General features: G+C 48.8%; 2 protein-coding genes across 4 annotated transcripts; both read right to left on the bottom strand.

The window, feature by feature from the left end:
• Window positions 1-13643: 13643 nt before the first annotated feature.
• Window positions 13644-48227, bottom strand: NCKAP5L (NCK associated protein 5 like). 3 transcript variants are annotated; one of them, XM_070410273.1, is made up of 13 exons: window positions 48123-48227; window positions 27572-27633; window positions 26218-26375; window positions 25484-25552; window positions 25332-25370; window positions 24499-24618; window positions 21527-21640; window positions 17956-20576; window positions 16331-16490; window positions 15979-16060; window positions 15346-15654; window positions 15128-15270; window positions 13644-14532 (listed from the first exon to the last, which is right to left on the bottom strand). In XM_070410273.1, exons 3-13 carry the CDS (start codon window positions 26338-26340, stop codon window positions 14317-14319), a joined length of 3996 nt encoding a protein of 1331 aa, XP_070266374.1. In that variant the 5' UTR covers window positions 26341-26375; window positions 27572-27633; window positions 48123-48227; the 3' UTR covers window positions 13644-14316. The 3 variants fall into 3 exon arrangements, with proteins under 3 accessions (XP_070266374.1, XP_070266375.1, XP_070266376.1); XM_070410274.1 differs by lacking the exon at window positions 21527-21640; XM_070410275.1 differs by lacking the exons at window positions 26218-26375; window positions 27572-27633; window positions 48123-48227 and adding an exon at window positions 24842-25030 and having other exon boundaries at window positions 25484-25532.
• A 10963-nt stretch (window positions 48228-59190) lies between these two features.
• BCDIN3D (BCDIN3 domain containing RNA methyltransferase) lies at window positions 59191-64757 on the bottom strand. The gene is made up of 2 exons (XM_070410272.1): window positions 64524-64757; window positions 59191-60771 (listed from the first exon to the last, which is right to left on the bottom strand). The coding sequence occupies exons 1-2, from the start codon at window positions 64755-64757 to the stop codon at window positions 60133-60135; spliced, it is 873 nt and encodes a 290-aa protein (XP_070266373.1). The 3' UTR covers window positions 59191-60132.
• Window positions 64758-70785: the final 6028 nt, after the last annotated feature.

Below are 70785 nucleotides of genomic sequence, written 5' to 3'. Positions count from 1 at the left end.
CCTGACGTTTGTAGGCAAATTAGCTAAAATTTCCCACTGAAGTTGCTAGAGGGCCAGACCATTATAAATAGGGAAGCAGGTTGTTTACCACGACAGTAGAAGTGATTTTTTTCTGAAGATATGAGTAAACAATGCGATTTAACAGCCTTTGAACATGGGCTATATATTATTATGAGTGGCCAGATTATTATGGCCACCCCATCAGTACTTCGTTGGGCCACCTTTTGCCTTCAATACTGCAGCGATTCTTCTTGGCATTGACTCCACGAGATGTTGAAAGGTGATGCGAGGAATTTGACACCATGCCTGATGAATAGCACTGTCCAGTTCTGTGAGATTTGATGGTTGTGGAACCAGCTGCCTGATGGCTCGTCTAACTTCGTCCCACAAATGCTCAATCGGATTGAGATCTGGTGATTGTGGGGGCCTCCTAAGCAAGGTAAAGTCTCCCTCATGTTCTCGAAACCACTCCTGCACAATACGAGCACCATGGCATGGCGCATTGTCTTGTTGGAAGAAGCCATCTCCATTGGGATACGCCATCAACATGATAGGATGAACCTGATCAGCAATGATACTTAGGTATGTTGTGCTATTCAGATGTTGTTCCACACGAATTAAAGGGCCCAAATCATGCCAGGAAACCATGCCCCAAACCATAACACTGCCCCCACCAGCTTGAAGGGTTGTACTCATGCATGTGGGGTGCATGCTTTCATGCTGTTTCCACCAAATTCTCACTCTGCCATCTGCATGATGCAACTGGAAACGTGATTCATTGGACCACATGACTTTTTTCCAATACTCGACTGTCCAATCCTTGTGTTCCTGTGCGAATTGGAGACATTTTATCTTGGTAACTGCAGACAGCAAAGGTGTTCGAACAGGCCTTCGGCTTCCATATCCCATACGATGCAGTGTACGGCTAATTTGCCTACAAATGTCACGTGGTCATAATAATCTGGCCACTCAGTGTGTATATACATATATATCCCATGTTCAAAGACTGTTAAATCGTGTTATTTACCCATATCTCCAGAAAAAAATCACTTCTACTGTTGTAGTAAACAACCTGCTTCCCTATTTATAATGGTCTGGCCCTCTAGCAACTTCAGTGGGAAATTATAGCTAATTTGCCTACAAACGTCAGGTGGTCATAATAATCTGGCCACTCAGTGTATACATAACCCAAACAAACAGACAACAATATGCAACGATGTAGAAATTGTTTGGCTCCTAATTCAAATCAGTGAACTGAAAAGAGAGATCTGGGGCAATTTGAATCTGTAGTAACCATGATCCAGGATGGGCCCCCAGGATAACGGCCTCCTGGTATTCACACCCTCTCACAGTGAAGCAGGCTGGCAAATCTGACCAAAAAAATACTGTGTGTGTGGCTTAAGAAGCTGGCTCAGTCATAAAAAGAGCATTGTGGCTTCCTTCCTGGCTCCTTGATTCACTTGCTCTGGGGGAAACCAGACACAGGTTCTGAAGCCCTTCAAGCTGCCCTGGGGAGACCCCTTGCAGAGAGGACCTGAGCCCCGCTCCCCCAAAAGCCAGCACCGACTTGACAGCCGTGTAAAATGAGCCACCTGGAAAGTAGATCAAGCTTTCTGGTGACTGCGATCGCATGGAACACTGGGCCAGAGCTGCCTCGCTAAAATGCTCTTGAGTTCTAACCCACAGAAACTCTGAGCCACAATAAATGTTCATTGTTGTGCTAAACCACTAAGTTACACAGCAATAGATACCTAATACAAACACTGACTAAATAGTTGATTTAAAGAAATACAGCTAATGCATAATGCTAATAATGTTCTGGTTATGTTTTTAAAGTTATCATTTAGCCCAACCGGTATGGGTCAGTGGTTGAGCATCAACCTATGCATCAGGAGGTCAGGGCACATGTCCAGGTTGCAGGCTCAATCCCCGTATAGGAGGCAGCTGATCAATGTTGGTGTTTCTCTCTGACGGATGTTTCTATCTCTCCCTCTCCTTTCCTCTCTCTAAAAATCAAAAGAAACGTGTTTTTAAAAAAAAAAAAAAAAAAAAAGGTGCCTTCTGTCCTAGGTGGTTTGGCTCAGTGGATAGAGCATTGGCTTGCAGACTGAAGGGTCCCGGGTTAGATTCTGGTCAAGGGCATATACCTGGGTTGTGGGCTTGATCCCCAGTAGGGGGCATGCAGGAGGCAGCTGGTCAATGATTCTCTCACCATTGATGTTTCTATCTTTCCCTTCCTCTCTGAAATCAATAAAAATATATATATTTAAAAATGATGCCTTCTGCTCTTGTTAAAAGTTATCTTTTACAGATGCATACTGAGATTATTTACTGATGCATTAATATGCTGAAATCTGCTTCAAAATAATGCAGTTGGGTGGCTGGGAGGAGTGGAGGATACAGATGAAGTGAATGGTCATGAATTTATATTGGTTGTAACAGAATCACTGTACTATTCTCTCTACTTTTTTGTATGATTGAAATTTTCTTGCTTCTAGTCAAGATGGTGGTGTAATTAAAAGTGGTACTTGCATCCTCCCACAACCACATAACAAATACAACTAAAGCCCTGGCCAGCTGGCTCGGTTGATTAGAGCATTGTCCCGTACACCAAAAAGGTTGTGAATTCAACTCCCTGCCAGGGCACATATCTAGGTTGCAGGTTCAATATCTGGTTGGGTGTATACAGGAGGTAACTGATTGATGTCTCCCTCACTTTGATGTTTCTGGCTTTCTCTCTTTCAAAATAAATTTTCAGGTGAGGATTTAAAAACAACAACTAAAATACACAACAACCATTATTCAGAACTGCCTAAAATCTAGCTGAATGGATGTCTTATACCTAAGGATATAAAGAAGCAGCCACATCGAGACTGGTAGGGGTGGAGATGCAGAACAGGTCCATCCCACATGGTGGATAAAAATCGAGAGGGATATCTTGGCGATAGTGGTCCCCCCTGAGGAGCAAGGGGTCCCAGCTCCACGCTAGGCCCCCTGGCCAGGATTCCAGTGCTGGGAAAAGAAGTGCCCATAACTTCTGGCTGTAAAAACCAGAGGGGATTGTGGCTGAATGAGATGGAGGCTGCTGGAGTCCCAGGCAGTACTGCTTAAAGGGCCAGCGCACAGACTTACTTGGACTCATTCACTCTGAGTTCCAGCACTGGGGAAGCAGCTCGAAGGCACCAAGAATATACAGAAGCAGATGACGTGTCTGGCATCAGGGTGAGAGCTGGAGGGGCAGCTTTCTCCCAGACAGAAGTGTTGGCAGAGGCCATTGTTCCCTTTCTGAGCCCTTCCTCCAAAGAGCCAGCAGGCAGGTGCCCTGAGTCTCCATCAATCTGGCTCACTCTGTTCAGCCTGCCCCACGAACTTGCAGGCCCACCCAAGCTGTTTCCAGTAGCTTTCCCATACAAATGGCCTGTCTTGGCTCCTGCTTCAGACTTTCCTAAAATCTCTCAAACAAGTAGCATCTGGCCTTGGTGTGCCCTGTACCTCTCACTAAGTGGCTCTGGGACCAGCACTAGCAGCAGCCAGTGTTGGTTTGTAGCTTGGCCTTTCCTGTGCATCTCCAAGCCCAGCATGAGTAGAAGCCATCTGCAGATTACTTTGTAGCTCATGCCAGGTGGCCCTGGGCAGAACACAGGCAGCGGCTGATGGATATGAACAGGGGGAAACGGATACGAACGGGGAAGAGTTTATGTCCATCCAAGTCCACATACTCATATTTTCTGTACTTTGTGCAACACATGTGAGTGTGGAGAGATGTTAGCCAGGATTGTGTGGGTTGGTTTCCAATGGGAAAGGGAGGGCACCTGTATTTCCTCTTCTCACCGCAGGGTGGCAGTTCAAACCTGCAAACTTCTGAATGGGTGCTGCCCCTATTTCACCACCAGGTGGCAATATATTTTCCAAGTGTTCTGCAGGAGATTTTTTTTTTATTATTATTATAAAGAATCGTAAACAAAGAACATATGTGGCAAACTTAAATTTGTGACTTTTAAATAACTCCTTGGAGTGCTCCTGCCTCAGAGAAGCCCCCAGCGCTCCTCTGCTGGCTTCTACAGGAGTCAGCAACAGAAACCCGCTGTCTTGGTGGCTTCTGCTGCTTTGGCTCCAGCTGCCCTCTGCCCAGACGTGGCCCTGCCTCCCGTCCACAGCACTTTGGGATACTTCAGTGGTCCTGTGCATGACCATCCCACCCCCACCCACCACTCCCCACCCCGGCTCCCAGCTTCCTTGGTCTTCACCCTTCCAGTGACTGTCACCTCTGCCTCATTTCAGCCAGCTGCATCCAATATGAAAGTCTAGACTTCTACTCTCAGACCGCAGCCCACATCCTTCCAGCTCTCACATCCTCTACCCTTCTCACCTCCACTTTGGGTGCATTGAAACTCCCCCACCACTACCACCACCACCACACACACACTTTATCCTGTTCCTTTCAATTCCCTCCTCGCATCACCTGCACAGCATCTGGAGCTGAACTGCCTGGGTTTGAATCACAGCGCTTCCTCAGACAAGCTTGAATATACGGCAACTTACTTAAGCTCTCTGAGCTTCACTCTCTCACATTAAAAGGGGGATAACAATACTTGCCCATAAAGACTGTGGTAAGGATTAACGGAGTTAATGCACATAAGCACTTAGAACAGTGCCTGGCACACTGTAAAGGCTGTATGTGTTTGGTCTTATTATTATCATTTTTATTATTGCTCCAGCTGGAGCCTATGGCGATGACCTCACCAGCCACCTCAACTTCCTCATTAGCACTAATCCCACAATCCTCCTTCTCTCGTTCTAGAGCCAGGCCTCGACACCCTCCTAAGAGAAGAAACAAACAGCAACTGCAAAAATCCCACTTTCCTGCAGATTGGTGCCACTCACTGGACCTGCCTGCTCTTCAGCCCCACGGGGCTCAGGCTCCTTTGAAAATCGTTGACTTGTCCTGGGCTCGGTCCCTCTCCTCTATGTGCAGTGACCATCCCACATCACCATCACTTTCCCCATCCACATGGTACAAAGGGTACAGGGGAAAGAGTCCCTCTGAGGCAAATGGATAGGCATGGCCACCATCTTTTATAGCGGCCCACATCGATGTTTGAGACAGGTTAGTAAGCCAGGACAAGCAGAATAGGGACAGATAGTTAAATGGCCAAGCAGTTTACAGCTTTCTAGTAAATAACAAAATCCTATTTTCCCTAGTCCAAGAACTTTTTAAAAATATATATATTTTATTGATTTTTTACAGAGAGAAAGGGAGAGGAATAGAGAGTTAGAAACATTGATGAGAGAGAAGCATTGATCAGCTGCCTCCTGCACACCCCCTACTGCTGATGTGCCTGGGACCCTTCAGTCCACAGGCCGACACTCTATCCACTGAGCCAAACTGGTTAGGGCTAATCCAAGAACTTTTAAGAGTAAATGGTTTGCACCTCTCACCAACCAGAGGGTAAATAGTTTAAATCATTCTACTCAGGGAGACAGACAGCCGAAATCCAATTAGTGCCATTTACCAACCACACCCAAGGACAGATGAAGTTAAGGTAATAAATCTCATTTTGGCACATCAGGATAACACTGATGAATATTCTATTGAGATCCTCCCCTAAACTCCCACCTTTAAAACCCTCAAAATGAAGGTCCCGGCACATGCTCTCTCTCCCAGGAGCAGGCCTGTGCCTTTCCCCTCCCCTGCCTCTTCCCCCACAGGCCGTGCATCTCCTAAACTCTAAGGGACCCCATGAGGCTTACAACCGGGGAGCAATGAGCAGCGGCAGCTCATCTCAGGGCCCTGGTCCTGTCCCCAAGGCCCTCTTTTCTCTGATTTCTTAGTGAACCAAGCAGCCCAACTTAGGCTCACTGCCCTACTCTGTCCCTCTCTTGTTGCTTCTTCTATCCTAAGCCCTTCCTTGTTTCAGTCCCCAGTTTTAACGCACATCTTCTAACAATCGCCTGGACTCGCTTTGTGAAATCTTTCCTGCATGAAGTCAAGAACCCACACACTGCCAGCCGGGCCGAGGCAGACCCCCTCAGGGCCAGGTCCCCGCTCCGGTAACATGGTGACCACACTGCTCCTCATAGCCCTGCACACGCCCTACTCTCTTCCCATCTCCTGAAACCCTTCCGCTGGGAGGTAGAGCTCATGGCCCTACACCAGCAAATTCCCTGTGGACATAGCCTCTCTGAAGGTCCCTTTGCCCTCCGGGCTCTCCCTGAGGACGCTACACCCCCTGCCACCCTCTCAAGTGGCGTTGCTTTCTTTCCCTCGGCCCCTGTGTCAACCATCCGCTAGGTGTGTGGGCACCCTCCTTGCTCCTCAGTGCTGCTTTCAGACGGTTCTTCCCCTAAAGTCCTTCAGCTTCTAATCTTATGTCAACAAACTGTACCACCCACTCTGCTCCCTTTTCCACTCATCTATCAACCCCTGGCTACTTCCTCTTGAAGGGTTTGGCTCCTACCTCCCTATCATTCCCTTCGATACTAATTCTGTCCTAATGCTTGGAGATTTCAATATCCATCCAGATAATCCTCTCAGTTACTGATCTCTTCTCCTCCAATGACTTTGTTCTCTACCCTGTCTGAGCCACTCACGGTCATTCCTGGTCCTTGTCATTACCAATAACGGCAACCTCTGTATTAGTGTCCCAGTGCTGCCTTAACAAAGTACCACAGACTGGGCGGCTTAAACAGCAGAAATTTATTGTCTCGCAGTCCTGGAGGCTGGAGGTGCAAGATCAACGTGTTGGCAGGGTAGGTTCTTTCTGAGGGCTGTGAGGGAGGATTTGTTCCAGGCCTCTCCCCTAATTTCTGGTGGTTTGCTGGCAATCCTTGGCATTCCCTGGCTTGTAGATGCATCACCCTGATTTCTGCCTTCATCTTCACATGGCATGCTCCCTGTGGGCATGTCTGCTTTTATAAGGACACCAGTCATATTGGACTAGGTCCCACCCCAAAGACCTATTTTAACTTGATTGCCTCTATAAAGACCTTATTGTCAAATAAGGTCACATCATTCTGAGGTGCTGGGGTTAGTTCAACATTTGGGGTGGTGAGGGGGGGACACAATTTAACCCATGACACCTCCCATAATATCAATTTTATGCATCCCACCCTCTGACCAGCACAATTTTTTTTTTAAACAACTAGACCAATCTTTTTTTAAAAACTATATTTTTATTGATTTCAGAGAGGGAGAGATAGACACATCAATGATGAGAGAGAATCACTGATCGGCTGCCTCCTGCACACCCCGCACTGGGGATCAAGCCCACAACCTGGGCATGTGCCATTAACCAGAATTGAACCTGGGACCCCTCAGTCCACAGGTTGACATTCTATCCACTGACCCAAACTGGCTAGGGCTGTTATGTTCTCATTTTGCCTAACCTCTAAAGAAATGGAATGTTCCAGAATTAGGACTCAGAGCTTTCCTTTTCCTACTCCTTTGGTGATCTCATCCAGTCCCCCGGCTTTAAATAACATTCATATGCTGGTGGCTTACTATAATTTAGCTCTCCAGCCCAGGTTTCTTTCCTAAACTCTGGACTTCCATAACCACTGCTTACTCCATATTTTCCGCTGGATGTTGTCCAATAGATATCTCAAGTTTAACATGTTCAACATTTCCCCAGATCAGTTAATGGCAACTTCTTCCTACTGGTCACTCCAAACAGCTTGGAGTTGTCCTAGACTCTTCTCCTTTCCTCATGCCCATGACATTAGCAAATCTTGTTTATAGTGTCTCCACCCTGGAACAAGTCACTACCATCTCTTGTTGCAGTTACCCAAGAGGTCTCCTTACTGGTTTGCTTCCATACTTGCTCTCTACATTTTATTCTTATCACTCTCTAATGGCCCCCAGATTAACTCTGGCTAAAAGCAAAGTCCCTACATTGGGCTACAAACTACACGATCACTTACTCCAACCAAATTGGCTAAAAATAAAAGCTTTGATAATACTTAATGATGTGAAAGACAGTTTCTCTTGTACATTGTTATTTTTTTTAATAGTAGAGTCTTTTAAAAAATGGGTTTTTATTGATTTCAGGGAGAAAGGGAGAGGGAGAAAGAAACAGCAACGTGAGAGTGCAACATCTATCAGCTGCCTCCTGCACGCCCCCCACTGGGGATGTAGCCCACAACCAGTGCACATACCCAGAGCAACCCTTCTGTGCACAGGACAACACTCAACCAGCTGAGCCACACCAGCCAGGGCTCTCTTGTACATTGTTGATGAAGTGCAACTTGTTAATATTTATGAAACATTTAAAATAAACATACTGTATGACCCAGCAATTCCATTTGTAGGAATTATTCTTATGCAAATACACAAGTGGACAAAGACACATATGCAATGTTTGTCTTGGCAAAAGAAATAAACATGGCAAATCCATACAATGGAAGACCGTGTATGATCATGGAGCTTCATGGGCTTTGGGAAGATCTCCAAGACATACTAAGTGCTGAAAGAAGCAGATCAATAACTGCAGAATAATCTCATCTACACTAATAAAAGAGAAACATGGTAATTAGTGTACGACCGCTACCCTTCCCATTGGCTAATCAGCATATCCTTATGCAAATTAACTGTCAGCCAAGATGGCGGCCGGCAGCCATGCACTGAAGCGAGCAGGGAGGCTTGCTTGCTCCAGTGACTGCAGACTCCAACGTTCCCCGCCTGACTTGCCGGCCTCTGAGTTGCAACTCTAAGCAACTATGTACTATGTTGCAAATAAGAAGCTAAACAAAACCCCAGAAACCAGCTTTCAGCCTGCCGGGATCTCAGAGCTGAAGTTATACATTGTTTCGATTATAGAACGGCAAACAAACCAGATACAAAGCCTCAGAGCTAGAGCCAGAGCTAAAGCTGGCCCAGAATAAAATAAAAAAAGAGAAAAAAAGGAGCAGTTGGGAGCTTCAGTCAACAACCGCCAGCCTGAAAGCAGCCCTCAGCCCCTCACCCAGACTGGCCAGGCACCCCAGTGGGGACCCCCACCCTGAAGGGGGTGTGACCAGCTGCAAACAGCCATCATCCCCTCATCCAGGCTGGCCAGGCACCCCAGTGGGGACCCCCACCCTGATCCAGGACACCCTTCAGGGCAAACCAGCCGGCCCCCAGGCCTCTATCCTATATAGTAAAAGGGTAATATGCCTCTCAGCACCGGGATCAGCATGACAGGGGGCAGCGCCCAAACCCCCTGATCACCCTGGGGCTTTGTGTGTGACAGGGGTAGGGCCACAACCTCCCTATCCGCCCTGCACTGTTCGTGACAGGGGAAGGCGCCCCAACCCCCTGATCAGCCCTGCTCTGTGCCTGATAGGGAGGAGCTTCCCAATGCCCTGATTGCCCTGCGGCTCTGTGGTTGACAGGGTGCGGCGCACCAACCTCCTGATCGGCCCTGCTCTGTGTGTGACAGGGTGCGGCGCCCCAACCCTCCCCCCCCCCCACGGGCCCTGCTCTGTGTGTGACAGGGTAGAGCCATAACCTCCCCATCGGCCCTGCCCTGAGTGTGACAGTTGGCGGCGCCCCAACCCCCTGATCCGCCCTGCTCTGTGTGTGACAGGGGGCGGTGCCCTAACTCCCCTATCGGCCCTACTCTGTGCGTGACAGGGGGTGGCGCCGCAACCTCCCCATCGACCCTGCCTTGAGTGTGACAGGGGGCGGTGCCCCAACCCCCAAATCGGCCCTACCCTGAGCGTGACTGAGGGTGGCATCGAAACCTCCCAATCCACCCTGCTCTGTGCATGACAAGGGGCGGCGCCCCAACTCCCCAATCAGCCCTGCTCTGAGCCCGACCAGCGGCTGTACCTAGGGATTGGGCCTGCCCTCTGCTACCCAGGAGCAGGCCTAAGCCAGCAGGTCGTTATCTCCTGAGGGGTCCCAGACTGCAAAAGGGCACAGGCCGGGCTGAGGGACCCCCCTCCCCCCCGAGTGCACAAATTTTTGTGCACCGGGCCTCTAGTTGTCTAATAAAAGGTAGACATAAACATGCTGTGTGTGTATTTAAAAAAATGATTTGATGCCCGGCTGGTATGGTTCAGTGGTTGGGCATGATCCATGCACCAAGAGGTCACCAGTTCGATTCCCTTTCAGAGCACATGCCCGGGTTGCGAGTCCGATCCCCAGTAGGGGCCGTGCAGGAGGCAGCCGATCAATGATTCTTTATCATTGATGTTTCTATCTCTCTCTCTCTCTCCCTCTCTGAAATCAATAAAAATACTTAAAAAATCAATTAAAAATATTTTTTTGAAAAGAAAACAAAACATATGAATCTAGAAAGGGGTAAAGAAGAAAATAAAAACCACTGGCAACCCAGATGAAACCTCAATTAACATTTTGGGACATTCCTATAAAAGGCAGGATTCACAGTGAGGCGGAACCTGAAACCTTTTGTAGTCTTTTGCTGATGCCTTGATGTCATCTGGGGGAATGGGAGTAAGGGGGGCTGGCAGTTTGGGCTTCCCTGTCTGGGAAATCCAGGAGAAAGGGTCACCTGAGTGATGAAGCAAACATTCACCCACTGTTCATGGAGAAAGCACTGAGGTCACCTTACCCTGCAAGCATACTTTGCAAAGTGAGGTACGCAGTGCTCTGCACAGTGAGGATCAAGTGGTCTTTCAGCCGTGAAATACAAGGAGAAATCAGTTCCCCAGGAGTGCCTTTAACTCACCTGTGTGTCCCCCTCCACAGAATTACTTCAGATGGAGCATCTGGTCTGTGTGGCAGGCACACAGTTATGAGGGCTGCAGGACGGCTCACTTGGGCGCAGCACCCCTTAGGAGCATGATGGAGGACGTAGGAACATGAGCTGCCCACCTTGGAGCTGGCTCCAGATATGGCTGATGCCACCCTGCTTTGGTGACTGACAGTCATTTTCCCAGTCAGCCCACACTGCCCCAGGGACAAGGTGACACCTTGCATTTACAAGCCCTGGAGAACAGAACCTGGTAGCAGACTGACCAGACCCTGGTGACACAAACATACATGCACCCATTGGTCTCAGCTTGTAAGAGGTGGAATCCAGAGTCAGACCCACCATGCTAAGCTTCTTTCCTGAAAGGAAATAGGATAAATATCCTGCAGGCCAACAATTCTGTTCTAACAAGGCAATGATGTAATCCATTAGGGTCAAAAGGTCATGAAAAACCAAGAAATAGCAAGTTAGGAGAAGGATGATGTAGACTTCTTTGAGCCCGCCTGGCAAGAAGCAGAAATTTGCAGCTTGTAATATCATACTTAAGCCCATAAAAGCAGAAGGCATAGTGGGATAGGAACCTGAAAGTAGAAGATGGAAGTAAGAAAATGGGATTCTGATATATATAGTTAATCCTCACCAAGGATATTTTTTTCATTACTTTTAGAGAGAGTAGAAGGGAAGAGGAGAGAAAAACATTCATGTGAAAGAGACACATAGTTTGGTTGCCTCCTGCACGTGCCCTGATTTTGGGGTGAGGGTGGGAGTGGGAGGGGGCATGGATTGAGCCTGCAACCAAGGTACATGCCCTTGACCGGAATTGAACCCTAGACCCTTCAGTCTGCAAGCCGACACTAACTACTGAGACAAACTGGCTAGGGCTTTAACATATATATATATATATATATATATATATATATATATATATATATATATTTTTTTTTTTTTTAAATGTTGCCTTACCATTTTTTTAAAAATATATTTTTATTGATTTTTTACAGAGAGGAAGGGAGAGAGATAGAGAGTTAGAAACATCGATGAGAGAGAAACATCAGCCGCCTCCTGCACATCTCCTACTGGGGATGTGCCCGCAACTCAGGTACATGTCCTTGACTGGAATCGAACCCAGGACCTCTCAGTCCGCAGGCCGATGCTCTATCCGCTGAGCCAAACCGGTTTCGGCAAACATATATATTTTTAATCCTCACCCGATGATATGTCTTTATTGATTTGCAAGAGAGAGAGAGGGAGGCACTGATCAGCTGCCTCCTACTGAGGATCAAACCCACAACCCAGGTATGTACCCTGACCGGAAATCACACCTGCCACCTTCTGGTCTATGGGATTCCACTCCAACCAACTGAGCTACACTAGCAAGTGCAGGATTCTGATATTTAAAGAAAACCAAGACATTTGACTTGACCTTTTTCTAAGTCTTATTAATTTCGTCAATGATGACATAAACTAAGGGAAATAGGAGAGAGGCCAGATTGAGGGAGAGGGTAGGAAGAGCAGAGCTAATGGGACCAGCTGGTTGGCTCACTCTCCTGATCCTCTGTAGGCGAGGAAAACCAAGGCCTGGAGAAGGAAGGCAACTCTCCCCATAAAACCAGACATAGTGGCTAAAACCCTTGACTTCCAGTCCATTGCTCTCCACCCCGGCACATCAGGAAGGATCCACAGGCCAGAAAAGGAAGAAGAGATTAAAGTCCAGAAGAAAGCAAAGCCACACACCCAAAAAGGCACTACTCTCTCAGGGCTCCATCACTTCTCAGCCCTGGGCAACCATGGCATGTTTCTGAGCCTGGAAGTCTCATCTGTGAAATGAGGATGACGGTGCTTCCCCCAGCTGGGCTATGGTGGGGGTTAGGGACTAGAGGGCTAGCAATACGGTAGATGTTTAATGGGGAATTCTTTTTACCCCTCTCTCTGGAGCATTAGGCTGGAGAGACTGTTGGAAGGAGCTAGTGTAAAAGGAGGTGCCGACACCCTCCGCACTCCCAATCCTCCTGGGCTCGTCAGCGCCCAGGACAGTGTCCGCAGTATAACTGAGTTGTGAACGTGCCCAGCACTACGCCCTGACCTTGGCTCAACTGTGGCGTCAATACACCACGTGTCTCCGACAGCCCCCATGCCCACGATGAAGTGTCTAGCGTCCCAGCCTCAAGGCCAGGAGTACCGAGCATGATACCGCCCAGGCGGCCTCCAGACTGTATGCCACAGGGAGGCAGCACGTGTAGGCTATGTCAGGCAGGCGCGCGGAAGACTCACCCTGCACCTCGCAACCAGGTGGGCAGGAGCTGACCAATGTGAGATGAGCTGGATGCCACCTGGTTCACCTTCAGATCATTGCCCAGCTCCAGGCCTAACAGGAAATCCAAGAGCTGGAGGGCGGCAACCACCCTCTGTCCTCATGCCATGTGGAGTCTGAAATAACTCCTGGAAGTCCCTTCTGCACAGCCTCATTCCTGGCCTCCCTTCCGAAAGTGAGATGTGAGAGCCATGGGAACTGCTGGTTGAAATGAGGTAGAACAGAGGCATGATCTGGGAAAGCCCAAGATCTGAGGAAAAATTAGAAGGTGGCAACAGTTTGGGATCCAGTTGCCTCCCTCTATGGTAACAGGAGACGACAGACACTTAACTCTGCTTACCCTCCAGCCCCTGGAGCTCAGAATTTGGAGGGCCTACCTCATTTCATGTGAACGGGGTTTAAGTGCCTGCCCACGGCTACCCCGCCCAAGCCCTTGACCAGGGCACTCTCCCCAACCCAGGCCTAAGCAGACCCGTCCCTCAATTCTAGGTGACCCCAGCCAGATCCCCTGGAAGGTGGGTTGCTTCACAGGGCGCCTAAGACAGAGTCTCACCCACACCCCCTCCCCCTGGTGCCCACACAGACTCCACCCACTTGTCCATCCCTGAGTCCTCCCACAGAACAAGCCGAGTCGGGGGTACAGCGGGGCCTCATGTTTTATTAGGGATACTGCAGAAGCAGAGGCTGGAAGCAGAGCAGCCGCATTTATAACGACAGATAAATTAACCGCAGTGCGGGATGAGGGTGGGGAGTGGGGATTGGGCCAGGTGCTTTAATGTATAAAAAAACAACAACAAAAAGACTGACAAATGACCCAAAGACATGGGACAGGGGAGGGCAGCACCATCCAGACAGCAAGGAGGACCAGGGCAGATGAGAGAGAAGGCAACTTGACCCCTCGCCCCCAAACTCCACCAGCTCGGGGCCTCCGGCCGGCCCCGTGGGGGCTGGGGGCAGGGAGCGGCCAGGTTGGCGGAGATGGCACAGCCGGCGGGCAGGAAGCCCAGCACCACGGGATGGCTCAGCCTGAAGTAGGAGCTAGGGCTGGGGCAGCGGCCTGGAACCCAGTCCCTCAGAGGAAGAGCCTGACTCTGGGTGAGAGGAAGGACCAAAGGTGGGGTCTCTCCCTGAGCTGAGAGTGGTCATCTCCTCCACAGCAGCGGAGGGCAGGGGGGGTGCCAGGCGCCCCCTTCGCCTTCTGGTCCATCTGCCTCTTTGGTCCCTGCAGGGAGGAGCCGCATGGCCCCGAGGGGGCAGGGCCCGAGGAGAGCCGGTCCAGGCTGCGTCTGAGAGGGGCCGAGGTGCAGCTCCTCAGCCCTGACTCCCACAGGAGGAGAGCGAGTCGTAGAGCGAGTCGCTGAGAGACTCGGAGGTCTCCAGCCCTGGGGGGCCCCCACTGGCCACTCTGCCTTCCTCACCCATGTCCGATGTGCTGGGAGTTCGGCTACCCCCAAACGCCGGGCCCGGGGGCGTGGCAGTGGCTGGGCGGCTGCGCTCCAGGCTCCGCTTCCGGTCCACAGGCAGGGCCTGGGAAAGGAAGGGAGGCTCAGGAGGAAGCTCTCTCACCCTTGGCCCTGCCTGAAAGCCTGGGCCCTGCCCCGGGCATGGGGGCTCTGCAGATGGGGCCCACCACGGAGGGGTGCCCGCAGAGGAAGCTGGCTGGAGGCATGACTGAGCACAGCCCCACCACGGTTCTGTGGAAGGAGAGAAACCCTTTCCGGAGAGGTGTAAGAAGAGAGATGGGGCCTGGCCAGTGTGGCTCAGTGGTTGAGTGTCGACCCATAAACCAGGAGGTCACAGTTCGATTCCTGGTCAGGGCATGTGCTCGGGTTGTGGGCTCGATCCTATGAAGGGGGCAGGAGGCAGCTGATCAATGGTTCTTTCATCACTGACGTCTCTCTCTCTCTCTCTCTCTCTCTCTCCCTTTCCCTTTTCTCTCTGAAATCAATAAAAACGTATTAAAAAAAAAAAAAGGGAGGTGGGTGGGCTGCTCAGAAGGGCACCCAAGGGGCTCTCCACTCAGTCCTCCTCCAGGAAGGGCTGTACCTCACAGGAAACACTGGTCTCTCCCTTACCCCCCTGTCTGCCAGTCTTATGCCCTTTCCCCTCCCACCATGCTCACCATGGGGGTCCTGGGCAGCCCCTCCAGTTGTCGGGGTGGGCACAGGAAAGGGTCAGTGGAGCCACCGGCTGCCCTGGCATTGGGGAAGGTCCAGTTTTTGGCCAGCTGGACAGGAGGGAGAGGTCCTGGGTCTCCACAGGGATCTGTGTGGTGACAAGGGAAGGAGGTGGTGGTGGTGGGGGTACAGGGACAGCCCACCCACCTGTGCGGACACTCACCGTCAGGGCAGGTCTGATGGCCCCGGTGGCCGGGAGCAGCAGTGAGCAGTGCGGGGAAGGCCGGCATGCTGGGGTGCCGCCCGCTCACCAGCAGCTCCTCGATGCCTGGCACCTCACGCTCCAGCGTGTGGGCGCGGCGGGGGACTTTGGTAAGGGGTGGTGGCCGCGCTGGGGGCCCCCCGGGTGGGGGTTCCAGCCGTGGTGGCTTGGTCTTGGGAGGATTCTTGCTGGGGGTCCCACTGCTGCCATGGTCTGGGGGCGGGAAGGTCCCAATGCCACTGTCCAGGGTTCGAGTCAAAGAGCCACAGGCTGGGGGAGGGGAGGGTAAGTCATGAATGTGAGGCTGCAGGTGGCTCATCCACTCTGCCTTCTTCCAGCTTCCTGCCCCAACCTAGGCTCCACCCCTGGTCCAGTCCCCCCCAGGCCCAACAGGCTAGGTGGTCCCTGCCTACCTGTTCCACCTTCCCGAGGTTGGGAGAAGGGTGGTGGCAGGTACCCTGAGTGTAAGAAGTGATCTTTCTGTGCAGCCCCAGGGCCCGCCTGGTGATTGGTACCAATATGGCACTCAGGGCCCGGCATCTGGTGCAGTGACAGGAAGGGTAAAGTCCTATTCTTGGCCCTTGATCTACTGACCTGTGAAGTGTGAGGTGGGCACTGGCTCGGCCAGGCTGACCTCTGAAGGCATCTCTTCCCGCCGTCCTGGCTCGCTGCTTGGCTGTGGGAAACAGGAGACCTCTGAGCACGTTCGTCCCCTACCCCAAACCCCTCTCCTAGCCGCATCATTAGGACCCCTGAAGTATGGATCTGAGAGTGCCCAAAGCCTTCCAGCCCTCAGGAGGTCCTCTCCCCTTTCCAGCACCTCCCATCTCCCACCCGAAATGCATTCAGCAGCTTCCAGGCCTCAGGGAGGGAAGCCCTCCAGGGTTAAGAGGTCTGACAGGACCAAGAGACCAGCCTCCACCTAGCCCTCGTCCCAGGAACTTACCTTCCCAGGTTTCCCGCAGCTCTGAAGAGGGCCCACCAGGCCATTTCGGGGCCCACAGGCTGGCCAGGGGTTTTTGGGGTCAGAGGACACTGGCTGGAAGTCACCATACTCAGGTTTGGGCTCCCTCCAGCTCTTGGGTGGCAGCTCCTTGCCATCCACCCTAGGGGGACAGTGCAGAAGGAGATGAGGGAGGCTTTGCTCCCACCAATGGTGTGGGTCTAGTGAGACACCCCCCGTCCCTGGGGAAGGGGACATATCCCTGGTGGTTGCCCACAACAATCCCTTCTGACAAGGGAACTGGCAGAGACCCTAGAGTAGTGGTCGGCAAACTGCGGCTCGTGAGCCACATGCGGCTCTTTGGCCCCTTGAGTGTGGCCACGAAGTTTCAATCGCACTGTACGTGCGTGCGCGCCCGCACGTGGTATTTTGTGGAAGAGCCACACTCAAGGGGCCGCAGTTTGCTGACCACTGCCCTAGAGGAATCCCAGAGGGATAGCAGGGGCTGGGAAGATGGGAGAACTCTCCCAAAATTACCCAGAGTCAAGCTCAGAGACAACGCTACAATGTTGGCAGATAAATGGCACACCTGGTCACATCCTGGCCCAGCTGAATTTGCTGTCCAAATCACACCAGACCTGGGGCCCAATTCCTGCAGACATTCTGCCTTAACCTGGCCCAGAGAGAGCAACCCCAAGCGTGGGAGGCCACTGTAAACCACAGCTCCCATTGCTGGGTCTGCGGCAGATGCCAAAGGACAAGATGGGAAGGAGACCCCCCTTTGTTCTATAGCAGGAGTGGGGTACCCTTTTTCTGCCAAGAGCCATTTGGACATTTATAACATTATTCGTGGGCCACACAAAATTATCAACTGAAAAATTCTAGCCAGTTTGGCTCAGTGGATAGAACTGAAGAGTCCCGGTTCAATTCTGGTCAAGGGCACGTGCCTTGGTTGCAGGCTTGATCCCTGGCCCTACATGAGGCACAAATCGATGTCTCTCTCACATCGATATTTCTCTCTCTGCCTCTCCCCCTCCCTTCCATTCTCTCTAAAAATCAATGGGAAAATATCCCTGGGTAAGGATTGACGACAACAACAACAAATTATCCTGCTATATTTGGTCAAACATTTAATTAATTCACCCTTAATGCCTTGGCATGGCCAGGCCAAATGATTTCATGGGCCTTATACAGCCCTTGGGCTGGATGTTCCCCACCCGTTCTATAGAATGGGAAACCCCAGAGTGAGACTTCATCAGGCCATGGCCAGGAACTCGCATCTCTTTGACTGTTGTGTGCAGGCATTTAGGTTGGCTGCCTCACCCGACACCGGAGATGACCCAGGAAAGTGTGGACTGTTCCCTCTTCCCAAATGAGAAACCGGGTCTCAGCAAGCCTGATATCAGCCAGAGAGGCGGGGAGCTGGGGAACAAACACCCCATCTTTCCTCTTGGTCAGGCCACTAACCCCCCAATATTTTGGTAGCATTTTGCTTGACCTCTGACCCCTTCTGACCTCTGTGAAGCCTAAGCTCCCAGGCCAAGCGTTCCCAGCCAGTCTCTGCTGTACCCGTGGAGAGACAAGGGTCCTCAGTCACCAAGCACCTGCGACTGGTCCCAGGCCCTCACCTGTTGAGCAGCTGCTGCATGAAGGTGTCTGCGCCCTGGTACATGCCAGCCAGCTGGCCCTGGACCTGGCCCAGCCCTGCACTGGGCCCTGGTGCTGGTCCCCCGGGCCGAGGCCGGGCCCTGCTGCTCAGGTAGGCCTTCTCCTCCTCCAGCGCCCGGCGCAGATCCTCTGCCTTAGCCATCAGCTTGGAGATGTTGAGGCTCTCTGCCTCCAGCTTCCGGGATTCTACCTTTACCTCCTTCCGGAGCGGGGAGCCCCCGCTGGCCCCTTCCTTGCTCTTGGTGGCCTCTGTGCGGCGGTTTAGTGCTGGCAGCTTGCTCTTCTTAAGGCCAAACCAGCTGGCGATGCTGCTAGTGTTTCGGTGCTTAGCCTCGGTGCCTGGTGCCCGCTCCTGACCCTGGAGCCGCAGTACATTCTCCTCGATGCCCTTCATCACCTTCTCCTCAATGGCCGAGTGTAGGGCATGCCCCTCAGGACCCTGGCTTGGGTCAGCCGCGCCAGGTGCTGAGGGTGTGGGCTGAGCCATGGTGCTACCACAGTCTGTCCATGGTGGGCCCTTCCCCTTGTCAGGCTTGGGGGGCTCCTTGGTGGCTGGCAGGGCCACAGGTCGGGGCACCACCTTGGTAGGTGACTTGGAAGGTAGCTTTGTCGGGCTGCCGTGGGGGCTCTTACTGGGCTTGCCCAGGCTGGGGGCTGAGGTTGGTACTTTGGCAGGGGTGCGGGGTACCTGGGGACACAGGGCCCCTGCCAACCGGCTCTTGGCCAGCTCCACTTTGGTGAGGCAGCTCCTCGGTGAGACAGGCTCCAGGTCCACCCGGGCCCCCATGGAGTGGGAGGAGTAGACTCGGGCCCCAGGGTCCCCCAGGAGCCCAGGTTCCTGTTGCTTTAGGCTGCTCGTGCCCAAGGCCACTGCCCCCCGCAGGGCCCCCTTGGCTTCTGGCTGCTCAGGGGGCCTGGGGATGGAGAGTGCCAGGTCTCCAGTACTCTCCCCTGACCTCCCTGCTCCCCGCACCTTCTCGGTGCCAAGCCTGGCCGGCACCCCGTTCTTCTCTGGGCCCTGGGACCCCTCGGGGCCAGTCTTCAGCTTCCCCAGGGCTGCCAGTCTGTCCCGCAGGGGCGTGTGGCCAGGATCTCCAGGTCGCCGTCCTGCCCCCTGGCTGGGCTTCTTGGCTGAGCTGCCTGGGGTCCGGCGGCAAGGATGGGGAGACTCCAAGCCTGCCTTGTCCACATTTTTCTCCTGGGGGCTCCCGTAGGGGCAGGATTCTGGGAGGCAAGGGCTAAGGGGGGCTCCAAGGCTTCTGAGGGCCTCAGGGGCCTGCTGCACCTCCAGAGTTAGTGGTGGGTAGGTGGGCACCTGCAATGGGGGTGGGGGTGGCTCTGGAGAAGGCCCCCTAAAGGTGCTCCGGGAAAGGTCCAGGATGTTCTCGTAGCAGGGCGACCCCGGGGACAGCGTGGTGGAGAAGGCTGGCTGGGGAGGTCGGAGCTGTGCAGAGTCCGGGGCTGTGGAGCAGGGTGAAGGGCTGGTGGGCAGACCCTGGGCCCCGTCTGGGGACAGTTCTCCTCCACCCAGGCCCTTTCGGGCCAGCAGTGGGGAGGGGCTGCCATCGGAGCCGCTGTTCCGGCAGGGGATTCGGGAGTTCCGGGGGAGCTGAGGGCTGAGCTGGGGGCCTCCTGGGCTGGGGACCTTCTCCGAGGCTGGAGGCAACTTGAGAAACTTGAGCCCTCTGGCTGGAGAGGGCAGAAGGGGTCCCTGGGCTTCCCCAGGAGAAGGGGAGCCAATTTGGAGCTTGCTTTTCACCTGAGAAGAGGAGTGGGGGTGGCCAGGTCGAGAGCCCGGGGGGGCATCTCCCGCACTAATGAACATGCTGAGGAAGGGGAGGGGCTCCTGGCCCTCTGAGGTAGCACCAAAGACTGGCCTGTGAGCCTCTGGGGTACCCCCACCCCAAGCTGACCTGGGGAAGCCTTTGGACTTGGGTAGCTGTGGGGGGCCCTGGTCTGGGGAGGATGGCTGCCTGGAGCCTGGGTGGTCCCCACTGAGTGGGCCGGTGGCCCCGGCCAGGAAGGCCTGTAGGTAAGACTCTGTGTCCTCAAGGAGCTGACCCAGGTTCAACTGTTTGTGGGCCAGGGCCCCGAGCAGGGTGTCGGGGCTGGGTGCCTCATTGGGATCACCTGCCTCATCAGAAGAGGAGGAGGAGCTGCTGCCTGGGGCACAGGGTGGGCCAGAGATGGCACCTTGGGCCTGCAGGGAGCCCCTACTAGGGCCCCAGGGCCGCCCAGCACCCTCTTCCTCCCCATGGCTCCCCAAGAGGCGCTCCCAGTGTAGCAGGCCTCCCAGGCTACCAGGGCCGAGTAGCAGGTAGGGGGGCCAGGGGAAGGGCTCAGGCTGGGGTGGGCCACACAGCTCGCCGTTGATGGGCTCTGGGGAGCCAGGACCCTCGCTTGGAGGCCGCCAGGGGGTGGCAGGTGAGCAGAGAAGCAAGGGGTCAGTCTCTTCCAGAGCTCTCAGCACCTCCAGGATCTGGGCTTTCTTTCGAAGGAATGGGGACAGGGCATCCAGCGCTGGGGGTGGGGCAGCCGGGGGTCCTGGGCCTCCTGGCCGCAGCTGCTGCTCCCAACACACCTTGGGGGAGAAACAGCATAAGGAGACCACGTGCAGACCCAGGGCCGGAGCTGCGCGTAACTGTGTATGGCAGGAACACAGCTGGCCTGGTTTTGTCTCTGTCCCCAGAAGGAATGGACAGCTCCTGGGATACGATGGCTCATCCTCCCGAAGGATCACTGAGCCCTGGTTAGTCCAACTCGTTCCTGGCGTGACTGGGGTTGGGTGGGGACCCCATTTCCCTTCCTGGCTACCCCAGCCCTGCTTTCCCACCACTTCCCACTGCTGTTTGGGTCGGCAGGGCTGACCACCGACAACACTGACCGCTATGCTTGTCCCGGGGAGGGAGGCCTGTTCATTTTTCAGGCTCAGAAAGAACACAGACTCAAGAAGGGGATGTGATGCAGCCAATTCCTAAGCCACTGCAGCAAGCCCAGGCCCTTTCAGGTCAGACAGCGGCCTGCTGACCTGATCTCCATGGAGAAGAGGATTGGGAATGACTCTACTGCAAGCCCATCCTGGCTTTTGCCCGGCCCCTTCTCGTGCCCAGTCCAGTCTGACATAGTGGTTAACTCCATGGGCTCTGGAACCAGACTGTGTAGCTTCAAGAACCAGATTTACTACTAACTAGTTATATGGCCTCTGGCAAGTTACTGAATCTTCAAGCTTCACAGTATCATCTGTAAAACGGATGCTAGCTATGTTTAACCTCATAAGGCAGATGAGACCCAGGTGCTCAGCAGTGGCTGGCACACAGGGAGCCGTGACTCCTACTGCAGAACTAACACATTTGCTTGCAAGGCCAGTGGTTGGGATGGGACCTATTTTTCTTGGTCTGAGGTGACACAGCCTGGTCAAGAACCTGTGCACGGGGCACGGCCTCCCCTGGGACTCATTAGAAATCAGCAATGGAGGCAACGGACAAGCCCACGGCCAGCGGAGCCACTGACCACCGTGCCCAGCCCTCCTACCTCTCTCTGCCCAGCACAGCGCCCCAGAGGCAGCGAGGTGGCCAGTCCCTCGGCGGAGCTCAGGGAGGGGGAAGCTGGTGGCTCTGATGGAGGCTGGAGTGGGGTAAGTGGGATCTGCAGGGAGAGGCAGAGTTAGCACAAGTGCTCTGTCCCAGGTCACTACTTCCCCATGAACTAGGCCTTCCCGTCCCAGGGCAGGAAAGAGTTGCCCCTTCAGGGACATCTCCTGGTCCAAGGTATGTCCACCACTGTCCCCACCATCTGGTCAAGGAGCCTTGGGAGACCAAGGCACAGGCAGACTGAAGTGCATGCCCAGGTGGCAGAAAGGTGGGGCGGCCCAGGGGCTTTGGGGGAGGGGAGACGTGGCTCCTGGGCCCGAGGGCAGTGGCAGGCCCACCCCAGGTGCCACTGCAGGTCCAGGACCGCTCTGCTCTTCCTCAGGACCTCCTCCCTGATTACAGAGAGAGCGCGCAGCGAGGCCCCTCCTGTTCTGACTACCTTTGAACCCAGCATCACAGGCTGAGACTAAGGGAAGGGGACTTATTACTGGGTTCCAGAAAAGAGGTGGTGGTGTCAGCTATCACTTCTGTCACCCTTAACTAGTCTCATGTGAAACGTGTACTCTGAGGATTACAGAAGTAGTACTGAATCATGGGTCACTTCTCTCTCAGTCCCTGAGGATGTCACTTCCTTCGCTTTGGCATTTCAACTAGATAGCAGTCAACTTGAAGTCCTCCCTGTCTCTCACTCTCTGTAGCTTTCAGATCCTGTCTTGGCAGCTTCTCTGCCTCCCCTCTGGCCACCTGCAGCTGCCCCTTCAGCCCAGATCCTCACACCTCCTGCTGGATGCTGCTCAGCATTTCAGTCTCTCTGACTTGGGTGGCTTCTCAACCTCCGATATACAAGGCAGCCTAAAGCATCTTTTTCTTTTTCTTTTTTTTTCCTGAAGCATCTTTGTGCTCAAAGCCTCCTCTGCCTGCTCACTGAAGACAAGTCTGAACTCCTCTGCCTGCATTCCAGCCCAGCCTGCCTGGTCTTCCCGACGCCGGCTCCAGCTCTGTCTCTCACTGCTCCTCACACACCCTTTGTTCCAGCCCCGCTGAACAGCTTGCCGCTGCCTAGGCTTCCTGCTCTGTTCCTTCCACAGGGAGTCGCGTTTCTCTGTCCCCCGTTGCACTCTCTTTAAATCTCTCATCCATCAAGGCCCAGATCCAATGCCACCTCATTAAGGGAGCCCTCACCAGCCTGTCTCTGTGCCCAGCCTCCCCGCCTCTGGCTCGTGGGCAGCGCTGTCACACTCTGCTTTGTACGACTGCTGCCTGTAGACCTGCCTTCGCTTCGGCAGTCCCGGCCGTCAGGGGTTACATTTGCTCTGCACAGGCGACAGCCCTGTCCAGTTCCATATGTGTTGGCAAAGGCACTACTCACAAGAAGAGCTTAATTAGCATCTCAATGGGGCTTTCATCCTAGAAAAGCACAATTTAGGAATAACATGAATAATGATAAATAGCTGCTACCGAACACTGACCATCTACTCTGGGCCAAGCACTATTTATTATCTTACTTAATCCTCATGACAACCTGCAATATAGGTGCTCCTATCCCCACCTAGAAGGAAAAACTGGTTTGTAAGATTATATAATTTGTCCAAGGTCACATAGCTAAGAATTAGCTAAGTTAGGGAGTTTATCTGAGGTTCATGCTCTTTCCATTATGTCATAAATTACCTCTGGGGAAGATGACTCTATGACCCCAAACCCCAAAATTCATCTAAAAAGCCCAAATTCAAATCCCAGAATTAATTTAAGTAAAAAAAAAAAAATGACTTAAGGATGATTTATACCTCTTTTATCACTAGTTACTGAGAAGGAATGGACGGGGTGAGGTCGGCCAGTGTGGTTAGGCCTCTGGGAATTCCAGGGTGAACCCTGTAGCTGGGCAAGACCAGGGCAGGGGGGCTGCAGTCCCTGCGGCTGATTCACTCAGCTTTGTACCTGCCTGGTGACCGGGGTTCTAGACAGGCAGGGTCAGGCCTCCCAGGAGCTGAGGGCATCCTGCCCAGGGTCTGGGAGCCAAGAGCTGCCTGGTCTGTATCAGACAGACACACACACAGAAGACACTTCTCGTCTTGTCAAGGTCAGAGGTGGGGTGAGGGTGCGCCGGCCGACTTCAGAACTCGGAGCTGCTCCTGACCCTCCTACCCCCGTGTCTCACCCCATCCTTGGGGCTTTCTGACAGCGTGACCCCAAACGAGCACAGGATTCACTCCGAGTGGGCTCCTGCTTCTCCCGGGTAAGGCAGGTGCCGGGGCTAGAAGCAGGGACCAACCAGGGTCTATGGCCATGTCCGAGTCAGTGGGTGAGCATACAGGATGGGACAAAAGTAGGTTTACAGTTGTTTGTATGGAAAAATAATACAATAATAAATAATAATACAAGAATAAACTCTGTGTTTTGTAAACCTACTTTTGCCCCACCCCGTATGCAATGTGCACAAACACAGAGTTGTCCGGCCAAGTGCCTTTCCTGACCTCTCTGTGACACCAAGCGCTGGGTGCCTTCCACCCGGTCCCACCCCAGCCCTGGCCAAGAAGAGGCAGTGCAGTGGCCAAAGGGGCCCCTTGGGAGCGTGAAATAATTATAATTTCAGCTTCCACCCATCTCCCCACACAGGGGGAGAGTAAGCAGGAACCTCTCTGTCAGTAAGAAGGGATCCCATCCACCTGGGAGGGAAGCACCTGCAAGGTGGGGGACAGCCCGGCTTGAGGGGACTCAGGGGGTTTTCACCCCGTCTAAGGCGCACATCTATCAGGCCAGGCGGGCCTTCCCTGGATGGACTGCCTCCAGAATGGAGGAAGCGCTGGGCAGCCTGCTTCTGTGGGTGTTTTGGGGAAGAGTGGGTGGTGGTAATGATGGGGCTGGGGGAGCAGGAAACTGAGGTGTGATGCGGGAAGGAGAATGGCTTATGCCCACCTGAGGGAGGGAGCCTGTCGTGAGCTGGAGTTTCTGCTGAAACAGGGAGCTCAGCATCTGGTTCTGTCGTTCGAGGTCAAACACTCTCTTCTTCAGCTTGATGCACTCCTCCCGAAGGTCCTGCCGCCACCCGGGAGGAGGTGGAGGAAAAGCAGGAGAGCATACCAGGGAGGGTGGGTGAGCACACAGTTCCTTCATCAGAGCAGTGGGCACTCCTCCCGGGCATGCCCTTCTCCCGCAACCTCCTCCGTGAAGGAGCCGCAGCTATCAAATCCTCAGGGGATGGTAAATTCTCTAAAGTTAACCACCCACGGAGGGAGGTAAATCCCATTCCCATTGGTACCTTCCCCAATCCTGGAGCCAGCCCAGCGCCTCTTAGAAACCACACATTAAAGAAGGGTCCATACAAGGCAGAAGAAGATCTAGGGGTCAGATGGACCATGTGTCGAGAAGTTACCCACAGTACTTCAGTAAATATTTAGATGCCACCTTATGCTCCCAACATCAACACTGCTTTCAGGTCCATTACAATCTGGGGCCAGAATAAGAGAAGGATTCAAGCCCAAATCAAAGGTACCAAAACTCAGAGATCTGGCCTCACCTATGCCACCCCTGCCTCCAGATAAAACAGTACAGGCCTGTCTGAAGTGAGGAAGCGAGGGGTGGGGGAGGGATGGGGGCAGCCCTGGGCCAATAGGATATTTCTGCCAAGCTCCCTCCTCTAGCCCCCATCAAAGGCTTAGCTGAGAAGGCTCAGGGGTCCCCTGTGGGACCCAGGACCTCTCCCAGGGAGGTTGGACTTAGGGGTGAGCAGGTCTCCCATGGCCACTTACCTTTTGGTTCAGTAGTGCCTGTACCACATGGTTGGCAACCTGGGGACAGAAAGCCCCGAGGCAGAGATGTCAGCCAACAGCCTTGATCTGGAGGAGACAAGCTATGCTCCCCAACCCTCCCCAGCATCAGTCCCACTGCAGACCCCACAGACCTCGTCCAGACAGCGCTCATAGGTCTCCCGCTGGTTTTCGTTGGCCTGGGCAAGTGCCGAGTTCTCTGCCTGCAGGACGCGGGAAGAGGGCAAAAAGGAGGCTATGGGACCATTCTTCCCTCAGGGCAAACTCCTTTTGGGGAAGGGGAGGCAAGGAGTCTACTAATTACCCCCCTGCCCACCTCTTGGCTCTGGATGGATTCTGCCACGGGGGGGGGCCTATAGAGATGGGCTGAGGGCATTAGAAGGCAGAGCTCAGATGTCTGGTTTTCTGTAACCTCAACCTCCGTCAGTGACCAGGACGTAAGGTGGGAGGTGCCAAGAGTAACCCTGATTTCCCTGGGGAGAGGGCAGAGGAGACTGGCAGGACCTTAAGAATGTGATGTAGGGCCTTAGTTTAAGGATCCATGCCCTTGTCCCTCAAATCCTAAACCCTTTCTCCTCTGTGACCACCCTTTTCCTCAGAGCATGAATGTGGGGGAGAAGTGGGGTAAAGAAGGGAGACATTGAGGGGTTAGGACAAGCCTGCCCCTGGGCATGCCTCCTGTCCCTGAGCGGCACCTAGCCTAGAGAGCTTAGGGCAGGGAGAGGGCTTCTCAGAGGAGCTCCCCTAAGAATGTCCATCTCCGCTCCAGCCTGGCCAAGGGGGCTGAGAGGAAGGGCCGCCGCACCCAAACACCCCACCAAGCTCAGAGGAAAGGGCAGCCCTACTGCCCCCCGCGCCCTGTGCCCACCTCCAGCTCCCGCAGTCGGTGCAGGAGCTCCTGGCAGGTACCCGGCTCCATGCCGCCATCACCACCCTCTCCTGGCCTCGGGTTCTCAGGACTCCCAGCCGGCTGGTCCATGGCCTCTGACATCAGGTCCTGGGAACAAGTGCGAGAGGCCGGGCAGGCTGCTCCAGGGCCGGGGAGGTGAGCGGGGGAGAAGGACAAAGATGAAACTTGTTAGTATTCTCGGAGTTTGAGCTCAGTGGGACTGATGTGCCACGGACACTGTAACAACTCAGTCTAAGTCTCTCTGGTCACGAGAAAAAGACACTCTTCCCATCTGAAGAACAAAAACCATTGTTTTGTAAAGCCCCGTAACTGCGCTCGCCCTGTCACAGGTCACACAGACACTGGCCAGGAGCTGAGAAACCTGAATTCTCCGCCGCGACTGGCCTCCATCTGGCACACTGTATCCTCCTGGCGACACTGGGAGGTGCCTGCCTGCCTCCACGGATCCCTGGTCCTCTGCAGGGGCTCGGCCCTTTACCCGCCTTTCCATTTGGCCAGCTCCTTCCTATCATTCCTTGGATTATTCCAATCCAAGTCCACTCAGGTCTGTAACGGTCTCCCCCGGACTCTTGATTCCATGAGGGCATGTTCAGGTCACTGCCCAGGCTTACACTTCCTCAGAAGTGTAAGAGACAGAGTGAGCACCAACTAAAGAGACCAGCCTCGCCCTGGCCGGTTTGGCTCAGTGGATAGAGCGTCGGCCTGTGGACTCAAGGGTCCCAGGTTCAATTCCGGTCAAGGGCATGTACCTTGGTTGTGGGCACATCCCCAGTAGGAGGTGTGCAGGAGGCAGCTGATCGATGTTTCTCTCTCATCGATGTTTCTAACTCTCTATCCCTCTCCCTTCCTCTCTGTAAAGAGACCAGCCTGTCACTGCATGAACACAGCCAGCCAGGCCTCTAACCTGAACTGTGCGTGTGATGCCCCACCCCGCCACACTGTTGCCATGGTTACTGCCGGTACTGACTAGGCTTCATCTTCCATTTGAGTTTCAATTTCTCTGCCAGAGGAAAGCGCTCATTTCCTTCTTCTACACAAATATTGTGGAAATTTCCAGTAGATGGGAAACCCTTCCTCATGCCAAAGGGCGGAGGCTCCGGTTTACAACTGACTACTTGCCTCCCGGCCCCACTGAAGCCCCCACAAAGGAGCTTAGCACTTCTGGACCAAGGAAGAGAGGACCGCAGCACTCGTCCACCAGGCATCTGAACGCTCTCTCCTCCGTCCTCCACGGTGGGGCACAGGGCCCTGCCCCACCCAGCCTTCCCCCTCCCGTCCCCATCAACAGCCGCACAGGCCACAGAGCCCTCACCTGTCTCTGCTCCCTCGGCCAGGCTGGCACACTCACTCTGACAGCCAGAATGGTCACCTTGCCTGTGGAGAAACAGGGAGAGCATGTCAGCCATGCCTTCCACAAGCATTTATTTGGCTTCTGCTTGTGCCAGGCGCTGGGCCACAGAGAAGAACAAGCCAGCGAAAGCCCTGCCTTTATGAAGCTTCCGTTTTATTGGGGGAGGCAGATAATACATGATAAACCAAGGAACACATGCTGGGTCCTGGTAAGACACTGAGAGGCGACAGTTAAGCAGAGACCGACTGAAGTCCAGATCAAATCTTGGGATGGAAAAAGCATTCTGGGTAGAGGAAGTGCCAGTGCAGAGGTCCCAGCTCTCAGTCAGCAATCACTCAGACACCAGGTGGAAATGAACAGTCACACGCGGTGCTTTCTTTCATCCTCATCACCACCTCAAAAGACTTAAAAGCTATTATCAGCACCTATATTTGAGATGCGGGAACCAAGGAATAGGAAGTTACACTTGCATACACTGAATGTATCCTGTGTGTTGCCACTTTCTCATGCATCATTCCACTTGATTCTCCTACCAAACCTGTAAGGGGAGCGCCAGCCTGGGGAGGAAGCAGGCTCCAGAGGCAAAAGATGCAGCCCAAGTCACATGGCTGGTTCGAAAAGCACACTGGACAGGCCTGGACTTCACCACCCGCAGGGGACCTCTCTGTACACAAGTTGTACTGTAAGCTCCTTATATTCTGGAAGCTCTGCAGTCCCAGGGCTCCCAAGACAATGCAGTTAAACAGACCTGGGTTAGAATCCTGACTCTGCAAGATCTGGCTCCTCACCTATGTAACGGGGATAAGAATACTATGCAGAAAGGGTTGTTGGAAGATGAAATGAGATCATGTACGTAGTGTTCTGCGTGAACTCGGTAAATGGAAGCTTTTCATATCATCACATCCTGACGCAGGCACAGTGCAAAGTCCTGCAAAGAGCCTGCTGTTACATTCCCCGACTTCTGGTCTATTCACAGGTAGGCAGACCCTGAGTCACCTCAGCCAGGGGTGCCCACTAACGGGCACCTGAAGATCTGAGAGTGCTGCCCAAACTGCCCTGCCTTCAAGAAGCTCCCCCTTTCCAACTCTCTCCCCCCAGCTCTCCACCCCAGAGCCAGGCAGCCTGCACTCTTCTCTGCCTGGCACCCTAGGAAGAGGGACACCAGCAAACAGGAGAGCACTTCTGAGTGAGAGTGTGTATATGACAATGGGATAAATTGAAAACTAGAAGAAAAGGAAGTTGAAACGGCCTGGTGAGGTTGAGATGACCCCTGTGAGGTTGAGACGGCCCCTGTGAGGTTGGGATGGCCCCTGTGAGGTTGGGACGGCCCCTGTGAGGCTGGGACAGCCCCTGTGAAGTTGAAATGGCCCCTGTGAGGCTGCCACGGCTGCTATGAGGCTAAGACGGCCCCTGTGAAGCTGCGACAGCCCCTGCGAGGCTGCGACGGCCCCTGTGAAGCTGCGACAGCCCCTGCGAGGCTGCGACGGCCCCTGGGAAGCCGAGAAAAATACCACATGATCTCACTCATTTATGGATAATAAAGACCATTATAAACTGATGAACAAAAATAGATATAAAGGCAGAGCAGCATTGAACAGACTGTCAAACTACAGTGGGAAGCCTGGGGAGGGTTGGGGGGGGGCGGGTAAGAGATCAACCGAAGGACTTTGTATACATGCATATAAGAATAACCAATGGACACAAGACACTGGGGGGTAGGGGAGGCCGGGGGAATGTCAAGGGGGCGGGGGGGGGGGGGGAGAAGACATGTGTAATACTCTTTGTAATACTTTAAGAAATAAAACTAAATTAAATTTAAAAAAAAAGAAAAGGAAAAACGGTGTAATATTTACTTTTAACACTACCACAATCTACAGTCCTTTGTTGTTATTATTTTTAAATGTTTTTATTGATTTTAGAGAGAGAGGAAGAGAGAGAGAGAAACATCGATGTGAGAGAGAAATATTGACTGGTTGCCTCCTGCACGCACCCTGACCGTTGACTGAACCCGTAACCTGGGCCAGCAACCCTTTGGTGCACAGGTGGATACCCAACCAACTGAGCCACACTGGCCAGGGCAGTCCTTTGTTATTTTAACATCATAAAAATGTACCTAGTTGTCTGGTGGCATGGCTCAGTGGTTGATCCAGGAGGTCACGGTTTGATGCCTGGTCAGGGCACATGCCCAGGTTGTGAGCTCGGTCCCTAGTGGGGGGGTATGCAAGAAGCAGCCGATCAATGATTCTCTCTTATCATTGGTGTTTCTATCTCTCTCTCCCTCTCCCTTCTTCTCTGAAATGAATAAAAATACAGTAAAAAAAATGTACCTAGTATAACTTCATTTGCTATAACATTATCATGTTTGATATGTTTAGAAATGGACAGGCCTGGAAATAAAACAAAAAAAACTTTCAAGAAATATCCTATTTCCCACATGCACAAATAGGGATTAAAACCAAAAACGGGCCTTGGGTTACCTCCACCACTGGGCCAATTCCACCCCACCCACCACTCACCTCTGGGCCGACGCCCACTGGCTCTAGTCGGAGGGTCCCCTGCTCTAGGAGCAGCCTGCCCCCATGTGTCACTAGCTTTCCCTCAATCCCCTCCCCATTTATTTCCCCAGTGGGTTGGAGTGGGTACAGAAGTGCTGGGGAGTGTGAGGAAAAAAAGTTGGGAGGATGAAGGACAGGAGTGGGATGAAAAGGCAATGTCCAGGGGCCAAGAAAGAATAAAGCAAATGGCCTAGCTGGTTTGGCTCAGTGCATAGAGAGCCGGCCTGCAGACTGAAGGGTCCTGGGTTCGATTCCAGTAAAAGGCACATGCCTGGGTTGTGGGCTCCATCCTCAGTAGGGGGTGTGCAGGAGGCAGCCGATCAATGATTCTCTCTCATCATTGATGTTTCTATATCTCTTTCCCTCTCCCTTCCTCTCAGAAGTCAATTAAAAAATAAAAATAAAGCTAAAACTGCGGAAAGCCCAAGTCTTGTGTTCACCACACAACAAAAACCAAAGTAAGGGTGAAGGTGGTTTAGGATAATATGTTTTCCTAAAAAAATAAAAATAGGGTTTGGCCTCAAGCTCTGAGGGACCCCTGCTATAAGCAGCAGCAATATTAGGGGGAGACACCAGAGGCCCTGAGCGTACTTTCCCCAATCAGATGGAGGAACTAGAGCCATGCCGGGGTCCTACAGGATTGGAGCGGTGAGGAGCCTGGGGAAGAGCAGGAGGTACAGGCCTAGCTGGCTATGCCTATCAGCTCCGACTTCCTGAACCAAGATCCTGATGAGAGGAGGTGGAGCTGGCACCAGTGGGGGATGGAGATGCAGCTGTGGATATCCAGGATTAGATGCAGGACTGGGGCTTCATTTGCCAGACCCACCATTAGAGAGCAAGGGTGAAGATGAGGGAGCTGCAGCATTGAGCACCCCATGGATGCAGAACAGGTGGAGCTGGTGAAAAGGACGGCGGCTGGAGTAAGCCCGCAGGCATCCCCGACAGGAAGTGGTCACCTAGAGAGCTGCCTTATCTCCCCGCGTTCCAGACTGAACCAGCACAGCCCTGTACACACGCCGGTTGTAACGTTCATCTCCTTCCTCCACATCAAGTCAAGTCAAACTTCTCAGGACCCACTCGATTCAGTTCTGTACTTGTGGGAACATTGGCCCAAGCCCAACCCACCTTAGCATTTTCACTCGGAGAATAAGGTACCCCATGTACGCAGCCAATAAACAAACAAACAAACAAATAAAAGCATCCGGGTTAGACTCGAAGTCCCGGATGTGAGGACTGGCTGTGGGTGATGCATACCCCACAGAGCCAACCATGCCACCCTCCAATCTGAGCGCCTGCGGGTCTCAGAGCAGGGAGGCCTGAGTCCCATTGTGATCTGGGGGCACCCTCCCAGTGATAAGCCACCCAAGAGCAACAGCTCTGCCATGTGTGTCTCTGTATCCCTGGCTGGGACTAGGAGACTCCGGAAATGGTGGCTGCAGGCAGGCTATGACTCAGCCTCACTTTGGGGGAGATATCTGCTGCCCTCGGCCGAGGAGGTCTGGCCAGCTCAGGAAAAGGGGCCTTCTCTGTGTCTGCAGGGCCACAAGGACAGGGCAGGAAGCTTTTGGCCAGGGTTAAGAGTCACAGGCTAGAGGCCCGCATTTGACCTTGGTGGTAGGGAGGGGCACATGCTATGAGTCAGCCCAGATTTTGAGTTCAAGATTTCTATGGTGTTAGGAAAACTTCCTGCATCTTTGCAATCCTCTGGGGAATGTTAAGATACAGAGAGATACTACCACCTCCCGATCCCAATCAGCCTAATTAGGCCCTTCAGAGTCTGGGGTTTTGGCTTAAGTCTCATGAGAAAAAAAAAATCAACCCAGGTCAGTTCCCCAGTGGGGTCCCTACTGGGTGTCACTGGGGGCCCCTTGCCCCAGGGGCCAAGCACTCGCCTCCTTCCCGCAGGCCCACAACTACTCACAGCTTCCGTGTTCAGCCTGATGGGCTCCCGGGAAAAGCCCCAGCCTGGGGTTTTCAGGATGGCCCTGGTTTCAAACATTCCTCTGGTGGTCCTACCATAAATACATCCTGGATGTCGGATGTTGGGTCGAGGTCAGCCAGGGCTGCGTAGGGATGAAGCTGCAGGGTGTGGAAGCTCTAACTTGAACTGTGGGCTTCTCCCGCCACAACTGCCAACCAACAGGCAGCCCCGCCTCCGACAAAGGCCTGATTCAGAGGACGGTGACCTCAGTGCTGAGAGGAGGGAGAGAAGAGAGGAAGAGCAAAGCCTCTCTGGCCAGTCCTTGGGGGGAGAGCACAGTTTTCAAGCAGCCGGGGACAGGAAAGGGGGAACAGCTGCTTGGGCGTGGGGGCGGGGGAGTTCCTGGCCTGGGGACATGGCTGGTTCAGCCCAATCGCAGAGTGCATCTGCGTGACCACTATCTCTTCAGCCTAGTCAGTCAGGCCCTAGTACCCATTGGCCCTTTAAAGCCAGGAAGGGACAGGGGCTTCCAGGGCCTCAGAAGAGCTCTCTCCCGGCCTTTCAGGCAGCCAGAGCAAAGGAGTCAGGTCTGCAGCTCCCATTCCCTCGCCGGTGCCCTGGCAGAACGCAAGTCCAGGCCTGGAAGGAAGGGGTCTGAGGTGGCAGCAAGCCCCATGCTCCCTAAGCTGGGCCCTTCGCCAAGGCCTTGGGGCCCTGATGAGCCCCTCACTCACCAGCTGTTCCCCCAGAGTCCTCTAGGGAGAGAAGCCAGGGACCGGGAGGTGGGGGAGGGCTGGGCAGCTGCAGGAAGGCCGAGATGGAGAAGCTCGAGTTAATAACAGAATCATCCGTAACACCAACGGTTTCCCCCTCTGCTCCCCCCATTCTCCAGCTGCTTTCTGGAATCCCTGTCACACCCAAGAGTCCACTTATAAACAGCAACTTCTGCACCCAGCAAACACTCCTTCCCGGGCAGGATCGGCCCTGGGCTGCCTTGGGGTGTATGGCGGCATATAAGGACTGAGGCCCCAGGGCACCCCTGGCCTGGAAGTGGCCACCTTAATCCTTGACCCAAAGCATCTTTTAGCCCTAAGAATCCCAACTGGCCTCTTCCCTTCCCAGGGAAAGAGGGAAGACAGGAATTTCCTTCCCTGCTCCTGACAACTGGCCTTCTGAGAGGCATGTGTCCCTGAATCTCCCCTCTAACTTCCTCTTCACAGCCACTCCAAGAACCTCCGTACTATGATGTGGGTTCTTTGAACCGATAGTGGGATCAACCACCTGCCCTTCGAGGCAGTGCAGAAGGGCAGACATGTCAGGAGCCCAAAGGCTTCTCTCTCCTCCCTGGGATCCCTCATGTTCCCTGTCCATAACATAAGCCAACAACAAAAACACAGCTGCTGGGGTGGGAGGTGGGGTGGGGGTGGAGGTGGGGGGGTGGGAGGAGAGGGGACTCTGACACAGATACAATGGATTTATTTATAGGGCCACATGCCAGGGGCTCTGCAGCCAAGAAGACTAGGCCCCACTCCCAAAAGCCCAGTGGGGCTCAGCCCAGGCCAGCCAAGGGCACTGGAAAAAGCCTCAGACCAAGGTAGCAGATTTAGTCTAGTCTCAACACTGCAATTTACTTGCTGTGTGACTTTAGGCAAATTACACAGTCTCGCAGGGACAAGTTCCTTCATGCCAAGTGGAGGTTTTTCTAGAACAGTGGTTCTCAAAGTGTGGTCCAGGGACCCTGAAGCCCTTTCAAGGAGTCCACAGATTCAAAACTATTTTCATAATACTACCAAGACATTACTTGTCTCTTTTACTTTCTTCCTCTTATAATTATAGAGTAGCATTTTCCAGAGATCATATGATATGTGATATCACAAAAGATTGAATACAGAAGCAGATATTGAGAATCCAGCTGCCTTCTATTAAGTCAGACACGACAGATTTGCAAAAATGAAGAACAATGACATTCTTTTTACTATTTATCTTTTGTTTTGGAAAAATATGTAATTATTTTTATTAAATACATTAATTTTTAAGACTGTAGAGCAGCAATTTTCAACCAGTGTGCTGCAAGAATTTTTAAAACATTCAATATTTGACTATTATTTAGTCAGGGGCACTGATCTTTTTTCCCTTAAATTGTCAAATAAAAAAATGACAACAGCCAACAGAGCAACACCCGTCTGGTGTGAATGAGCCAAAATTATACCTAATATTTTTGTTAAATCAGCAAAAATATTTTTTGGTGTGCTGAGAATTTTAGTAATTATTTTATGTGTGGCATGAGATAAAAAAGGTTGAAAATCGCTGGTGTAGAGGGATCCTCAGGCCAAATAGTTTGAGAATCACTTTTCTAGGAGTGTTGTCCAGTTTGTGATGATGAAAATATTTATTCTGTGCTGTACAATATGGCAGCCCCTAATCACATGTGGCTAGTCCAAATGAGGAACTGAATTTTATTTATCGATTTAAAATTTTTTTATTGGTTTTTAAAGAGAGAGGGGGAGAGAAGAGAGAGAGGGAAACATTGATTGGCTGCCTCCCGCACCCCAAGGAATCGAACCCACAACCTAGGCATAAGTCCTGACCTGGAATGAAACAGCCACTTCTGGTGTATGGGATAATGTTCCAACCAATTGAGCCACATCAGGCAGGGCAGTACTGGATTTTATATGTTATAGCCACATGCAGTCAGTGGCTGCTGTGCTAACAGTGCAGTTCTATAAGCTCCCTGGAATCTAGAAGATTCCTTGACTTTAGCATTCTAGGTTAATGCTTCTTTCCACAGACTGTAGAGGTTGGGGGGCGGGGGGGTTCGGAAGAAACAGGAATTGATAGGTACTCCTGTCCCCAGACTTCTACTCACACTATTTCTCACTCTCAGTCACCAAAGGAAAGCCATCTCAACCACATGGTCAGTCCTGCCTGGCACTCCTACCAAGGCTTACTGTTGGAGAGGCTCTCATTCTGACACGACTCCTTCACACCCTCTCCTCAAACGTCTGGCCTGTCACCTCTTGTTTCTCCAAAGGATGAAAGCCAGCAGAGGGAAAACCCCTCAAATCTCTTGCCACCACCCTCCCAGCGTCACCAGAATCTCCGATCGCCTCCTGTTACAGCAGAGGAGCTGCCCTCTTCCCAGGCAAACAGTCCTGCCCCAGCCCCTTCAGTGTCTCCCTCCTGAAGGGATCTTCCCCATCCACCTGTCACACCTGTCAGGTGTCTTCCATTTTTCTTTTTCTATAATAGCATACTTTATTCATTTAACATTATCTTAAAGATCATTTCATGTTAACACATACTAGTACATATATCTCATCTTAAAAATAATGTTCCTTGGACACATATGCAATACCCTTTGTAATACTTTTAGCAATAAAAAAAAAAAGAAAAAAAAATAATGTTCCCCTGAGGGATTCCAAAAGGGCAGCGGAGTAAGTAGAGCTATACTGACATTCTCTCAGGACCAAACTAGAATTACAACTAAACTACAGAAGAACCCCCCTGAAAAATCAACTGAAGACTAGCTGGAGAGAACCCTGATAACGGAGGATGGAAAGTGGAGACCACACAGAGACTGGTGGGCAGCGCAGAGGCGTGAAAGGGATGGCCGCTCCCACAGACAGCAGCTGAAGTCTCGGAGGGATAGCTCAGCCGTGGGGGGTGCCCACTGAGAACGCTGGGGTCTAAACCCCAAGCTGGGCTCCCCAGAGCACCGGAGCTGAGAAAGGTGCCCACATAATATCTGTCTGCCAACCAGAGATGGCTGGAAAGGCAGGCACCCTCTTAAAGGGCCAACACACAAAATTTCATGTGCAGCCACTCACCTTGGGCTCCAACAGAGGCAGGGCAGAGTGGACTGGAGCTGTGTGAGGAGAGTCCAGGGTTGGGGGCGATGGGGTTGGTGCTGGGAGGGCAGCCACCTCGGTTTCCTGTGCTGAGTCATTTCCTCACACTGCGGAGGAGATCTTTCTCCACAGACCTTTGCTACCCAGGCTTTTGCCTGGGGAGAAGGCAGTTGCCCCATCCTGCCAGAAAGACCTCTGGCCCCACCTGGGGCTAATCAGGGCTGATAGCAATCAGACTGAAGGCAGAGGAAGATCAATGGAGGCTTTGAGTCTCTGCCTGATTTCCCCCTGGACCTGGGGCTAGGAAAAGAAGACCCTGGTGCACATCTTAGTCCTTTCCAAAGGCACCCAGTCCCAGCAGAGGGAGCCACAAGCTGTGGATTACTGATAGCTCCAAACTGTACTCAGGACCAGTCACAAACAGCATCTGATGTCCTGCCCTAGAGACTGGAAGTCATAGCAGATCTACTTAGTACACAGACACAGACAAAAAACCAAACAGACTACCAAATGGGGAGACAAAAAAACAAGCCCGAAATGAAAGAACAAGAGAATTTTCCAGAAGAAGAGCTAAATGAAATGAAGACAAAAAATTTATTAGACATAGAGTTCAGAATAATGATGGCAAAGATGCTCAACAGCATGAGAAAAGATATAGTAACTATGAAGAATAACACAGAACTAGTAAAGAACACAGTGGAAAGAATACACAGATTAGGAGAAGCCGAGGACTGGATCAGTGAATTAGAAGACAGGATAGAAAAAAATCACTTAGGCAGAGAACAACAAAAATAACAAAAAAGCAAAAAGCAAAAAGCAAAAAGTAAGAGGATAGCTTAAGGGAGTGTGGAACAACATGAAACATAACAATATTCACATAATAGAAATGCCAGAAGGGGAAGAAAGTGAGCAAGGGATAGAAATGCATTTGAAGAAATAATGGTGAAGGAAAAAGTCACACAAGTTCAGGAGGCACAGAGAGTCCCAAGCAAGAAGAACCCAAAGAGGCCCATGCCCAGACATATCATAATTAAAATGCCAAAAATTAAAGATAAAGAGAGAATCTTAAAGGCAGCAGAGAAAAGCAATTTGTTACCTACAAAAGAGCTCCCAAAAGGCTATCAGCTGATTTCTCATCAGAAACACTACTGGCCAGGTGGGAATGGCATAGAATATTCAAAGTAATAAAAAGCAAGGATCTGAAACCAAGATTACTATATCCACCAAGGCTATCATTCAAAATAGATGGTGAAATAAAGAGCTTCCCAGAGAAAAAAGGCTAAAGGAGTTTATCACCACCAAACTAGCACTGCAAGAAATGCTAAAGGGAAGAGAAGAAATATATATATAGAGAAACATAGGCATAAAGAATAAAAATGGCAATATATAAGTACTTATCAATAATAACCTTAAATATAAATGGATTAAACACTATGATCAAAAGACATGGGATAGCTGAATGGATAAAAAAAAACAAAAAAAATGTGACCCCATTATATGATGTCTACAAGAAAACCACCTCAGAACAAAGACACACAGGATGAGAGCGAAAGGATGGAAAAATATTTCCCATGCAAATAGAATAATAATAATAATAATAATAAAGCTGGAGTAGCAATACTCATATCTGACAAAATAGACTTCAAAATGAAGGCCATAATAAGAGACAATAAAAGTCACTATATAATACTAAAGGAATCGATCCAACAAGAGGGTATAACCTTGGTAAACATATATGCACCCAATATAGGAACACCTAAATATATAAAAAAACTTCTAGGGCAGCGGTTGCCAACCTTTCAGATCTCACGGACCACCAATGGTCTGCAGACCACCAGTTGGTGACTGCTGCTCCAAAGGTTTCCTTAAACCAGCAGTCACCAACCTTTTGGACCTCATGGACCACCAGTGGTCCGTGGACCACCAGTTGGCGACAGCTGTTCTAGAGGACTTTAATGGGACACAGCGAAAGCAGTGCTGAGAAGGAAGTTCATAGCACTTATAGGCCTACCACAAAAAACAAGAAAAATTAATAATGAACTATTTAACCCTACAATTTAAAGAATTAGGAAAAGAATAACAAGAAAAGCCCAGAGTAAGTAGAAGGGAGGAAATAATAAAGATTAGAGCAGAAATAAATGACATAGAGGCTTAAAAAAAACAATGAAACCAAGAGTTGATTCTTTGAAAAGATAAACAAGATTGATGAACTGTTAGCCAGACTCATCAAGAAACAAAGAGAGAGGACCCAAATAAATAAAATCAGAAACAAAAGAGGTGAAGTAATAACTGACACAACAGAAATACAAAGGATTATAAGAAAATACTATGAACAACTATATGCCAACAAACTGGACAATGGGGAGGAAATGGACGAATTCCTAAAAACATATGATCTCCCAAAATTGAATCAGGAAGAATCAGAAAACCTAAATAGGCCAATAACAACTGATAAAATAGAAGCAGTAATCAAAAAACTCCCAGCAAACAAATGCCCTGGTCTAGAGAGCTTCACAGGAGAGTTTTACCAAATCTTCAAAGAAATAACACCTATCCTCCTCAAACTACTCCAAAAAATCCAAGAGGAAAGAACACTTTCAAGCTCTTTTTATGAGGCCAGCATTATCCTAGTTCCAAAACCAGATAAAGACACTACAAATAAAGAGGACTACAGGCCAATATTCCTGATGAACATAGCATATTCCCTCCTTATTGGCTGTGGGTGCCATCTTTGCAATGGTCTGAGGGTCAATTAGCATATTCCCTCTTTATTAGATAGGATGACATGATATTGTACATAGAAAATCTAGATTCCACCAAAAAACCTACTAGAGTTAATAAAGGAATTCAGTAATGCAGCAGGATACAAAATTAACACCCAGAAATTGATGGCTTTTTTATATACCAGTAATGAATTCTCAGAAAGAGAAACTAAACAAACAATCCCATTTACCACTGCAACAAAAAAATTAAGATACTTAGGAATAAACTTAACTAAAGAAATAAAAGAATTGTACTTGTAAAACTACAGGACATTGAAAAAAGAGATAGAGGAAGATATAAACAAGTGGAAGAATATATCGTGTTCATGGATAGGTAGAATTAACATCATTAAAATGTCCATACTACCCAAAGCACTCTACAGATTCAATGCAATCCCTATTAAAATACCAATGGCATAGTTCACAGACTTAGAACAAATACTCTAAAAATTTATATGGAACCAAAAAAGACCCCAAATAGTTGTAGCAATCTTGAGAAAGAAGAACAAAGTTGGAGGAATCACACAACCAGATGTCAAGTTATACTACAAAGCTACTGTAATCAAAACAGCCTGGTATTGGCATAAGCACAGGCATATAGATCAGTGGAACAGAACAGAGACCTCAGAAATCAATGCTAGACATTATACTCAATTAATATTTGACAAAGGAGGCAAGGACATACAGTGGATTCAAGACAGTCTCTTCAATAAGTGGTGCTAGGAAAATTGGACAGATACATGCAAAAATAATGAAACTAGACCACCAACTTACACCATACAGAAGAATAAACTCAAAATGAATAAAAGACTTAAATGTAAGTTGTGAAACCATAAAAACCCTGGAAGAAACCATAGGCAGCAAAATCTCAGACATTTCTCGTAGCATTATGTTTACGGATACTTCTCCTAGGGCAAAGGAAACTAAGGAGAAAATAAACAAATGGGACTACATCAAAATAAAAAGTTTCTGCACAGCAAAAGAAAACATCAACAAAATGAAAAGGGAGGGCTCTGTATGGGAGGATATATTTGGCAATGATACATCTGATAAAGGGTTAATATCCAAAATATATAAGGAACTCATACAACTTAGCCTGGCTGGCATGGCTCAGTGGTTGAGCGTCAACCCACGAACCAAGAGGCCATGGTTCCATCCTGGTCGGGGCACATTCCCTGGTTGTGGGCTCAATCCCCAGTGGGGGGGCATGCAGGAGGCAGCCGATCAATAATTCTCTCTCCTCACTGATGTTTCTATCTTCCTCTCCCTTCCTCTCTAAAATCAATTAAAATATTTTTTAAAAAATAACACAACAATGAGGTATCACCTCACACCATCAACAAATGACAAGTGCTGGCAAGGATGTGGAGAAAAGGGAACCTTAGTACACTGCTGCTGGGAATGCAGACTGGCAGCCACTATGGAAAACAGTATGGAGAGCTTTCTCAAAAATTAAATAAGAACTGCCATTTGACCCAGTGATCCCACTTCTAGGAATATATCCTAAGAGGCCCCCCAAAAAACAATCAGAAAGAATGTATGCACCCCTATGTTCATAGCAGCACAATTTACAATAGCTAAGATCTGGAAATAGCCCAAGTGCCTATGAGGAGAAGAGTGGATAAAAAAGTAGTTGTGGTACATTTACACCATGGAATACTATGCAGCCTTTGAGACAGCATGGAGGGACCGGGAGAATACTATGCTAAGTGAAATAAGCCAGTCAGAGAAAGGCAAGTATCACATGATCATACTCATATGTGGAATCTAATGAACAAAATAAACTAATGAACAAAATAGATCCAGAGACATAGAAGCATGGAACAGACTGTGGAATCTCAGAGGGAAGGTGGGGGTGGGTGGGAAGAGATCTCTTTCTTCAAAGGGAACAGGCTGTGGCTGGCTCAGCACCGCTGTGTCTAGGAAGCTCCAGGGCTGACTTAGTGGCACTATTTGGCCAGAGCCCAGAGGTGACCTCCTCAGCTGCTAGCTCTGCTCTGGGAGGAGAAAGTAGCTCTAGTTCGCCCACAAGCCTCCGCTGGCTCTGCTATTGTTTGTGCCCACAAACGGGAACAGGCTTCCTGGATTCCAGTTCTGGCTTGCTCATACTGCATGACCCCATGTGAAGCCTAGAAACCCCCTAGGACTCAGTTTTCCTATCTGTAAAATGGGGTGACCTCTCTGACTCCTCTCTCCTTACGGGGCATAGAAGAAAAGGATGAGATCATGTCTGGAGAGGAACTGTAGCTGAAAAGACAGGTTTCCTCGTGAGGGGTTGTGGGGTGAGAGTGAGGAACTCAGCCGGGCCTTAGGGAGAAGCCATTGGCTTTGATGTTGCCTTCCTCCTACAGGGCCTACAGGCTTCCCAGGAAAGCAGGGGTGGGGTTGTGGAGAGGAAGGGACAGCAAAGCCAAGAGCTTTAGCCTTCTTCTAGCGCCAGGGACAGGAAGTGAGGTGCTGTCTACAGAGGAAGTAAGAAGCAAACACCCCCCAACTTCCCCTCAGCCTACAGTGAAAAAGAAGGCTCCAACTTCAGGAGGCTGAAGTCCCAGGGCTGGGGAAAGAGAAAGTAGGAGTGGGGGTGGGAAGGAGGCATTATCATCACCATCTGGCGGAGAAGAAGGTTTTATGTCTTGGACACAATAAAACTCAAGGGGCACAGAATCAGGGAGGAGAGAGAAGAGAAGCCACTGAAGTCAAGTTGAGAAACCCAGCTTTCTGGGTCCATGGTATCACATCTACAGTCCTGGCCCCAGACTCCAGCCCTGCTCCACAACCCCACCCCTAAGATGGGCCAGGTCTGATTACTCACTCTTACAGTATATGTCCTTTCTTTGCAGCCTTTATCACAGATGTCATTCTATGACTGTTTAATTATTTGATTAATGCGGGCTTTTTGATGACCATTGAACCCCCGGAGTCTAGCATAGCACCTATCACATAGTTAAGGGCTGGCTGGGTGAATGTGCTGACCACTGCTTGAGAATTCCTCAGAGGCTGGTTTTGGCCTAACCCTGGCATCTGAATCAAATTCAGTATCCGAAGATGAATGAACACTACTCATGGCCTGGGGCCGACGGGGAGACCCTCGGGTAAGTGGTAAAGGTCAGAAGCTGACACAGGTGCCAGGAAAAATCTATGCACACCTAGATATTGCCAACAGGTAAGGCGACAGAGGAAGATCTATCTTTTGGGTAAGGGGGAAAAGGATACATATTTGTATTTGTTTTTGTGTAAAGATACTCTTGAGGGATGTAAGAAACTAATAAGTGATTCTCTTATTATTATGGAGGGAGAAGGGAGTGGAGATGGGAGCAAGATTTCTCAATGTGTGGCTTTTTTTCAATTTGATTTTTAGACTGGGTTAAAAAAAAATCTAGTGAACCTTAGCTGGTTTGGCTCAGTGGATAGAGCGTCGGCCTGTGGACTGAAGGGTTCTGGGTTCGATTCCAGTCAAGGACACATGCCTGGGTTGTGGGCTCGATCCCCAGTAGGGGGCATGCAGGAGGCAGCCAATCAATGATTCTCTCTCATCACTGATGTTTCTATCTCTCTCTCCCCCTCCCGTTCTCTCTGAAATCAATATAAATACATTTTTTTAAAAATCTAGTGAAAAAATAAAGTATAAAACTTTAAAAAATGTAAGAAGGGCCCTGGCCAGTGTGGCTCAGTTGGTTGAGCATCATCCCACGCACAGAGAGGTCACTGGTTCAATTCCTGGTCAGGGCACATGCCTGGGTTTCAGGCTCAATCCCTAGTAGGGGGTGTGCAGGAGGCAGCCAATGGATGGTTCTTTCTCATCAACCATTGATGTTTCTCTCTCCCTCTGCCTTCCTCTATCCCTCTAAAATCAATAAAAGCATACTAAAAAAAAAGTTTTAAAAAATGTTAGAAGGAATAACCACATGACCAAGTGATTTCTAAAGCCCCTCCCAGCTGGGGCCACCTACTCTCACTTCCCCTATTAGAAAGTACGAACCAAGCCCCTGAAACAGGAGGGGTAAGGAGATCTGGCCAAATGAGTAGGGGATTCTGGCCAAGGGATGCCAGTGTTTCCGCTCCCTTTCTTCCCAGAAATCGCTCCTTGGGCTAGGGGAGAGGCCCTCCCACCCCCAGACTGTGGTGTGGGTGGTAACACCAAATTATTCACAAGCTGATCAGGGCCACTTCAGCCTGGATAAGAGTTCATCGTAGATTCTTGGGAAGGGGGCTAATAGGGTCTGGCCAAGGTCAGAGGCAGAGGTGGGAGGCTGGGCAAGGTGAGAGTTTGGGGCAGGTAGGGATAGAGTGGGGTAAGTGACTCCTGGAGAGGCCTAGGGCTGTTGCGGGCAGGTTCTGAGGGTGTCTCAACAGATCCTCACACAAAAGGGCCAATTACAGCCCCCACATCAAGCCAGCTGGGGGGGTGAAGTGAATCAGCCTCTGGGAACTGCAGTTGCTGAGAAGCCCAGAGCCACGCCCCAGGAGTTCCAGGGACCCTCACAGTCCTGTCTAGGAAAAGCCTCATTATTCCTCTATCCAGAGGGTCTTCAGGGAGGGATAATTTGAGAACTGCAGACCAATGCCCCAAGCAGCACCTAATACCCAAGCCCTGCAGGCACAGCATGAGCAGCAGAATGGGGTGTCTCTCCTTTAAAATTAGCTATACTTGCCCTAGCCGGTTTGGCTCAGTGGATAAAGCATCGGCCTGCAGACTGAAGGGTCCCAGGTTCGATTCCGGTCAAGGGCATGTACCTTGGTTGCAGGCACATCCCCAGTAGGGAGTGTGCAGGAGGCACCTGATCGATGTTTCTGACTCTATCCCTCTCCCTTCCTCTCTGTAAAAAATCAATAAAATATATTTAAAAAATAAATTAAATAAAATTAGCTATACTTAAAAAAAAAAAAAAAAAAGCTTACTGAGGACTGAAGAATTCCCAGAGCTCAAGGACCAGCATAAGGTTCAGGGAGCTGTGCCTGATTGGGCTCTTCTCAGTGGCTGCTGGATTTTTAGAAATCAGTAATAACAGCAATGATAATTCACCTTAATAACAGCCTGGCCTCCTCAGGACTCTTTCATCTTGTAACTCCCAGAGCTGGGAAAACGGTAATTATCGAGCAGGTGCCACACCCCAAAGATGATGTGTTATTAATCCATCAGCACAGGCTGGGAAACTGAGGCTCAGGGAGAAGGATTTCCCCTCAAACAGAGCTAAGGATGCAAGTGCCAAGGCCACTGGGCAGCGAAGAAACGAAGGTGCCAGCTCCATATCTGTTGTGTTTTGAGAGGATACTGAAGATAAGGGCACTCCTTCCAGAGTCAGCCAGATCTGGGTTTGAGGAGGTGAGGGAAGACCCCAGTGTGTGTCCCAAGCCCCTCCCCAGGTGAAGCAGGGCTTGGTGGTAGCCCTGTCTGGGACCAGGGCCTCTGATCTTGAGTGCATACACCCACCCACTCTTCCCAAGTTCTGCAAAGCAGCCTGACAGCTGCTTGAAGCATCTCTGCAACTCGAGCAGAAACCACAGGGTAAGTGGGGGCTTAGCCCTCCAAATAACCGCATGCCACAGGTACAGTCCATAAGTGGGAGCGGGGCGCATCCTGAAGCTGGGTAGGCGGATCAGACCAAGAACCCATCAGAAGTGGGGAGACTGCTTCTTGGGAACCAAAGCCCATATCCTCAGCCTCCTTCTGTTTTGGCACTGATTTTACAATAATGAGATCCTTCCTATAGCAAGGTCTGTTTGGGCTGATCATGTTGCAGAAAACTGCAGAGGAGGCCCAGCTGGCCTATGCCCTCCAAGAGAGCAGGGAAGGGTGGGCAAAGAGTCATAGAACACCGAAGACCTTTTCCCAGGGTGGCCACACAGGGAAGCAGCAGGGACTCAAATGAGAAGGTAAGGATAAGACATTGCCTGTAAAGGTCTATCCACAGTCTATATGTGCCTGGTCCTGCGAGAGATGCTAGGGAGAGATGCTAGGAACAGATGCAACTCAGCTCCAGAGAAACCATAAGGGCCAAGCCAGGTAGCAACCAATGACCTTGTCCTCTAACCTTCCAGGGCAGAGCCAGGGGAAAAGTATTAAGCGTGATGCTGGGAGGGACTTAAAATTGTTTACTTTCACATATTAGACAGCTGACCAGAGCCCTTGGAAGTTTCCTGAAATAATACCCTGCGCCTCCTAGGGCCCAGCTCTCTATAATCTCATCTTCAAGAACTACCTTCTCTGCTTTAAATTCAGCCAGGCCTCCTCATGCACGAGAAACTAAGGCAGAATGGGACCATGGAAAACACTTGACCAGAGTCAGGAGCCCTGCCTGACACTCATCACTGTATGAATCACTTTTCCCTCTGGACTCCAGTTTCCCCATTTTTAACACGAGGGCATTACCACTGTCTCTAGGATTCCTTCCTGTCTATGATTCTATGTTGCTTTGATGTAGTGGCACATTTCAGGTTACTTTACATAAATTTGCATGTTCAATCAGAAATCCCAAACTTTGAGTGTAGAAAATCCAATCAGTCCTCTAGTGCAGCTTGGCTGGGGCTGGAGGAGCCTGCCAGGTTCGGGTTAGGACTGTTACAGCAGACAGTGGTGAACTGGGGGAGGAGCCAGGGGAAACAGGGCCAGGAAGCAGCATTTGTTCTGAGAGACACAGTTCTGGTGACCCATGGCTGGTAGGGCCCAGGACCCTTCAGCTACTAAATCAGGGTCCTTTCTCTTCCTGCTTCTGAAGAGGTCTCTAGCTTGCCAGCGTCAGCCACACCCCAGAAGGAACAGCAGCCTCTGCCTAGCAACAGCTGCATCCTTCACTCTGACGGGGACTCCGCCATCACCCACTTTCTGGGAAACTGACCTCCCTGGGAGCTTCAGTTCTCCCGTCCAGGGGCTCCTAGCAGTGAGAAAGGCTTCCTTGGGGGTCTAACTAAACACCCCCTGCTGCAGTTTCACTCCCATGGGAAGCAGGGCCCAAGGAGGTTAGCAGAGGGAAGGACAATATTGGCAGGAGAATCTGCCGGCATCCAACCAACCCATGGCCTCTCTAACTCTCCGACATCCCACTCAGCACCTGGGAGAGCAAGGATGAAAACAAACAAGGAAAAAGCGAAGGCCTTTGGCTCTTGGGCTACAGAGCAAGTCCCAACCTGGGGAGCCTGACTCCTGAGAAAGCCTTCAACCCAGAGGGAAGGAGGCTGGGAAAAGTGGGCTGGCATGGCAGGGCCTGGGAGGCTGGCTGGGCTGGGTGCGGGCAGCAGGGGAGAGTCCTCAGCCCCTTGCCTGGGAGTTGGGGGTGTGAGTGCAGAGGTGAGGGGAGTAGGGCAGGGAGTGGAATGGGCAACAACAGTGGGCCCTCCTTGTCTTCTTCCCATAAGAGGGCAGATGAGTGTGCTGTGCTCTGGCCCAGATCCTAAAACAAGTCCCAACAACTGAGATGCAAACTGTCTCCTGGGAATCTGCTTACTTTGCTGGCCTTTGGCGGCCTCCTCCTTTCTCAACCCCTCCCCATAGGCCCAACTCAAAGGCTGGCCCGCCAGGATGTCTTACCAGAGGCCTTGATGGGTGGGCCAAACCCCAGCAGCAGTTCATAGCCCAAGACACCAGGGGTGAGAAGGACAAGGACTACTCTTAGGTAGGATAAGGTAGTCTACTCCTCTCCTCCCAAGGTTCTAATCCCAAGTAATCATGAGATTTAGAACATCACCTAACACCTACCTCTCCAAATGGGCCACCCTACCGGAGGACCTTTCTCCCCTCCGGAATCACTCATCAGTGGAACCACACGGTACCACAAGTGGAAGGGACTGTTAGAGCCTTCCAGCCCAACTGCTGAATTTTATAGACGGGGTAAACTGGCCCAGGAGACAAACTGTCTTGGCCAAGGTCATACAGCAGGCTAAGTGCAGGGACCAAAACTTCTGGCCCAGTCCACAGCAACAACAGCTCGGTCCTCATGTATATTGGTTTTCACCTGCCTATTGTGGAAAAGCCTTGTTCCCTGCAGCTCAGGCCACGAAACATGATGGAGGGCCCATGCCACCTCATACATGAGGGCTGATGCCACCTAAGACACAGACCATAGACTTTGAAAACAAAGTTGAACCTTGTGGGAATCTCCCGAGAGAGGAATATTTGTGTCCCTCTGAGGTAGGAAGCACAATAACCCAGGTTGTTCTTAGGGAAACAAAGGGGCCAATATGAACGTGAATTTTGTGTCGCCCTTTTTGCCAGACAAGGGGTCTCAGAGCCAGCTGGCATGTCTTGCAAGAGGGTCTGCAACAGGCAACTGGGATAGATCCATCATCCCCACAAGTACTAACCACAGAATGGCTAGACACTGACCCCCTCTTTAGTGTCCCTCAGGACTATCTCTGTCCCAGGCATATGTTTCCAACCATGACCTCTGGCGACAATTGTGCTTAGGCAGGAAGACCTCTGGGAGACAGAACAGGAATAAGAGGAATTGCCTTTATAGCCAGAGAGGGAATTCATCAGCCCAAGACCCCTGGTTCCTTAGAAAGGCGGGCACCAAAAAGTAGCAGCTGGACAGGCTGGGTGGATAGCGCTGACACACCTGAACAACTAGGCCTGTGGGAGGTTCGGTGCCCCTGTGCCCTTGGGACATTGCCAGGGCTGTATCCTTATCCTGGGTCCACCTGGGATAAGGATAAGGAGATTCCTTAAGGGGGGCTGAGGTTCGGACAACCGCCTTCCCGGTCGGGCTAGGCCAGGGGAGTGTCGGGCGTTCTCGGCATTCTTCTGACACCGCAGCCAGGACCAGAGTCTTTTCTGCAGGCGCTGCCCTGGCCCCATTCCCTGCCCAGCCCTTCTCCCTCCCTCGGCCTCTCTTTAGTGTTCAGCCCATCGGGCTGCCCTCCTCCGATCTGCCTCCCCTCGAAGCCACGAAGGGTCGGTCCCCGAGGCCCTGATCTCTCCGCCTCTCCCCGCTCCTCCACGCCCTGCCGCCCCAGGCCACAGGAACTGCGAAGTGTACAGAGGAGCCCGCGGCTCGTCTCCGCGCCTGCGCTTTGGGAAGAGCCTCCCCCGCCGCAACCACCCGGCACCGCTAAGGGGCACCCGGACGGTGGGATGCGGGTGGGTGGGGTGCGCAGCTGGGACAAGGTCAGTGCTTTCAAAGAAGGAGGGAGACCGCCCCCGGAACATCCCCCTCTTCCGAAAGTTTCCCTTCCGGGGCCACGGAGTGTGCGCGAGGATGGCGCGGGGGGCTGAAGGGGGTGGGGTGGGGGTGGACAGAGTCCCAACCCGACCCCTGGGGAGAGTGCGGCGGGAGGGAGAGGCAGACAGCGAGGTCCGGGCTGGAAGCCGCGCTGCCCGCTCTGAACCAAGGCTGCCGCGAGCGCCTTACCCTTCATGCCTCTCACCCCCAGCCCGTGGCTTACAGACCCCACCACTCGCCGCCTTTAAGTCCCAAGGAGGCCAGAACTCACCGAAATCAGGTGTTGAGCTGGACCAGGGCAGGCCGGATACGCCGGGTCCATGACCAAGGATCGGGGGCGAGGGGCTGAGAAGGGGGGTTGCTGGGTCCGCCTCTTGATGTCAAGGCTTTAAAGGGGCTAGGGAACTCCGCCCCTCTCCCAGATCCCGCCTCCCGCCTCCCGCGCAGCCAATCCGCGCTCACCCTGGGTGCACGCCCCTCCCAGCTCCTCCAGATGTTCCCAGGACAAGAGCGAAGTCTGCCCCGGCGGCGCGCGCCGCTTCCGCCCGGGAGGGAAGGACTGCCCCTCCCCCGCTGTACAGAAACACTTTCCCGGGGCCGGGCCGGGTGGGCCTGGTAAAACCTCCTCTGTGCGGGGACAGGGGACGCCAGGCTGGGTCGAACTGGGGTGAAATAGGGGAGCATCTATAGCACAGAAAACTAAGTGGGTGCGCGCGGACCCACAGACATGCGCGTCTGCTTCCGTGGGGCTGGGCGTGCACGTGTATATGTGGTTGTGAGCGTTGGGGTTTGTAATTTGCCTTCCTGCATACGTGTTAGGAGTAAATCTAAGGGAAGAGGCTTGACTGCCTCCTTGGCCTTAAATACTCCCGTCTCTTTTCTTCCATTGGGATGGGGTCCTCCCAGTAATAAGGAAAATTGACGCCGGGAACAGACTCCACTCCTCTCAGAGCTTTGCTGGCCCGTTTCCTCACTGGTTTAGGAGGGAAGGCTGAGCAGAAAAAGCATAAAACCTGGTTCTCGGCTACTTGCTATCTCAGTGGGGATGAGTCCCTTCCCTATTGAACTAACTAACCTCGAGCTTAAAAGAGGAAAAGCAAACAGCTCACTTTGGCTCTTGACCTCAGAGCTCCCTTTGCTCCCATTCTCATTGGTCCTTAGATAAACTATTTGCCCTCATCTGGATCCCATATAATCTTCATAATCTGCATTGTACTGACTGGCCTGAATATGCAGGTTCTGAACTGGGTCCTGCAAGGAAATAAAAAGGGATCCCTAGCCACAGTCTCTGTCCATTTTATTTCAATTGCTTCGGTTGTGGGATGCATTAAAGCATCATGTTAGTAGTCAAAGGAACATAAAAGTCAAGGGAACATATGGTGCTCAGACTGACTAGGATTAATCTAGAGTTCCTCTGTGAAGGAGGCTCTGTAATTTAAAATGGGATTTGGCATTAGCCAGTTTGGCTCAGTGGATCGAGCATCAGCCGGAGGGCTGAAGGGATCATGGTTTGATTCTGGTCAAGGGCATGTACATTGGTTGCAGGCTCAATCACTGGCAGCATTCGGGGTGCGTGCAGGAGGCAACCAATCTCACAACGTTTCTGTCTCTCCCTCTCTAAAAATCAATGGGAAAATTATCTTTGGATGAGGATTAAAACACACACACACACACACAAATAAAATGGGACTTGAAGGGTAGAGAAAAATTTTGTGTAAGATTTAGGGTAAGGACATAAAGGAGACTCAGATAAGAAAGAGCAAATTATCTATGTGGGAGATAGTGAGCAATTACCTTGGTAGGGTGGGAAGTGGGAGAAGTTCATGGAGGAGGTTTTGTATGGAGATCAGACGAGGATATAGATTTGATAGCACGTGATAAGTCATGGTGAGTTCTTGAGCATTAGAGGTAGCTTGACTTTTTCAAATGCCTGAGGGCAGTTATTATTGGACCCTAAAAGATGCCATGATGGTTACCTATACCAGCTCTTTCACCTTTGCTTTAAAATTATTTCATTGGTTTATCCTTAACATACAATTAAGTATACTAATATAGATCTTAGGTGCTCCGTTTTGTGAATTTCAACAGTAATATATACCTATGTAACTCCCCAAATAAGATACTGAACCATTACTCCAGAAAGTTCCCTCATGCCCCTTTATAGTTGATTACTCTGCACTTACCACCACCCACCCCTGCAAACCCTGAATTCTATCACTTTAGTTTTATTTGTTCTTGGATTTTTTAAAAGTGGAATCATATAGTATGTACTTTTTAAAGTACGTTTTTATTGACTTCAGAGAGAGAGAGAAAGGGAAAAAGGGAGAGAGAAAAAGAGAGCGGGAGAAACATTGATGTGCTAGAGAAACATCGATCAGTTGCCTCCTGTATGTGCCAACCTGCAACCTGGGTATGTGGCCTGACTGGGAATCAAACTGGCGACCTTTTGGAGCAAGGTATGATGCTCAACCAATTGAACCACACCAGCCAGAACTGCAACTATATTATTTAGCATAGTGTTTTCTTGATCCATCTCTGTGTAGTGTATTCCTTTTTATTGCTGAGTAATAGTCTACTGTATGAATTATAACACAATTTGTTTATCCATTCTCCAGCTGATAGATATTTGGGTATTTCCAGTTGGGGCCTATTATGAATAAGGCTGCTATAAATATTCTTTTTCAAATATTTTTGTGAGCATATTTTCATTTCTCTCACCTTTTAAAATTTTCTTTTTAAAAAATGTTTTTGATTTTTTTTTAAAAGAGTGAGGAAGAGAGAAAATCAATGTGAAAGAGAAACATCGATTGGTTGCCTCTTGCATGCCCCTCACCAGGGTTAGAGCCAGCAACCTGGGCTCACCTTATTTCTTGGTAATAGATAGCAGCACCTTTGGAATCCAGAAGCATTAATTGATTCTTATTCATTCAATCACCTAGCATTTATTGAATAGGGATCTGTGGGAGAGTCCTTGGTTTACAACAAAAATTAGACATGATTCTTTCCTCAAAAGGCTTACATATCCCATAAAACTCCATGTATCTGTTGCATTCCAAAGCCATGGGGTAGATAAACCTTGTCTGTCAGATATATCTAAATATTTCTGGATGTTTCCAAATAACTAAATTTTGGAAAGCAGACAGACCATCTAAATGATGTTTTACTTTTCATTCAGAAGTTTACCATTGTTTAATAAACACAGCCAGAACATCTACACTTGTCAGAGCAAGTAAGTATCTGCCTTACTTGAAAGGCTCTTGCACACTTGAAAGTTTAGGCATTTAGATTTTGGCAGATTCTCTATGCTTCACAAACCTTCCTCCTCATTGACAGGAGGTGAAAGAATGATATCTAACATTGCTCCATAGTTTTCTGTATTTGATGAGGCTTAAAACACTTTCATTCTCAATGGTAGTATTCACTTAAATTATTAAAAATATACAGAAGTTCCAAAGTTAGTTTTGAACTATTATATACCATATATTGTTCTTTGAGTTGTCTGTTACAAAACAAGCTAGGCTTCGTAGGCCTCTAGTTGCTGCGAGCTGTTGCAAACAAATCAGTTTGGTGGTGTGGTCTGTGCATACAGTGCTGATGACTGACTGGTAGATGGCATCTCAGAAACCCACCCCCTTCACCGCTCACCTCAGGACTTTGGGATCTTCTGCTTCAATGCCATGTGGTCATTCATTCAGTGCTGGAGCATCTTCTTTCCTCAGTCTGGCATGGGAACTATTTGGCCACTGTATTACACTGGCTGTAACTCACCCCATCTTAGAATTCTTGAGATGGTCAGATGGTAACTGGCCTCTCAAACATTTATTTATTTTTATTTTTTAAAATATATTTTATTGATTTTTTACAGAGAGGAAAGGAGAGGGATAGAGAGTTATAAACATCGATGAGAGAGAAACATCGATCAGCTGCCTCCTGCACATCTCCTACTGGGGATGTGCCCGCAACCAAGGTACATGCCCTTGACCTGAATCGAACCTGGGACCTTTCAGTCTGCAGGCCGATGCTCTATCCACTGAGCCAAACCGGTTACGGCGGTTGATTTTTCTTTGTTAAATGGCATTTAAATATATAAAATAAATATCAAAAATATAAGTCTTTGTCTTACTATGGTTGCCAATATCAAAAAATTTCTATATGTGACACGGCACCAGAGTTAAGTTAGGGTTTTTCAAAATGCTAACATGCCGAGCTCAAAAGGTTCACCATCACTGTACTATATGCTAGGTACTATGCACTAGATGAGGTATGATAAATTAACCCTTTGCACTCCGAACCATTCTGGACATTGGCTACCAGCTACTCGACACTACTTTGCGGCGGAAACGTGCATTTACAGACCCTCGTATTATTTAGTATAATTTTGGAACCAAGTAACGTATTATAATGATATTGGACTTATATGAATTGGGTGACATCGAGGAATGTATATTTGCAAAAAAACCAATATTTTATTGTTTATAATTTTGTACAGTATGATAAGTTTTGTAACGCTCCCCAATATGCATTGCAGGCTGATTAGTGCATGTTTGACAGTAATAAGTGGTTTGACACCTGCCACCAGGTGTTTTCCTGTTAGAACACACAATGCAGTCCCGTTTTCTTTGTCCCACATCGGGAATATGTAGTTTATTGTTTAATCCGACACAAAACCCGCTGACATTTCTTGTATATATCTTAGTAATTTTACGATATTTTGATTTAATTTCTTGTGCCATTTCAAGATAAAACTTCAGGGAAACATGCATGTCTCAAAAAGTTGCGTTGAAATAACTCAATTCCCTGTAATCACTAATAAACTGCAATGTCCCCTGAGAGGGGACATCCGAGTGATATGCTAGAATTCCGATGTCCCCTGAGAGGGGACAGCGGAGTGCAAAGGGTTAAGAAACTGAAAAGGTAAGCAATGGAAGATCATACTTCATCCTAAAAGCAAAGGAGAGCCTTTGAATGGTTTTAAGCAGGAGGGTGGGATAACCAGAATTCCATTTTAGAAAAATCACTGTGGTTGCAGTGTAGAGAACAGAGAGAGTAAGATTGAAGTCAGGGAGATTAGACAGAATTTTTTTCATGGTAATTGAGGGGGAAAATGAGAAATATGCTCTGGACTAGGAAAGAGATAGTGGTGATAAACAAAAGATGACTTCAAGCAATAAGCAGCTCTTTCCCATGTGAGGACATGGCAAGGACATGCTGGCTGTGAACCAGGAAGAGGGCTCTCACTAGAATGGAACCATGCTGTTGTCTTGTTCTTGGCCTTCTCAGCCTCTAGAACTGTAAGAAATATTTATAAGCCACCTAGAAGACAATATTTATAGCAGGCTGAATGGACTAAGGCAGAAACTGGTACCAAGAAGTAGACAAATGTCTAAAAATGTGGGAGTGACTTTGGAACTGGGTAATGGGTAGAAGCTGGAAAAGTTTTGAACTACATGCTAGAAATAAATCTACATTGCCATGAATATACCATTAAGGGTGGTTCTGGTGAGAGCTCAGAAAGAAAATAGGAGAGCTGTAGAGAAAGCCTTAATCTTTAAGAATACCCAAGTCATTCTGAACAGTGTGTTGATAAAAATATTTGGACCATAAAGGTCAATTATAATGAGGCGTCAGGTGGAAATGAGGAACATAACTGGAAATTAGAAAAAAGACCCAGAGTTTCTATTACAGGAGAAACCCAGAGAGAGGTTGGAGGCACTTCATCAAGATGGAAAAAAGCTAATTCCTACTGGAATAAAACATTGTAAAAAATTCCTAAAGGTATCTTTCTCTCAAAAATTTGACATTTATTCTCATAGTTCACGATTCCTTCATTGATTTCTAAATTATTTGAACCACCTTCTAATGTTAAAGGGACTTTATTTCATAAATTAAAATTGGCTAAAACATATTTTCATTCTATCCTTACTTAAAATAGCCTTACTCTTTAAGTTTGTGGTGCCCTGTTTACAACTCATCATTTTGACTTTTCTATGATTTTCGGACTTCTCCAGAATATTGCTCAGTTTTTATTGTTGAATTGATAACCCTTCTTCTTTTAAAGCATAATAAATAGAAATTGCTAAAAATATATAATAAACGTAGAGTCAGCAAGTCTTGGGATGGGAAGTGGAGGGAAACAGAGAACTAAGCCAACACTGGGTAACTTGCAGATGGTAGGCCATTCACTGAAATAAAAGACACCAGAGGTTTCATCAGGGAATAAGATTATAATAAATGATAAACTCGTTTTTTTATTGATTGACTAGTAGCCCTGCGCACGAATCTGTGCGCCAGTAGCTCTCTGCGGAGCCTGACCGCTTCATGACCGCTACCCAGAGGCTCTCCGTGGTCCAGAGGCCGATCTGCAGCTGGGCGTGGAATGCTTGCCTCGTCGCCGGGGCGATGATGCAAGTGTCCTCCCCCCCACCCCCCCACCCCCGCTGCTCTGTGCCCACTGCCCAGAGGCCCTCCGCCAGGCTGCTCACACTGCTCGCTCTCAGCAGCTGCCCCCCCAGGACTCCAGCGGGGCTGAGAGGACTGGGTGCCACCATCTTTGTGATGGAGTGACAGTTAATTTGCATATTACCCTTTTATTAGATAGGATTTTAGAGAGAGGTAGGGGGAGAGGTAGGGAGATGGGGGAGAGAGAGAGAAGCATCAATCTGCTGCTCCACTTATTTGTGTGTTCATTGATTGTAAATGCTAAAATCTTAAAAACAAACAAAAAACCACCGCCAAAAAAAGAGCAGGTTTGGGAGACGATATGCTCACTTTCAAACATGCTGATATTGAAAAACCTGGGGGACATGCAGATGGAAATGTCTACCCAACAGGTCAGAGCTTCCCAACTGTTATGCCTCAAGAAGAGGTTACAGATGTGTTGCATATTGATCTTCTCAACTCTGAAGGCAGCATGAGCTTCCTCTGACAGAGAGCAGTCTCAGTTATGCTGGGTTGCTATGATGTGGAAGGGCTGGGAAGCACGATGTATACTAGTAATGCTGTTGGATAAATAATTCTGAAGCTCAGGAGAGAGATCTGGACTACGGACAGATAAGAGATTTTTGAGTCATCAAAACATAGGTGGTAATTGAAACCATGGAAGGAGGAAATTATGCAAGGAGAGAAGAGGGACTGGAACAGAACCCCAAGGACCAGTAATATCAGAGAGGGGTCTCCAAAGGAGGAGGAAGAAAACTGGGCGAGTGCTGTCACTAGAGCCCAAGAGGTTTCCACAAAAAGACCAAATGGTGCCCTGATATTGCTGATGTCAAACTGGATCAGGACTGAGACATTACACTGACTTTAGCCACATGTCACTAGTTACTAGCAAAACCAGATTTTGAAGGGGTGAGAAAGATATGTAATATAAGGAATAAATACAATTATTTAAAACTTTTTCAATAATTTTGGATATGCTGTGAAGTAAAAGTTAGATAGGTAGGTGGGGTAATGGGGAATGAGAGTTATTTTAAAGATACTGCTTAATTTTATTTTTAAAAATTATTTTAAATGTTATTTTAAAAAAGCATTGTGTGCATATGGTTAAAAAAGTCAAATAATGCCAGGCCAGTGTGGCTCAGTGGTTGAGTGTTGCCCTATGAAGCAAGAGGTCATAGTTCGATTCCTGGTCAGGGCACATGCCCAGGTTTCAGGCTCGATCCCCAGTGTGGGGTGTGCAGGAGATAGCCGATCAATGATTCTCTCTCATCACTGATGTTTCTCTCTCTCTCCCCCTCTCTGAAATCAATAAAAATATATCCAACATTTAAAAAAAAAATAAAATCAATAAAAATATATTTTTAAAAATCCAATAATATAGAAGCAGTTATTTGCTTCATTTCCCACTCCCAGCAATGCATTATTTTAACCTTTTGGCTGATGTTTCGATATGACTAAATATGCTTTTCTGCTATTCTTTTTCACTTTCAGAATTACTTTATTACTCAGGTGTATATTCTTTTTTTAAAAAAAATGTTCTTGTTGATTTTAGAGAGAGGAAGGAAGAGGGAGAGAGACAGAAACATTGATCAGCTGCCTCCTGCCTGCCCCCTACTAGGGATGGAGCTCACAAGCTGGGTATGTGCCCTGACTGGGAATGGAACCGTGACCTCCTGGTTCATAGGTCAATGCTCAACCTCTGAACCATACTGGCTGGGCCTCATTCCCAGGTCTGAACACATAACTTGAAGAAGCACAGTAACTCCAAAGCCCTTGCTCTTTCATCCTGGCTCTTCAGAGTCTCTTCTCAATCTTGATTTCTGTGACATCTCAAGGCCTAACAGCCAAGGCCAAGATTCTGCAACAATATAACCAATGTTCAAAGCCCAACTCTTCCACACACCTAGTGTGACCTTAGGAAAGTCACTTAACCTTTGTGTTTCAGGTTCCCTATCTATAAAATGGGGATAATAGTACCTACATCATAGGGTCATTTCAAGGATTACAATTTATGTTGTCTAGCATATGGTATTCTATTATTAGCTTTTTTTCTGATTTCCAACCAGACCTCTCTTAGTTCTTCCTATTTCAGCCCTCAGCCCTAGGACATAGTCCCCTCCTATCATATCCACTTATTTTAGTAATTTACTACTAATTAAATCTTAATCACTCTATATGAATGACTTCCAGATTTTTATATTTAGTCTTGACCTCCCAAAACATCAATAATTAACTTAAATAACAAGCACTTACTGTATTAAACAACGTAAGTTTAGGCACTGCATAAAGGACAAGACTAGGTCACTGAAGGTTTTTAAGAGAAAGAACACTGGCAGCAGGACAGGGGCTGGGGCTGGATTGGAGGGTACATGACAGAAACCCAGGTTGGTGTCAACCACATGGATGGAATAAATGGGACTTACATGTTATTGGCAGAATTTGTTGCACTTTGTGACCATTTCAATGTAGGGAGTATTAATGAGGAGAGTCAACTGAACTTTGTAGCTTGAGCAATGGAGGATGTCACCATTGAGACAGGATTAGGTTTAAATGAGGGGAATGAGTTTGTATTTGGGATATGTTGAATTTGCAATGTCTTTGAAATATCTGGGGGATATGACTACATAACAGGAAAAACCTTCATCTGGAACTGTGGAGGTGGGGCTACCAATATATTTGGAGGTTATTACCATATAGGTAAGTGTTAAAGGAATGGGAGTGGAGGAACTCACACAGGAAAAATATGAAGACAACAGGATAGAATCCTAACTGTGGTCTCTGCTTACATCAGAATCATCTGGGATGCTTGTTAAAAGAGATTCCTCATTGTGAATGTATTTAATGCCATGGAATTGTGCACTTAAAAATAGTTAAAATGGTTAAAATGGTAAATATGTATATTGTACCACAATTTAAAAAAATGCAAAAAGCAAAACAAACCAAAAAGATTCCTAAGTCCCATTCCAGACCTGAATCACTATGTTTTTGAAGATGAATCCTGGACTCACAAGTAAAAGTGCAAATTAAAAGTTGAACCAAATGCCTAAGGGGTAGTGAAAAACTAAGAGAAAGAAGAGAATAAAGGGAGGAAAGTATGGTGGAGAAACCAAGAGGTTCAAGAAGAAGGGGTCAATATTGTTCACTGGTGTCACTGCCCAGGAGGAAGACTGAAAGAGGCTACAGATTTGGTATTCAGGTGGTTATTGATGAATGGGAAGTGAGGGAGCAGAGGCTGTGGGGTCTGTTGTTTCAAAGAACTTGCTCACATTTGGGTGGTGATGATATGGAAGAAAAGCTTGCATAAGTTTGGGGAGGATATAAGACACAGGAAAAACTGGTGGTTTTGAAGATGAGAGAGAATTGAATATGTTGGTAGGTGGACAGGAAGGAGTCAATAAGGCCAAGGAACACCAAAGGGATCCTCTACAAAGCATAATTCGGGAGAAGTAGTACAGGTTGGGATCAAGAATTTAGGCAGAGATTATTTGGTAATTACTGGGTAAGTTTAGAAGTGAAAAGGAGGCAAGAGGAAGAAGTTCAATACTAAGGTTAAGAAAAGACTTCCTGACACAACAAACAAGAATGACGTTAGTTGGTGGTTAAACTATTTGCTTAGATTAATGGAGCAGGGATAGAGTCAGGAGCCTGTAGAAGGGTAGAAGTCTGAAGTCACTAGGATAAAAGTGACCAGGAACAGCAATATAAAAAGATTGAAAAATAGTACTGGAATCTAATTGAGATTGGAAATGGCACAAACCAACACAATTAGCTGAAAATAGAAAATTGCTTTTTCTAAATGGTTTTAGTTCCACCCTCTTGTTGTGTAGGGACAGCAGTGGCCTCCGCTTCCTTAGCAGGAGCTTTTACCTAACTTCTCAGTCAATAGGTCCTACGTCAAACTGATGGTTCAGACTCTCTTGTTCCCTGCTCTTCTTTAACTTAAATTCAAAAAAATAATAATATCTTAGAAATTTTGAAGCTCATTAATGCAATCTCCCTTCTTAGCTAGGTATGTTTTGTTTTTCTATCTTCTCTTCACCAAACAAATCTTTTTCCATCTTCCACTTTCCCTTGGATTCAATTGATGGGTGTTTTAAAAATCAAAACCTAACAAACATCAGCAGCACTATCCCACAGCACTTAAGGTGTAGTCATCCAATTGTAGACTGCATTTTACACATGCTTCTCTGCATATATTCCCACCTCCATACTGGTGTGCTTTGGCAGTGGATGCTGACAAAAAAGTCCTGAATTAACTTATTCACTGGCTTGTTTTCTGTTCTGAGCTTAGATAAAGTTTCTTCTTGAGCTGAAATCTTCCTGGAGAGAGTGGGTAAAAGCAGAAGTTTCTTATCTACCCCAGATTCACAGGGTATTCCCAACTGTACTCATCACTTATTTTTTATATTATATACAACCTCACTTCATTCATTTCATTTATACCAGTTGGATTTTGGGTTCATAATTTAAATATTTAATTTATGTATTTATTAATTTATTGGGTGACATTGGTTAATAAAAATCACATACGTTTCAGGTGTACAATTCTATAATACATCATCTGTATATTGTACTACAGGCCTGGTGCCATGCACTGGTGGGGTCCCTCAGCCTGGCCTGTGCCCTCTTGCAATCTGGGACCCCTTGGGGGATGTTGGAGAGCTGGTTTCGGCCTGATCCCCACAGGCCAGGCCGAGGGACCTTCGTGCACTGGGCTTCTAGTATGCATACAAGATCTTTGGTTAATCTCTTCCCGCCCTCCCTCCTCCTTGAAATTTATAAGTCTGTTCCATGTTTCCATGCCTGTGGTTTCCGCTCCTGTGTTGAGCGTCTGCCCCCTGGTGGTCAGTGCATGTTATAGCTACCGGCCAGTTGGCCAGTCGCTTAGGCTTTTTATTTACACACACACACACACACACACACACACACACACACACTCCCAGTGCACGAAATTGTGCACTGATAGGGTTCCTAGCAGCTGCTGGCTGGGGCCTCCCTTCTCTCAGCTGCCTGCCACTGCCACCGGCCAGGGCCTCCCTTTGTACCCACCTTGGCTTGGCACCACCCGCTCATCTGCTCCACCATCCCATTGCAGTCCTGCTCTTGTCGGGGCCCATCCGGACGGGCAGTGACTCCACTACCACCTGCTGCCAGCACCCGCTGGTGGTCAGCGCACATCTAACTCCTGGTTGGTGGAACTCCTGCCCGTGGGGGCAATTTGCATATTAGGCTTTTATTATATAGGATTGTATGTTCACCAACCAAAGTCAAGTCTCCTTCTGTTTATTCACTTCTATCTCCCCCTCCATAAATAAATCTTTTAAATATCTTTTAAATGTCAGCCAATGCATCTTGCCTAGTATCTGTAGCCTGGTCATGTTGGAGATTAAGACCTGCTCTGGAAGATAAGATGTTTTTCCTACTTATGCTCACTTTTAGCCAGGCCAGTGACTCTTTTTTCAAATTGTATAGTGAGGTTTTGCCTGAAGGATGAGTTAAGTCATTAAGAAGCCAGATCAGAATCAAGGGGCCCAGGGAACTGATACATTCTAAGGCTAGCCTGGTTTTTATAAATAACCACCAAAAACAGCTCCTTCCATATCCCAGAAACAGGATCATTTTCTCTAGGCCAGTCAGCCCAGCTCACTGCTCCACAGATGCATTCTCCTTCAGAATCATCCTGAACAATGGGGAACAGATACTGAGTTTTTCAATGGCATCTTGGACATTTTGCTAAAAGCTTCTGCCAGGTTTTGAAGCAGCCTGTTAAGGAGAGTGGACTTAATTCTCAGAATAAAAGCCTTTCAGTATCTCTTTCCTGGTCTTCTCACCCTCTCATCTTACTATCTCCAGGATCTTAACCTGTTCCCTTCTTTTCCTTCTATCAGTAATTCAGGAATTGGATGAGTCTCTGTGGTTTGTTTTGCCCTGAAGAGCAGAAGGCTTCGGTCCCAGCTGGTATTGCCAAAGCAGCATACTAATTCCATGCCGTGGTCCTGGGTCAAGATCTGCACAATCTGACTGGCCATATCACCTCGGATGGCAAGGGAATGGAAGTGGTCAAAATCATGGAGGCCCAACTTTCGAAGACGCCTTGCAGCTGCCCGATAACATTTCCAGGGCTGTGGCTCCACAAGGAGGTAGTGGCAGAGGGAGGAGAGGTGAGCCAGAAACTCCCATAGGCCACGGTCCCCATGGTTCAGATGAATCCACATGGTTATGGACATGCAGAAGCCAATGTCAAACACTGAGCGTCCAAACTGGCCTAAGAAAGAGCTCAAGAGAACTTTCCGGCTCCTTTGATTCATGAAGTCCAGGGTAATAAAAGTCAAGGCATCAGGAAAAAGGCATTCTTTTTTAGCTCGCTCCACCAGGACTGGATCTATGTCGCAGCAGAGGAGACGGAGTTCTCTTGAGGCATCTGAGTGGGTCTCCCCATCACGTAGGAAAAGGAAGTGTTTGTACAGAGCCACACTTAGATCCTAGAGGAATCCAAAAGAGCTTTGTCATTGCAGCTTCCAACCAGTGAACAGAAGAGAAACTTACCTTTTTTATTTATTGTTGACAGTATTACAGATATCTAAACTCTTATCTTTTTAATATTTCCCCCATCACCAGTTATCCCTCCATACCCTCTGCTACCCCTTCCTCCCCCCACAATCGCCACACTTGTCCATGAGTTCTTTCTCTTTTTAAAATTTTGTCCTCTTATCTCTTGAGACTGCCACCTACTCCTGGTTTTAGAGCAGCGGTTCTCAACCTGTGGGTCGCGACCCCTTTGGGGGTCGAACAACCCTTTCACAGGGGTCGCCTAAGCCCATCGGAAAACACGTATATAATTACATATTGTTTTTGTGATTAATCACTATGCTTTAATTATGTTCAATTTGTAACAATGAAAATACATCCTGCGTATCAGATATTTACATTACGATTCATAACAGCAGCAAAATTACAGTTATGAAGTAGCAACGAAAATAATTTTATGGTTGGGGGTCACCACCACATGAGGAACTGTATTAAAGGGTCGCAGCATTAGGAAGGTTGAGAACCACTGCTTTAGAGGGTGTGAGTAACCTAAGGAGGTTGTCTGTAGTTTTCCACAAAGCATACTCTGAGCGCCATCCAGGGGTGAGAGGCTGTAATGAATCATCTGTATGCTTTCCTGACTGAACGCAGATTGGATAGTATGATTGAAAGTTACAGCATAATAGATGCAGGAAAAAATGCAGCAGTATTTTCCAGCTTAATATGCTGGTAAACTCCCGATCTTTTTGTTTTATTTTCTTTTGGGTATCTCAGACTTCAGGGAGGAGGAAAGGGCTCTAGGGGCATCACTGATGTTCTTACCAGGAAGATGAGGAATAGAGCAAACACCATCTTATAAAAACCTGCTTCTCAAACCTGTGATTAGGAAAGTGGATCCCAAAAGTCCTCATCTAGCCTTCACTCTACAGTTTCAATTTCACTACTGGTCCTATGCTTCACCACCTCTTCTGAGATTTATTTTGCTTCTGCCTCCATCACTCCCAAAAGTCATTGCTGACCTCCTTCTTCAATGATTGTTGATTTTCACCTTCTTAGCACTTTTTTTTTTTACTCTTAAACAAGTCACTATCCCTTTCTCTAACTTTGACTTCTATAACCATTATTACTAACAAATGTGTTGTTCTATACATTTTTTTCAAGGCATTTTCCTATTCATGACCTCATTTGCTCTTTGCAACAATCCTGTGAGGAAATATTTATGCCTTTTGTGCAAGTGAAGAAAGCATGGCTGGAAACAAATCAGATGTCTTATAATAGTGCATGGATAAAAAAATGTGATGTAGTCATTAAGATGGAATACTAATAGCAGTTGAAAATGAAGGAATTTAGCTAAGTGCAGCAATATGAATGACTCTCACAAATATATAATACTGAGTAAAAGAGCAAGGCATAGAATAAAATACACAGTAAGCTCCCATTTATTTGAAGTTTAAAAATGGATAAAATTAAACTTCATTGTTTAGGGACACAAAAATAGTAAGGTATAAAGAAACAATAAAAGCCAGACTAGTTTTTACCTCTGGGTAGAGAGAGGGGGTTATGAATAAGAAAAGACATATTGGGGGACTTGTGGGCTACTGAAAATACTTTATTCTTGTTCTGGAAAGTAGTCATAAAGGTGTTTGCTTCATAATAATTCATAAGTGTAGATTTATGTCTTATGCACTTTTCTCTATGTGTGGTGTAGTTCACAAAAACACACACAAAACACCTGTATTTTAAAAATTATGGTTCAGAGGCTAGTGACTTTACTTGTCCAATGTCACACAGCAAATTAGGCTACATTAGATTCTTTCTTCTACCAGGCTTCTCACTCTTCAATGTGCATACACATCACTTAGGGATCTTGTTAAAATATAAACTGGGTTAGCAAACTGGGGTTGGGGCTGAGATTATTTCTAATAAGCTTCTAAGTCATGCTGATGCTGTAGTTCAAGGAACACACTCTGAGTAGGAAGGTTCTATCTTATGCTACTTGATTTCCTCCCCATCTATTTACTTCTTCCCTGTCTCCCTCCTCCTATCTGATCTTGGGTGTGCCCCATGTCTGACCAGTCATTTTGTCACGTCAGTCCCTCCTCCACCATATCTCTTCATTCTCTCCATCCTCGATTCCCAGTCCTAGAGTCCCCTGGAAGTTTAAAAAAGAAAATACAGACTCAAGGGCTTAATATCCCGAGATCCTGGCTCGGTAGATCTAGAACGGGGGCTAGGAGTTTTAAAATTTAAACAAAGCACCCCATAAATTATGGCACATCTGCACAATAAAATATTATGAAGCTGCTGAAAAGAATGAAGTGACATATGATTGACCTTCAAATTATTAAATGAAAAGCCAGGTGCAATACAACATACAAATGATGTATTATAGAATTGTACATCTGAATCCTATATAATTTTATTAACCAATGTTACCCCAATCAATTCAATAAGAAAGAAAAAAAAACAAGGTGCAAATTAGTGTCTATTATTTGTAACTCTAAAGGAGAGGAGATATTTATACTTGTATATACATAGGATGTATTCCCAAGACATTATAGCAGTTGCCACTGTTTAGGGGAAAAGGAGGATTTAAGGTCAGTAGAGACTTGCTCCCTAAATGTACAACCAGGTTTGGGAACTCCTACCCCCCTTAACTGCAACTATGTCCTTGCCTGTAATGTGTACATATGCACCTGTCAACTTTAAAATCCCCCGTGGCTTACCAAAGCCTTTCATGAAACCCCAAGCCTTAAACCGAGTCTCTTTTCCATTGATTTCCCCCGTGACTTCCTCTATCATCACAGTGGAGAAATATTTGCAGGGGACACACGGCCACCCATTTGCTCATTCCAGCTTTGAGTCTGTATGCAAATGGCCCCCTCTCCTTTATCAGTTGTGTCTCTATAGCCTTCACCCTTCCACCAAAATCTCTTCTTGACGACGACCAGCAACACAATAAAATTCTCCCCACCCTCTCCCACTCCTGGAGGTGGAGTGAGGGCATTAACTTTTTGAAGCATTTGGTGTCAGAGACACTTCGCTATTTTGCATGTGGTTTAACTATAACCATTATACACCGAAGAATACGTTTCGGTAAGAAAACGTGGCGATGCCTGCCTTCAGGAGGATGCTGTATTTTTGCTTCTCGATCCTCCAGTCTACACTGTACTTTGTAAACCCAGTGCTTCTAATATAAATATCAACTTGACTCCAGGTTCCGTTCTGCACCGCAAGGCGCAAGAATCTTAGATCCAGGCACGATTCTGTCACCCCTGGCTCATCTCTCCCGGTAAACAAATCCCAACCCCACGCTTCCAAACGGAGGTCTCCGGAAGCTCCCCCCCCCCCCCCCCCCCCCGCCCCGCTCCCAGCCAAGTCGCCCCCCACGCTGGACAGAAGGCAGGCGCCAGAAGCCCCGACACGTGGCCCTTCCCACCCGGAGTCTGGCCTCGAGGTGGCGCACGCGGAGGCGGGGACGCGAGAATTCGGAACGTAGTTGAGAAAAATTCCGCCCGAGATTCCTAAGACAGATGGAGGGGGGCCTGGGAGGGCAGCTAGGAGCACACGGAGTAGATGAACGAGGCGTCTGTGCCTTTAAGCGCGTTTTGGGAAAAGTGTGACGCCACGCCCAGGCCAGCACCCCAGCCGACACGGAGGCAGCCAACCGCTGGACTGCCGACCCCTCCCCTCCCCTGTCACTCACCCCGGAGTTACACCCCACGTCCAGCCCCAGAATCGGCTTCTTCTCGGGACCCGGAGGGAAGAGCCGGCTAAGCAGCTCCGGAGGCAGGAGGCGGAGCCGTTGCTCTGGGGAGTGGAAGCGGGAATAATGAGGGAAATTTCCGAACGGGGCGGCCCCGGGTTCCAGAACTCGCGGCTCCTCTTCCACCTTGGCCTCCTCTACGCCTCCTAGGTTCTGTTCCGTGGACGCCGCCATTAGCCTCAGTCTGGCCTCCGGGTCCGCCGGAACCGGAAGTCGGGAACCTGCGGCCGCGGCGCCAGTGCGCCTGCGCTGAATGGCCCGGCGAGCGGGTCCGAAGGCGGCGTCCGCTGAGCCGCGCGGGCACCCGGCGGTCGCTCTGCGTTATGGAGCCCTCGCCCAGCCTGGGGGGCGGTTAGTAATGGTGTCCCTTGTACACACGAGGAAACGAGCAGAGAGGTGGTGACCTCCCCAAGCCAACAGTTTCAACGTGGACTCTCAAACGAGGAGTTTGTTGGGATCTTGGAAATCGATTTTGGTCCAACTTCCTTCCTTTACAAATGTATAAAGTGAGACCCAGGGAGTGAAATTACTTGACCAGGGTCACGCAGCGAAACTGGGACACAGGCATCTGCACCCGGTGCATCCGATGATGCTAGAAGAGGGTAGCCAGGAGCCGGGTGTCACTTGCGCCAAAAGACCCACGTGGCCCAGCCTGCAAGGTGGGACAGGTGGGCGGGGCAGTAAAATTTTGTAACTGAGCTTCTTGAGAGGCAAGGACTATGCCGTAAGGGCTGTTTATGATTCCCTCTCATGGATGTTTCTCTGTCTCTCTTCCTCTCCCTGCCTCTCTGAAATCAATAAAACTATATTTAAAAAGTAACCAGTGAAAAAATCTGCGTATATGAAAATATACTAAATATCATTAGTCATTAGTGATATTCAAATCACAACTACATTGTGATACTATTTCACACTGAGGATGGCTAAAATACAAAAGACAGACAGTAACAAGTATTGGTGACAATGTAGAGAAATTGGAAGCCTCATACATTGCTGGTGAAAATGTAAAATGGTGCAGCTCCTTCAGAAAACAGTTCCTCAAATGGTGGAGCCGGCATATACAGGAATGAAGTACTGATATGTGCTTCACCATGGTGGCCCTTGAAAACATTATGCCAAGTGAACGAAGGTAGTCACAAAAAACCACACATTTGTATTATTCTATTTATATGAAACGTCCAGAATAGGCAAATCCCTAGAGATAGAAAGTAGATTAATGGTTGTCAAAGGGTATGGGGAAGGAACGATTGGGGACTGACTGCCAATGGAGGGAAGGGGCAAAAGTTTTCTACAAATTATAATGGTGGTTGTACAGCCCCCTGAATATACTAAAGGCAACAACATTGAATTGTGTATTTGAAATGGGTGAATTATTAATTTCAATAAAACTGTTTAAAAGAACAGAAAAAAGTAATGTGTGTGGTGATAAGGTGGAACTAATAAATATTTTGTTCCTTATCAAACTTTCACCTATAAGTTTGGCATTCATTGATTCTTGCCTGAATCAATTTCTTTGATTATAGCAAAATTTTAAATTTCTAATTCTATCATTGTTTCTATATTTATTAGTTGGCATTTTACTTAAGGAAGAGCCATAAATACATTTAAAAAATTTAAAATGATTATAATCTACATAATGCTTTGTAATTTGCATTTTAATTTAATATTATACAAGATTATGACTCTGTAAATATTTATCCATATCATCATTTTTAATGGCCACTTAGTATTTCATAGAATAAACATACCAATATTTCTTAAACAATCCCTTATTGTTTAATACTTATGTCTATGTCAAAGGACATTCTGATATTCTTTTGGTATTTGTCCAATTATTTACGTAGGATAAGTATCTATTATCTAGTATAGCAGTTCTCAACCTTTGAGTCTCGACCCCTTTGGAGGTCGAATGACCCTTTCACAGGGGTTGCCTAAGACCATCGGAAAACACATATATAATTACATATTGTTTTTGTGATTAATCACTATGCTCTAATTATGTTCAATTTGTAACAATGAAAATACATCCTGCATATCAGATATTTACATTATGATTCATACAGTAGCAAAATTACAGTTATGAAGTAGCAACGAAAATAATTTTATGGTTGGGGGTCACCACCACATGAGGAACTGTATTAAAGGGTCGCGACATTAGGAAGGTTGAGAACCACTGATCTAGTATCTATTCTGGGCCGAAGGATGTCTACTTCTAAAAGTTACTTGATACTGCCAGGCCTGGGTGACTCAGTGGTTGAGCATTGACCTATGAACCAGGTCACGGTTCGATCCCAGGTCAGGGCACATACCTGGGTTGCAAGCTTGATCCCCAGTGTGAGTTGTGCTGGAGGCAGCTGATCAATGATTCTCTCTGATCATTGATGTTTCTTCTTTTTTAAAAAAAAAAAAAATAACCATATATATATTTTGGAGAAGGGAGAGGAAGAAATAGAAACATCAATGGTGACAGAGAATCATTGATTGGCTGCCTCCTGCATGCCCCATAATGGGGATCAAGCTTGCAACCCAGGCATGTGCCCCGACCTGGAATTGAACCCATAACCTCCTGGTTCATAGGTTGACGCTCAACCACTGAGCCATGCCAGCTGGGCATTATTGGTGTTTCTACCTCTCTCTCCCTCTCCCTTCCTCTCTGAAATCTATAAAAATATATTTTAGCAAGTCGATACTATTGCCAAATTATCTTCCACAGTTGTTTCCCAAACACAGATCTAATCTCGTCACTCCTCTACTTAGTCATTTCAGTGTCCTCATTGCCTACAGAACCGAGTTCTATCTCCCTGGCAGAGCATTACATCGTCCCTCGTAACTTGACTCCTCTCTGCATTTCAACATCTTTCTACTCTCTTCCATCTTCCTGTGCTTCAGCTACACCAGACAACTTGTCATCTCTTAACATATTATAACATCCCATGCTACCAGGTCTTTGTTCAGGCTGTTCCCTTTGTCTTAAAGGCCCTCTTCTCTCTTGTCTGTGTGACTAAAATTTGCTCATCCTTTAAAAACCAGTTCAAAGGCCACTGAGAAGCTTTTTCTAACTTCCCATCTAACTATACTAGCATGGCACTTACCACATTACAGTTACTTCCCTGTCATCTCCATAACACTATGCTGAATTCCTTGAGGACAGGGTCTCTGTTTTATGGTGGTAGACGTGTTGTTTTTGCCTGCTAAACATTCAACTTTTTCTGAGAACCATATTCTGATTTTCCTTTGGAGAAACATCCCTCACCTCCCTTGTTCTCATGAATGAATGTGACTCCAAGGTGAACATATGACCTAGGTCTAGTCAATCAGTGCATCCTACACCAGTACCATAGTGATTGGTTCAGTGGAGAGTTGCTGAACCAAGGAGGACCAATCAGGGTCAACTAGGAATTCTGCTGGAATTGCTAGGCCAGAGAACTCTTGGAACTCACACAACAGCACTTTCATCATGTTCCATTGGTCAAAGAACTTGTGGCCATTATTTTAAACGGCTTCATTCTATCCTCTGGTCTCATGCAAAATATATTCAACTTCTTCCCAAGACTCCCATTATAACATCAGGCTCAGGCTTGAAGTCCAGAATTACATCTAAACCAAGTCTGTGCATTTGAGGCTCTTCAGGTTTAGTTCCATGGCTGTTCTCAATCTAAAGACTTCAGAAGTAGAAAGACAAGTTATTTACTCCCACTCCCCCACCCCACACACACCTAGACAACTACAATAGAGGTTCTGGTTCAAAAGGGAGGAAATGAGAGCCCACAGCAAGCACTGGTTAGAGCAATTTGAACTCCAGCTGGGCACATGTTGCCAGTTCCTTGACCCAATATTGGTCCAATATTGCTTCCTGGCAATGATTCTCTGTGGCTCTTAACTCCACTCTCTGGTTTTGCCTCTGAGTCATCTTTTTCTCCCCATAGGAACTAGCCCATCTTGCCTCTGAGAAGTTTTCTCTGCTTGCATACACTCATAGAAGTTCAGGAGTCCAAAGGCCTCTTCATTTTGCACTGTTTCTGTCCCTTTTAGTTTGAGCTTCTGGTGCTTCTACCAAACAACTGTCTTGAAAACTCTGCGATTTTTCTATGATGTTTTGGAGAGTACTCCATTAGACAAAAGTCACACATATAAATCTCTTTAAGACAAGGCCTTCTCTATCTGGGACTCCCAGTGTAGCTGCTGAGGGGTAATCTATCTACACTAATAAAAGACAAACATGCAAATTGACCATACCTTTGCTATGCCTTAAGCCACATCCACCAGACAATCAGAGTGACTCTATGCAAATTAACCCAACCAAGATGGCGGCTGGCAGCCACGGAACTGGAGCAAGCAGGAGGCTTGGTTGCCCCAATGATGGAGGAAGCCAAGCTTCCCACCTGCCGTGCCAGCTCTGAGCTCCACTCAAAGCAACAAAGTTTCAATTATAGAAGGTAAATAAACCCCAGATACCTGTTTTCAGCTGGCATGGCCACGGAGCTGGAGCGAGCAGGAGGCTTAGGTTGCCCCTGGTGATGGAGGAAGCCAAGCTTTCCTCCCACCCTGGCCGGCTCTCAGCTCCTCTCAAGGCTAAAAAGTTTCAATTATAGAAGGTAAATAAATCCCAGAATAAAAAAAAGAGAGAGAGAAAGGAGAGGCTGAGAGCTTCCGTTGCTGGGAGGGCTTGGCCAGCCTGAAAACGGCCCTCAGCCCCTCACCCAGACTGGCCAGGCAGCCCAGTGGGGACCCCCACCCTGAAGGGGGTGTGACCAGCCTGAAAACACCCATCAGCCCCTTACCCAGGCTGGCCAGGCACCCCAGCGGGACCCCCACCCTGATCCAGGACACCCTTCAGGGCAAACCAGCCGGCCCCCACCCATGCACCAGGCCTCTATACTATATAATAAAAGGGTAATATGCAAACTGACCCTAACAGGGAACACTGGGAATGACTGGTCACTATGACACACACCAACCACCAGGGGGCAGATGCTCAATGCAGGAGCTGCCCCCTGGTGGTCAGTGCGCTCCCACAGGGGGAGCTCTGCTCAGCCACAAGCCAGGCTGACGGCTATCAGTACAGTGGTAGTGGTGGGAGCCTCTTCCGCCTCCTCAGCAGCACTAAGGATGTTCAACTGCAGCTTAAGCCTGCTCCCCGCTGGCAAGTGGACATCCTTCCAGGGCTCCTGGGCTGCCAGAGGGATGTCTGATTGCTAGCTTAGGCCCAATCCCCTGGGGAGTGGGCCTAAGCCAGCAGGTGGTCATCCCCCGAGGGGTCCCAGACTGCAAGAGGGCACAGGCCAGGCTGAGGGACCTCCCCCCCTCAAGTGCACAAATTTTTGTGCACCAGGCCCCTAGTATATACATAAAAGCCTAAGCGACCGTTACAATCAAATGACCAGAACGACCAGAATGACTGGAACAACCAGTAGATCAGTTGCTATGATGCGTACTGACCACCAGGGGACAGACGCTCAATGCAGGAGCTGACCCCTGGTGGTCAGTGCACTCCCACAGCCAACCTCCCGTGGTCCCCTCCCCACGTCCCTCCCCCTGGCTGGCAGGCCCCAATTGGCCCTGCCCTAATTGGCCCTGATTGCCAGCCAGGCCTAGGGATCCTACCCATGCACCAATTCGTGCACCAGGTCCCTAGTATCTTTATAGAAGCCCTCTTGTTTAACAGAATGGCTCTGCAACATTGCCTTTTAATTGATTAGGAGTACTTCTGTCTGTCTGAAATCTTAGATTCATCTTTGACCTTTCTGAGGTATGATCAAAGGGCTTTACAATCACACCTTTGCCTTCATCTTTACCAGAAGAACCCCCGCCCGCCCTGCCCCACTGTACCCTGGATTTCATTTTTGCCCTGAGGCCTTTATTACTTTGAAAATTCTTTGCTGGCTGGGAAGACTGTCATGGGATTTTTACATCTCCTCCAAATTCTTACTAAAAACAAAAGAACTTTTTCTTTAGTTTTCCCCTCACTATCTGTTTTTTATGGTACCAAGCCAAAATAAGCCAGTTGACATTCTACCTGAAAATCTTCTTAGCCAGCTCCATCACTTCATTAGGTACTTTTGCTCTTTTTTTACATTAGTGTAGATAAGAGCTTTGCTAAATTTTCTCCTACTGCATAACAAGAATTCCTGTTCTTCCAAGTTCCTATTACATTTTCCTCAACTTTCCTTTGAACTGTCACCTGAAGTCTCTTCAAGGCCCT

This window comes from Myotis yumanensis, unplaced genomic scaffold, assembly GCF_028538775.1.
Source record: "Myotis yumanensis isolate MYYU_CA2020_CCGP unplaced genomic scaffold, mMyoYum1.0.hap1 SCAF_3, whole genome shotgun sequence".
NCBI lineage: Eukaryota > Metazoa > Chordata > Mammalia > Chiroptera > Vespertilionidae > Myotis > Myotis yumanensis.
This window is presented reverse-complemented; position numbering and strand designations above follow the sequence as displayed.

Excerpts from the sequence above, each read along its gene's own strand:
- NCKAP5L (XM_070410273.1), bottom strand. The coding sequence starts at position 26,340 with ATGTCAGAGGCCATGGACCAGCCGGCTGGGAGTCCTGAGAACCCGAGG. Across the intron at positions 16,491-17,955 it reads ATGCAGCAGCTGCTCAACAG|GGTGGATGGCAAGGAGCTGC; the intron begins GTGAGGGCCTGG and ends CTGTCCCCCTAG. Across the intron at positions 16,061-16,330 it reads GCTGCGGGAAACCTGGGAAG|CCAAGCAGCGAGCCAGGACG; the intron begins GTAAGTTCCTGG and ends TGTTTCCCACAG.
- BCDIN3D (XM_070410272.1), bottom strand. The coding sequence starts at position 64,757 with ATGGCGGCGTCCACGGAACAGAACCTAGGAGGCGTAGAGGAGGCCAAG. Across the intron at positions 60,772-64,523 it reads ACGTGGGGTGTAACTCCGGG|GATCTAAGTGTGGCTCTGTA; the intron begins GTGAGTGACAGG and ends GGATTCCTCTAG.